Source organism: Bufo gargarizans, chromosome 5 (genome assembly GCF_014858855.1).
Source record: "Bufo gargarizans isolate SCDJY-AF-19 chromosome 5, ASM1485885v1, whole genome shotgun sequence".
Taxonomy (NCBI): Eukaryota; Metazoa; Chordata; class Amphibia; order Anura; family Bufonidae; genus Bufo; species Bufo gargarizans.
In genome coordinates, this window is record NC_058084.1 from 343,655,281 (window position 1) to 343,727,369 (window position 72,089).

General features: G+C 43.5%; 1 protein-coding gene across 1 annotated transcript; it reads right to left on the reverse strand.

Moving 5' to 3' along the window:
- Positions 1-20,203: 20,203 nt before the first annotated feature.
- Positions 20,204-57,444, reverse strand: GALNT15 (polypeptide N-acetylgalactosaminyltransferase 15). Its single transcript, XM_044295106.1, has 10 exons — positions 56,525-57,444; positions 55,278-55,444; positions 47,120-47,324; positions 42,595-42,762; positions 41,959-42,076; positions 37,666-37,857; positions 34,416-34,547; positions 31,073-31,168; positions 30,010-30,138; positions 20,204-21,286 (listed from the first exon to the last, which is right to left on the reverse strand). Exons 1-10 carry the CDS (start codon positions 56,989-56,991, stop codon positions 21,152-21,154), a joined length of 1,809 nt encoding a protein of 602 aa, XP_044151041.1. The 5' UTR covers positions 56,992-57,444; the 3' UTR covers positions 20,204-21,151.
- Between the last annotated feature and the right edge of the window lie 14,645 nt (positions 57,445-72,089).

Here is a 72,089-nt window from a genome sequence, read left to right on the forward strand (position 1 = left end):
TGATTCTGCGGGATAATAAATTGTACGCTAAACTGGAAAAATGTGTGTTTGCGATTCCAGAGATTCAATTTCTTGGTTTTCTTCTCTCCGCTTCTGGTTTTCGCATGGACCCTGAGAAGGTCATCGCTGTGCTTGATTGGGAGCTTCCTGAGAATCAGAAGGCGCTGATGCGGTTTTGGGGTTTTGCCAATTATTACAGAAAGTTCATTTTGAATTATTCCTCTGTTGTTAAGCCACTCACTGATATGACTAAAAAGGGGGTAGATTTTTCTTCGTGGTCAGTAGATGCGCTTAAAGCCTTTTCTAGTATCAAAGAGTTTTGCTTCCGCTCCCATTTTGATACAACCTGATGTCTCTCTACCTTTTATTGTTGAGGTGGACGCTTCTGAGGTGGGTGTGGGTGCGGTCTTATCTCAGGGTCCCTCTCCTGCCAAATGGCGACCGTGTGCCTTTTTCTCAAGGAAACTCTCCTCTGCAGAGAGAAATTACGATGTGGGAGATGAGGAGTTGTTGGCAATTAAATTAGCTTTTGAGGAATGGCGCCATTGGTAAGAGGGAGCCAGACACCCTATTACCGTGTTTACAGACCATAAGAATCTGGCCTACTTGGAATCGGCCAAGCGTCTGAACCCGAGACAGGCCAGATGGTCTTTGTTCTTTTCTAGGTTTAATTTTGTTGTTACGTTCCGCCCTGGGGTTAAAAATGTGAAGGCGGATGCCCTGTCACAATGTTTTCCGGGAGGGGGGACTTTGAAGACCCGGGTCCCATTTTGGCTGAAGGGGTGGTCGTCTCTGCTCTTTATCCTGATTTGGAGGCAGAGGTTCAGGCAGAGGCTCCTGTTCTTTGTCCCCCTGGGAGGTTGTTTGTGCCTCTCGCTTTACGACACAAGGTTTTTAAGGAGCACCACGATACTGTCCTTGCTGGGCACCCAGGGAGCAGAACCACAGTGGATCTCATTGCTCGGAGATTCTGGTGGCCTGCTCTTCGTAAGATGGTTGAGGGTTTTGTGGCAGCCTGCGAGACCTGCGCTCGTGCCGAGGTCCCTCATTCACGGCCATCAGGTTCTCTCCTCCCGTTACCCATTCCTTCCCGCCCTTGGACGCATCTGTCCATGGACTTCATTACGGACCTGCCTCTTTCCTCGGGGAACACTATGATTCTGGTAGTAGTGGACCGTTTTAGCAAAATGGCGCATTTCATTCCCTTTCCTGGGTTACCCAATGCTAAGGCGCTGGCTGACGCTTGTTGATCACATTGTTAAATTTCATGGCATTCCTTAAGACATTGTTTCTGATAGGGGCACGCAATTTGTTTCCAGATTCTGGAAGGCCTTCTGTTCTCGCTTGGGGGTTCGGTTGTCGTTCTCTTCTGCTTTTCACCCGCAGTCGAATGGTCATACCGAACGCGTCAATTTGAATCTGGAGACATATCTGCGCTGTTTTGTGGCGGAGAATCAGGAGGATTGGTGTTCTTTTTTGTCCCTTGCTGAGTTTGATTTAAATAACCATCGCCAGGAGTCCTCTGATAAGTCACCATTTTTTGGTGCATATGGGTTTCATCCGCAGTTTGGGACATTCTCTGGAGAGGGGTCTTCTGGTTTACCTGATGAGGAGAGATTTTCCTCGTCTTTGGCAAAAGATTCAGGGTAATCTGAAGAGGATGAGTGAGAGCTATAAGCGTGTGGCGGATAAGAGACGTGTGCCTGGTCCGGATCTGAATGTGGGTGATCTGGTGTGGTTGTCTACAAAGAATATCAAACTGAAGGTTCCCTCCTGGAAGTTGGGTCCTAAGTTTATTGGGCCTTACAAGATCTTGTCCATCATCAATCCCGTTGCCTTCCGTCTTGATCTTCCTCAGACTTGGAAGATCCATAATGTTCTTCACAGGTCCCTATTAAAACCTTATGTCCAACCCACTGTACCCTCCTCTTTGCCTGCTCCTCTGATTGTTGTTGATGGTAATCTTGAATTTCAGGTCTCTAGGATTGTGGATTCTCGCATTATCCGCGGTTCTCTCCAGTACCTCGTTCATTGGGAGGGTTATGGTCCTGAGGAGAGGATGTGGGTCCCAGTGGCAGACATTAAGGCCACTCGTCTCATCAGGGCTTTCCATAGGTCTCATCCTGAGAAGGTAGGCTCTGAGTGTCCGGAGTCCACCCGTAGAGGGAGGGGTACTGTCACCGCCAGGTCTGTGAGAAGGTCTGTTAGACATTCTTCTCTACCTCTAGCAAGACGTTCTTTGTTTTGGTTTCACTTTGTCATCTCCTTTCCTTCTCCCAGCTGTCACCTATTAACACTAATTATCGCCCTTTATATTCCCTCCCATATTGCATTACTTTGCGGTTTATACTTCTTCCTGAATGAGTTGTTCACTGCTGGAGCCTGCTTCTGAGCCTGAGTTCTCAGATAAGCCTTTTCCTTTATTTGTGTTTCCTTGCTGGCTTGATTCTAGGTGACCCTGACTCCGTCCGTATTAAGTGCAGCAAGCTGGTGGTCATGTCCCCTCGCTATTATAGGGTTTTCAGGTGTCACATAGTATTAGGTACGTGGACATGCAATCGTCTACCATAAAGACCTTTGCATGGGCATAGCAGTCAGAGAGAGCTCTAGGGGTTTTATAGGGCTCACCCATATGCTCCTTAGTTTGGGATCAAGCCAGTCAGATGTTTATTTATAAGTTCCAGCTTTCTGCAACACCATCCGTGACACAAAGGAGGAGACTCAGAAAGAGATGAATGGACTAAAGTCACAAATAGAAGCAGAAATTCTCCAACTTCAAGAGGAACTTGCAGCAGCTGAGTGATCCAGATGTCATGCGGAGCAGAAAAGGGATGAGCTGGCTGAGGAGGTCACAAACAGTATCTCAGGAAAATCTGCTCTCTTGGAGGAGAAAAGACATTTGGAAGCCAGGATTGCTCAACTTGCCCAAGAGTTGCATGATCGAATGGTGGACCTGGACCACCAGAGACAAATTGTGTCTAAGTTGGAGAAGAAACCGAAGAAGTTTGACCTGCTCCTGGCTGTAGAGAAATAAATCTCAGCTCGATATGCCGAAGAACGTGACCGAGCGGAGGTTGATGCTCAGGAAAAGGAGACCAAGCCCCTCTACTTGGCTAGAGCCCTTGAAGAAGCGCTTAAGGAGCGAGAAGAGTTTGAGAGGCTGAACAAGCAACTTAGAGAGGAGATGGAGGGTCTCATGAGCTCAAAGGATGATGTCGGGAAGAACGTCTATGAGCTGGAGAAGTCTAAGCCAGAGCCTGTTAAGAATGGGTCTGGAGATGGTGGCGTTGCAGTGCCGGCCGAGTCAGAGAAGGTGGAAGATCTTTCTGCTGAACCTGTTGATAGGGCTGACATGGATGCAAGGCCAAGAGACTCATGACAGAGTGTAGCCAGGACCAGGTTGTGAAAGACGTCCCCTCGGCCCACAAGGCCTTCCAAGTAGCTAGCAACATGCTGGGGAAGAAATACGAGGAGATGGACGACCAGTATGTGGATCCTGTTTACAACGATGGGTCGACTCTCCTGAAAGCCTCCCGAAAGGAGAACAGTGTCCTGAGTGAGCCTCTGGAGAAAAGACCAGAAGTTGATGAGTCTGGTGAAGACCCCGGTGACTCCTACTTCGGTGAGAAAGAAGAGGAGGAGTTAAGATTACAAGTATATGATGCCATGTCTGAGAAGGATGACAAAGAGACCAAGGCTGAAGAAGAGTCTGTCTAAGGAGAGCCACTGAAGAAGCAGAAGACCCTGAAACTGAGGCCAAATCTGAGGAAACCACTGTGGAAAAAGAAGTGAGCGGGAACAAGCATGCTCTGCTGAAGGAGCTCCGTAAAGTAAAAAAAGAGATGCAATCTTTTGATAAAATAAAGAATCAAAGAGTGCGAGGGCGTCTTATCGTCACTCGGAAAACAGTAGAGAGAGAGTATCTGGCTGTTAGTTGGGCACCGAAGACCCTTAGGCAGTTTATACTGGGTGGAACGTCAGTGTTTATGATAAACCATGCTCTGCTGGCCTGGGTGTGGCAAAATAAAGGGAGACCTGTGACGCTGGCCACATGTTCCGGTCGGAAGGTGGCAGGATAATGTGGATGCCCTGTCACGAGTATCCCCGTTGGTACAAGTGTTCACCTCCACAGGTTTGAACATATATGGGGGATATGTGGTAATGTGAACAGTGCTGGAAGGCATGTTGTCCCACTCTGGTACCTCAGATGGGTGAGACAGATAAAATCCAGAGATTGGCAGTGGTCTCAGCAAAAGCATAGTTTGCTGAGACAGTTTTGTATACGTTTTCTGGGCTGGATTTTACTTAAACTGCCAGTTAGGCTTGGTAGTGGGAGCTGCCAGTCCACACCCTTCTGCCATGGGTATTCCCTTTCACCTGAGGTGATCTCAGGTGAGGCCTGCTATAATCAGGTGGGCATAAAGTACCTCCCAGGACGTCAGTGTGGGGTAGAGAGATTTGTTGTGCAACAGAGTCCTGCTGGAGGCTCTGTAAGAGTGGTCTCATTCGGGCTGGCTGAGGGGCCCGGGGCTAGGGGATAGCCTGAACTTTGGGGGACTCCGCAAGGTCTGGGAAATGACGGTCGCAAGGTCAGAGTCGGCAGGACTGCTAGACAACATACCCCAAAGGTACTGGACTTGCTACAGCCATGTTATTACTGTGTGTGAACGGTGCTTTAAGTGAGGTAGGGATATTTCATGTTTAGTTAGAGCCCAGACGGACAAGGTGTTAATTTATGTTTGTTCTGTGAAAATAAAGCTCACGTTTGTACCTTATACTTGGTGTCTGGCGAAGATAATTGTGAGAATGACCCCCGGAAGAGAGCTAATCCCTTACAATATATATATATATATATATATATATATATAAAACAAGGAAAGACACCGCAGCACATCCGTAGGTGAAAAATTGTGGATCTTTATTCACCCTTGCGACGTTTCAGTCCTCTTGCTGGGACTATTATCAAGCCCCGCCTGTCATTGATCACCCCCCTGTAAGGCTCCATTCAGACGTCCGCATGTGTTTTGCGGATCCGATCCATGTATCCATGGATCCGTAAAAATCATATGGACGTCTGAATGGAGCCTTACAGGGGGGGTGATCAGTGACAGGGGGGTGATCATCCTGATCACCCCCTGTCATTGATCACCCCCCTGTAAGGCTCCATTCAGACGTCCGCATGTGTTTTGCGGATCCGATCCATGTATCCATGGATCCGTAAAAATCATACGGACGTCTGAATGGAGCCTTACAGGGGGGGTGATCAGTGACAGGGGGGTGATCATCCTTATCACTCCCTGTCATTGATAACCCCCCTGTAAGGCTCCATTCAGACGTCCGCATGTGTTTTGCGGATCCGATCCATGTATCCATGGATCCGTAAAAATCATACGGACGTCTGAATGGAGCCTTATAGGGGGGGGGGTGATCAGTGACAGGGGGGTGATCACCCTGATCACCCCCTGTCATTGATAACCCCCCTGTAAGGCTCCATTCAGACGTCCGCATGTGTTTTGCGGATCCGATCCATGTATCCATGGATTCGTAAAAATCATACGGACGTCTGAATGGAGCCTTACAGGGGGGGTGATCAGTGACAGGGGGGTGATCACCCTGATCACCCCCTGTCATTGACAACTCCCCTGTAAGGCTCCATTCAGACGTCCGCATGTGTTTTGCGGATCCGATCCATGTATCCATGGATCCGTAAAAATCATACGGACGTCTGAATGGAGCCTTACAGGGGGGATGATCAGTGACAGGGGGGTGTTCACCCTGATCACCCCCTGTCATTGATAACCCCCCTGTAAGGCTCCATTCAGACGTCCGCATGTGTTTTGCGGATCCGATCCATGGATCCGTAAAAATCATACGGACGTCTGAATGGAGCCTTACCAGGGGGGTGATCAATGACAGGGGGGTGATCCGGGAGTCTATATGGGTGATCACCCCCCTGTCATTGATCACCCCCATGTCATTGATCACCCCCCTGTCATTGATCACCCCCCCCCTGTAAGGCTCCATTCAGACATTTTTTTGGCCCAAGTTAGCGGAAATTTTTTGTTTGTTTTTGTTTTTTCTTACAAAGTCTCATATTCCACTAACTTGTGTCAAAAAATAAAATCTCACATGAACTCGCCATACCCCTCACGGAATCCAAATGCGTAAACATTTTTAGACATTTATATTCCAGACTTCTTCTCACGCTTTAGGGCCCCTAAAAAGCCAGGGCAGTATAAATACCCCACATGTGACCCCATTTCGGAAAGAAGACACCCCAAGGTATTCCGTGAGGGGCATATTGAGTCCATGAAAGATTGAAATTTTTGTCCTAAGTTAAAGAAAACTAATATTTGTGTCATTCTCAAAACTTTTGGCCACGACTGTAGAGTCCATCCGTTCACCTTTTCTGCGTCGCACAAAGACACGGTGGTTGGAACCAAAGATCTCAAATTTGGACTCATCAGACCAAAGCATAGATTTCCACTGGTCTAATGTCCATTCCTTGTGTTCTTTAGCCCAAACAAGTGTCTTCTGCTTGTTTCCTGTCCTTAGCATTGGTTTCCTAGCAGATATTCTACCATGAAGGCCTGATTCACACAGTCTCCTCTTAACAGTTGTTCTAGAGATGTGTCTGCTGCTAGAACTCTGTGTGGCATTGACCTGGTCTCTAATTTGAGCTGCTGTTAACCTGAGATTTCTGAGGCTGGTGATTCGGATGAACTTATCCTCCGCAGCAGAGGTGACTCTTGGTCTTCTTTTCCTGGGGCGGTCCGCATGTGAGCCAGTTTCTTTGTAGCGCTTGATGGTTTTTGTGACTGCACTTAGGGGACACTTTCAAAGTTTTCCCAATTTTTTGGACTGACTGACCTTCATTTCTTAAAGTAATGATGGCCACTAGTTTTTCTTTACTTTGCTGTTTTTTTCTTGCCATAATACAAATTCTAACAGTCTATTCAGTAGGACTGTGTATCCACCTGACTTCTCCACAACGCAACTGATGGTCCCAACCCCATTTATAAGGCAAGAAATCCCACTTATTAAACCTGACAGGGCACACCTGTGAAGTGAAAACCATTTTAGGTGACTACCTCTTGAAGCTCATCAAGAGAATGCCAAGAGTGTGCAAAGCAGTAATCAAAGCAAAAGGTGGCTACTTTGAAGAACCTAGAATATGACATATTTTAAATTGTTTCACACTTTTTAGTTATGTATATAATTCCACATGTTTTAATTCATAGTTTTGATGCCTTCAATGTGAATCTACAATTTTCATAGTCATGAAAATAAAGAAAACTCTTTGAATGAGAAGATGTGTCCAAACTTTTGGTCTGTACTGTGTGTATATATATATATATATATATATATATATATACATACATATATATATATATTGAACAAAACTATAAACGCAACACTTTTGGCTTTGCTCCCATTTTGCATGAGCTGAACTCAAAGATCTAAAACATTTTCTACATACAAAAAAGACCCATTACTTTCAAATATTGTTCACAAATCTGTCTAAATGTGTTAGTGAGCACTTCTCCTTTGCTGAGATGAGATAATCCATCCCACCTCACAGGTGTGGCATATCAAGGTGCGGAATAGACAGCATGAATATTGCACAGGTGTGCCTTAGACTGCCCACAATAAAAGGCCACCCTGAAATGTGCAGTTTGATCACACAGCACAATGCCACAGATGTCACAACATTTGAGGGAGCGTGCAATTTTGCGTGTTCCAGTTTCTGCCAATATTCTGCAACTTCACACAGCTATTGAAGAGGAGTGGACCTACATTCCACAGGCCACAATCAACAACCTCATAAACTCTATGTGACGGAGATGTGTTGCACTGCGTGAGGAAAATAGTGGCCACACCAGATACTGACTGGTTTTCTGACCCTCCCCCAGTAAGGCAAAACTGTGCACATTTCAGAGTGTCCTTTTATTGTGGGCAGTCTAAGGCACACCTGTGCAATATTCTTGCTGTCTAATCAGCACCTTGATATGCCACACCTTTGAGGTGGGATAGATTATCTCGGAAAAGGAGAAGTGCTCACTAACGCAAACAATATTTGAGAGTAATGGGTCTTTTGTGTATGTAGAAAATGCTTTAGATCTTTGAGTTCAGCTCATGCTAAATGGGAGAAAAACTGAAAGTGTTGCGTTTATATTTTTGTTCAGTGTAAAATTTATATTGACACAACACAAGATCCATTGAAAGCCAAGTTGAATTTTGCTGCTACTATTTAAAGTGTTATCAGTGTCATATTATAGATTGTTGCATCTGTGTGTATATTTTGAACACTTTTGCATTTGACTTTTGGCAGGGAAAATGCCTGTAAGAGATGAAATTGAAATATACCAATCTACAATTTTCAGCTTCTACATGGTGTTTTCACTTGATTTATGATTTTGACATGAAAAACCCACTATAGGAAGAGGAGAATTAATTGACAAACTGGAAATTTAAAATTAAAAAGGCTATTTATTCTTACATTTATTTTTGGCACTTATGACCCACATTGCAGTTGGAAAAGCGAATTCAAATGGAGAAATTGAATTTTATTTTTAATTTTGGCATGCATTTTGCAGACACTAGATAAAATTAAAATGTTAAAATTTTATTTTAATTATAATTTTAGGTTTTTCAATTTCATTTTCATTTTGTCAGGTTTTACCTCCCATAGATCACATCCCTGAAGTAGAGAGGGAACAGTGGTGATCAGAGCCTGCTTCATAACTGAATTGCTCTCTGCACACCCTCCCTAACTCTACTATGTGCATTCTGACAGAGCTGCTGGCTGAATCAAGTTACAAAAGCCAGTAAGTTTTCCGAGTCTTGTAACTTTATGCAAAATGAACAGAAGAGGGAACAGGGAGGTATGATTTCCATAGACCCACTTCTCTACCTGGCTGCATCCTGGGCAGATGCCATTGCTTTCACCCCCATCTCCATTTAGTAAAAAACAACTCTCCCACTGTTCATTGCATGAAATAGCAATAATCAGATTTGTGACTGCAGCTCTGGAATACAATAGAGACACACTAATAACAAGATTAATAAAATATACATTTATAAAGTTACTCAATGTTTGAATGTTGAAATATTCATATCTCTATATAATCTGCAAAATGGTAGTGAAAGCTGACCCTATGTTATGTTCCATACAAGCAAATCATTTGATAAATACAGTTGCAAGAAAAAGTATGAGAGCCCTTTTGGAATGATATGGATTTCTGCACAAATTGGTCATAAAATGTGATCTGATCTTCATCTAAGTCACAACAATAGACAATCACAGTCTGCTTAACCACTTCAACCCCGCTAGCTGAAACCCCCTTCATGACCAGACCACTTTTTACACTTCTGCACTACACTACTTTCACCGTTTATCGCTCGGTCATGCAACCTACCACCCAAATGAATTTTACCTCCTTTTCTTCTCACTAATAGAGCTTTCATTTGGTGGTATTTCATTGCTGCTGACATTTTTACTTTTTTTGTTATTAATCGAAATTTAACGTTTTTTTTGCAAAAAAAATGACATTTTTCACTTTCAGCTGTAAAATTTTGCAAAAAAAACGACATCCATATATAAATTTTTCGCTAAATTTATTGTTCTACATGTCTTTGATAAAAAAAAATGTTTGGGCAAAAAAATAATGGTTTGGGTAAAAGTTATAGCGTTTACAAACTATGGTACAAAAATGTGAATTTCCGCTTTTTGAAGCAGCTCTGACTTTCTGAGCACCTGTCATGTTTCCTGAGGTTCTACAATCCCCAAACAGTAGAAAAACCCCACAAATGACCCCATTTCGGAAAGTAGACACCCTAAGGTATTCGCTGATGGGCATAGTGAGTTCATAGAACTTTTTATTTTTTGTCACAAGTTAGCGGAAAATAATGATTTTTTTTAATTTTTTATTACAAAGTCTCATATTCCACTAACTTGCGACAAAAAATAAAAAATTCTAGGAACTCACCATGCCCTTCACGGAATACCTTGGGGTGTCTTCTTTCCAAAATGGGGTCACTTGTGGGGTAGTTATACTGCCCTGGCATTCTAGGGGCCCAAATGTGTGAGAAGTACTTTGCAATCAAAATGTGTAAAAAATGGCCTGCGAAATCCGAAAGATGCACTTTGGAATATGTGCCCCTTTGCCCACATTGGCTGCAAAAAAGTGTCACACATCTGGTATCGCCGTACTCAGGAGAAGTTGGGCAATGTGTTTTGGGGTGTCATTTTACATATACCCATGCTGGGTGAGAGAAATATCTTGGCAAAAGACAACTTTTCCCATTTTTTTATACAAAGTTGTCTTTTGCCAAGATATTTCTCTCACCCAGCATAGGTATATGTAAAATGACACCCCAAAACACATTCCCCAACTTCTCCTGAGTACGGCGATACCAGATGTGTCACACTTTTTTGCAGCCTAGATGCGCAAAGGGGCACATATTCCTTTTAGGAGGGCATTTTTTGACATTTGGATCCCAGACTTCTTCTCACGCTTTAGGGCCCCTAACATGCCAGGGCAGTATAAATACCCCACATGTGACCCCATTTTGGAAAGAAGACACCCCAAGGTATTCAATGAGGGGCATGGCGAGTTCATAGAATTTTTTTTTTTTGCATAAGTTAGCGGAAATTGATTTTTTTTTGTTTTTTTCTCACAAAGTCTCACTTTCCGCTAACTTAGGACGAAAATTTCAATATTTCATGGACTCAATATGCCCCTCAGCGAATACCTTGGGGTGTCTTCTTTCCAAAATGGGGTCACATGTGGGGTATTTATACTGCCCTGGCTTTTTAGGGGCCCTAAAGCATGAGAAGAAGTCTGGAATATAAATGTCTAAAAATGTTTACGCATTTGGATTCCGTGAGGGGTATGGTGAGTTCATGTGAGATTTTATTTTTTGACACAAGTTAGTGGAATATGAGACTTTGTAAGAAAAAACAAACAAAAAAATATATATATTTCCGCTAACTTGGGCCAAAAAAATTTCTGAATGGAGCCTTACAGGGGGGGGGGGGGGGGGGGTGATCAATGACAGGGGGGGTGATCAATGACAGGGGGTGATCAATGACAGGGGGGTGATCACCCATATAGACTCCCTGATCACCCCCCTGTCATTGATCACCCCCCTGGTAAGGCTCCATTCAGACGTCCGTATGATTTTTACGGATCCACGGATCGGATCCGCAAAACACATGCGGACGTCTGAATGGAGCCTTACAGGGGGGTGATCAATGACAGGGGGTGATAAGGGAGTGTATATGGGTGATCACCCCTCTGTTATTGATCACCCCCCTGTAAGGCTCCATTCAGACGTCCGTATGATTTTACGGATCCATGGATACATGGATCGGATCCGCAAAACACATGCGGACGTCTGAATGGAGCCTTACAGGGGGGTGATCAATGACAGGGGGGTGATCAATGACAGGGGGTGATCAATGACAGGGGGTGATCAGGGAGTGTATATGGGTGATCACCCCTCTGTCATTGATCACCCCCCTGTAAGGCTCCATTCAGACGTCCGCATGTGTTTTGCGGATCCGATCCATGTATCCATGGATCCGTAAAAATCATGCGGACGTCTGAATGGAGCCTTACAGGGGGTGATCAATGACAGGGGGTGATCAGGGAGTGTATATGGGTGATCACCCCTCTGTCATTGATCACTCCCCTGTAAGGCTCCATTCAGACGTCTGCATGTGTATTGCGGATCCGATCCATGTATCCATGGATCTGTAAAAATCATGCGGACGTCTGAATGGAGCCTTACAGGGGGTGATCAATGACAGGGGGTGATCAGGGGTGATCAGGGGGTGTATATGGGTGATCACCCCTCTGTCATTGATCACCCCCCTGTAAGGCTCCATTCAGACGTCCGTATGCGTTTTGCGGATCCGATACATGTATCCGTGGATCCGTAAAAATCATACGGACGTCTGAATGGAGCCTTACAGGGGGGTGATCAATGACAGGGGGGTGATCAATGACAGGGGGGTGATTAGGGAGTCTATATGGGGTGATCAGTGGTTCATAAAGGGTTAATAAGTGACAGGGGGGTGTAGTGTAGTGTAGTGGTGTTTGGTGCTACTTTAGTGAGCTGCCTGAGTCCTCTGGTGGTCGATCCAAACAAAAGAGACCACCAGAGGACCAGGTAGCAGGTATATTAGACGCTGTTATCAAAACAGCGTCTAATATACCTGTTAGGGGTTTAAAAAATCACATCTCCAGCCTGCCAGCGAACGATCGCCGCTGGCAGGCTGGAGATCCACTCGCTTACCTTCCGTTCCTGTGAGCGCGCGCGCCTGTGTGCGCGCGTTCACAGGAAATCTCGGCTCTCGCGGGAGGACGCGTATATGCGTCCACCCAGAAGAGCAGGGCCGCCGGCAGGATGCAATCCTGCGTACGGCAGTCCTGGTTAAACTAATAACACACAAAGAATTAAATGTCACCATGTTTTTATTGAACATGCAATGTAAACATTCACAGTGCAGGTGGAAAAAGTATATGAACCCCTAGACTAATGACATCTCCAAGAGCTAATTGGAGTGAGGTGTCAGCCAACTGGAGTCCAATCAATGAGATGAGATTGGAGGTGTTGGTTACAGCTGCCCTGCCCTATAAAAAACACACACCAGTTCTGGGTTTGCTTTTCACAAGAAGCATTGCCTGATGTGAATGATGTCTCGCACAAAAGAGATCTCAGAAGACCTACGATTAAGAATTGTTGACTTGCATAAAGCTGGAAAGGGTTATAAAAGTATCTCCAAAAGCCTTGCTGTTCATTAGTCCACGGTAAGACAAATTGTCTATAAAGGGAGAAATTTCAGCACTGCTGCTACTCTCCCTAGGAGTGGCCGTCCTGTAAAAGATGACTGCAAGAGCACAGCGCAGACTGCTCAATGAGATGAAGAAGAATCCTAGAGTGTCAGCTAAAGACTTACAAAAGTCTCTGGCATATGCTAACATCCCTGTTAGCGAATCTACGATACGTAAAACACTAAACAAGAATGGATTTCATGGGGGGATAGCACAGAGGAAGCCACTGCTGTCCAAAACAAACATTGCTGCACGTTTACAGTTTGCACAAGAGCACCTGGATGTTCCACAGCAGTACTGGCAAAATATTCTGTGGACAGATGAAACCAAAGTTGAGTTGTTTGGAAGAAACACACAACTCTATGTGCGGAGAAAAAGAGGCACAGCACACCAACATCAAAACCTCATCCCAACTGTGAAGTATGGTGGTGGGGGCATCATGGTTTGGGGCTGGTTTGCTGCGTCAGGGCCTGGACGGATTGCTATCGTCGAAGGAAAAATTAATTCCCAAGTTTATCAAGACATTTTGCAGGAGAATTTAAGGCCATCTGTCCACCAGCTGAAGCTCAACAGAAGGTGGGTGTTGCAACAGGACAACGACCCAAAGCATAGAAGTAAATCAACAACAGAATGGCTTAAACAGAAGAAAATACGCCTTCTGGAGTGGCCCAGTCAGAGTCCTGACCTCAACCCGATTGAGATGCTGTGGCATGACCTCAAGAAAGCGATTCACACCAGACATCCCAAGAATATTGCTGAACTGAAACAGTTCTGTAAAGAGGAATGGTCAAGAATTACTCCTGACCGTTGTGCACGTCTGATCTGCAACTACAGGAAATGTTTGGTTGAAGTTATTGCTGCCAAAGGAGGTTCAACCAGTTATTAAATCCAAGGGTTCACATACTTTTTCCACCTGCACAATGAATGTTTACATGGTATGTTCAATAAAAACATGGTAACATTTAATTCTTTGTGTGTTATTAGTTTAACCACTTCAACCCCCCCTAGCTGAAACCCCCTTAATGACCAGGCCACTTTTTACACTTCTGCACTACACTACTTTTACCGTTTATTGCTCGGTCATGCAACTTACCACCCAAATGAATTTTACCTCCTTTTCTTCTCACTAATAGAGCTTTCATTTGGTGGTATTTCATTGCTGCTGACATTTTTACTTTTTTAGTTATTTGCAAAAAAATGACATTTTTCACTTTCAGTTAAAAAAAAAAACGACATCCATATATAAATTTTTTGCTAAATTTATTGTTTTACATGTCTTTGATTAAAAAAATGTTTGGGCAAAAAAATAATGGTTTGGGTAAAAGTTATAGCGTTTACAAACTATGGTACAAAAATGTGAATTTCCGCTTTTTGAAGCAGCTCTGACTTTCTGAGCACCTGTCATGTTTCCTGAGGTTCTACAATGCCCAGACAGTACAAACACCCCACAAATGACCCCATTTCAGAAAGTAGACACCCTAAGGTATTCGCTGATGGGCATAGTGAGTTCATAGAACTTTTTATTTTTTGTCACAAGTTAGCGGAAATTGATGATTTATTTTTATTTTTTTCTTACAAAGTCTCATATTCCACTAACTTGTGACAACAAATAAAAACTTCCATGAACTCACTATGCCCATCACAAAATACCTTGGGGTTTCTTCTTTCCAAAATGGGGTCACTTGTGGGGTAGTTATACTGCCCTGGCATTTTAGGGGCCCAGATGCGTGAGAAGAAGTTTGAAATCAAAATCTGTAAAAAATGACCGGTGAAATCCGAAAGGTGCTCTTTGGAATGTGGGCCCCTTTGCCCACCTAGGCTGCAAAAAAGTGTCACACATCTGGTATCGCCGTACTCAGGAGAAGTTGGGGAATGTGTTTTGGGGTGTCATTTTACATATACCCATGCTGGGTGAGAGAAATATCTTGGCAAACAGTGGCGTCGCCAGGGGGGGCCAGAGGAGGCCACGGCCCCCCCTACATCATGCTGTGCCCCCCCATGTGCCCCCCCAACTAAAATGACCCCCAAAGTGAGCCGCCGCAGGCACAGGGAGATTAGTGATGTCCGGTTCATGAGTCGATTCCTCTGACTGAGCGGATCCGTGTGAACAGCTCAGTCAGATAGCAGAGCAGAGAGACGCTGGCAGCAGGGAGGAGTGTAATCTGATCCTAGAGTGGAAGCCAGCCCCGCCCACCTCGGCCTGCAACCAATCAGAGCTCAGGCAAGCAGCTCTGAGTCACACACTGTACAGGAGGGAGACTAAGAATCGAATGAGTCATCTAAAGATCCGACTTAGTTAGAGACTCATTCGATTCTTTGAATTAAAAGAACACTGAGTCACTAGAACAGTTTACACTGTTGGCCGGAAGAGGCTGCATCGCATCGCCGACATGCAGGTAAGTATAAGTGTTTTTTGTTTTTTTTACAATAGTTTTACAGGCACATTAGGGGGGCTTATTAGTGGCACATTGGGGGGCTTATTAGTGGCACATTGGGGGGGCTTATTACTGGCACATTGGGGGGGCTTATTACTGGCACATGATGGGGGGCTTATTACTGGCACATGATGGGGGGACTATTACTGGCACATGATGGGGGGCTTATTACTGGCACATGATGGGGGGGCTTATTACTGGCACATGATGGGGGGGCTTATTACTGGCACATGATGGGGGGCTTATTACTGGCACATGGTGGGGGGCTTATTACTGGCACATGATGGGGGGCTTATTACTGGCACATTGGGGGGGCTCATTACTGGCACATTGGGGGGCTTATTACTGGCACATTGGGGAGGCTTATTACTGGCACATGATGGGGGGCTTATTACTGGCACATGATGGGGGGCTTATTACTGGCACATGATGGGGGTTTATTACTGGCACATGATGGGGGCTTATTACTGGCACATGATGGGGGCTTATTACTGGCACATGATGGGGGGCTTATTACTGGCACATTATGGGGGGGCTTATTACTGGCACATGATGGGGGGCTTATTACTGGCACATGATGGGGGGCTTATTACTGGCACATGATGGGGGCTTTTTACTGGCACATGATGGGGGGCTTATTACTGGCACATGATGGGGGGCTTATTACTGGCACATGATGGGGGGGCTTATTACTGGCACATGATGGGGGGCTTATTACTGGCACATGATAGGGGGCTTATTACTGGCACGTGATGGGGGCTTATTACTGGCACGTGATGGGGGGGCTTATTACTGGCACGTGATGGGGGGCTTATTACTGGCACGTGATGGGGGGCTTATTACTGGCACGTGATGGGGGCTTATTACTGGCACGTGATGGGGGGCTTATTATTGGCACGTCATGGGGGGCTTATTACTGGAACATTGGGGGGCTCTTATCACTGGCACGTGATGGGGCTGGGCTCTTATTACTGGCACATTGGGGGGCTCGTGTTACTGGCACGTGATGGGGGGCACTTATTACTGGCACATTATTGGTGGGCACTATAGGGGCATCTACTGAGGCCACAAAGAAGAGGTATTTTATATGGGGGGCTCTGTACAGTAGAATTTTATACTGGGACACATGGTGGGTACTATAGGGAAGGTGGGAGAGGAGTACTATAGGGTCATCTACGGGGGGCACTAAGAAGGGGTACTTTATACTTGCAAATTATGGGGGACACTGAGGGCATCTACTGGGGCACGATATATGGGGCATTTTATACTGGTACATTATGGGGGGCACTAGGAGGAAGGGGGGAGAGGAGCACTATGGGGGCATTTACTGGGGGCACTATATAGGGGTATTTTATACTGGCACATTATGGGGGACATTAGCTCAACTAGGGGCATTACAAGGGGGTATTTTTTGCACTGTCTCATTATAAGGAGAATTATTCTACTGGAGGGGGGCATTATGGTGGGCTTTATTACTCGCCCATGGTATGAGCCCCCTAGTAGCAGCACCAGCCTCTCCTTGCTCTGCTATACCTCTGCCCCTTCTCCAAATCCTTATTATGAAATCTTTCTCATTAGGATAAAGCACAACATCAGCGCCCCCGGCCAAAGTGTGGAAGTGGTGTCCAAGATCCCCAAGGGCCAAGCCAAGTAATTGTAAGTTTTCATAGTTCTAAAAGCACCCTTGTTCTGTGGCGGCGGACAGAAAATAATCTGGAAGTGCCCCTCCCAAGACCAGGCTCTGGATCCGCCACTGGTCTGGACCGCTCCCAGGAGTGTACATTTCTTCTATACTATAATCCGTCTGCTCTGACCTGCAGAAATCGGCACTCGCTCGGTAACAACTAACAGGCAGTACCTGTAGACTGTAGCCTGGCCCTGTTACCGAAGCTAGCCGAGTGGTGTAAGGTTAAGGTACTAGTAGAGATGAGCGGCCGCTGAATCCTGATTTAAAGTTTAAGTTACTGCAGGATATGGATTACAGTTTAGAAATGTCAAATGTACACTCCTGTGAGAGGCGGGGAGGGAGATCTGTGGATGACACGGTTATAGGGAGGGGGATCTGTGGAAGACACGGTTATAGAGAGGGAGATCTGTGGATGACACTGTTATGGAGGGGGAAATGGGGATGACACTGTCATGGGGTTTATCTGTGGATGACACATATAGCATAAGATGCTATATACGGTATGTGTCATGCACAGATCCCCCCCCCATAGCAGTGTCATCCACAGATCCTGCTCCCTATAAAAGTGTCATCCACAGGCAGCTTGGACATGTTGAAATCTGGGTGATTTTTTATATATTTTTTTTAAACCACAGACAGCAGGACCTTTCTTTCCTGTTGCGTTTTTAGGTATTGGGTAAAGTATTGCAGCATTTCTAAGCGTACTTGTGTAAATGTTTCGTTCCTATAGCTGCCCCCCCTACTTTTGTCCTGGCCCCCAGTGTGCCCCCCCTCCCCCCCCAAAATTCGAAAGCTAGAGACGCCACTGTTGGCAAAAGACAACATTTCCCATTTTTTTATACAAAGTTGGCATTTGACCAAGATATTTATCTCACCCAGCATGGGTATATGTAAAATGTCACCCCAAAACACATTCCCCAACTTCTCCTGAGTACGGCGATACCGCATGTGTGACACTTTTTTGCAGCCTAGATGCGCAAAGCGGCCCAAATTCCTTTTAGGAGGGCATTTTTAGACATTTGGATCCCAGACTTCTTCTCACGCTTTAGGGCCCCTAAAAAGCCAGGGCAGTATAAATACCCCACATGTGACCCCATTTTGGAAAGAAGACACCCCAAGGTATTCAATGAGGGGCATAGCGAGTTCATAGAATTTTTTTTTTTGGGCACAAGTTAGCGGAAATTGATTTTTATTTTTTTTTATTTTCACAAAGTCTCCCTTTCCGCTAACTTGGAACAAAAATTTAAATCTTTCATGGACTCAATATGCCGCTCACGGAATACCTTGGGGTGTCTTCTTTCCGAAATGGGGTCACATGTGGGGTATTTATACTGCCCTGGCTTTTTAGGGGCCCTAAAGCGTGAGAAGAAGTCTGGAATATAAATGTCTAAAAATTTTTACGCATTTGGATTCCGGGAGGGGTATGGTGAGTTCATGTAAGATTTTATTTTTTGACACAAGTTAGTGGAATATGAGACTTTGTAAGAAAAAATAAAAAAAAAATTTCTGCTAACTTGGGCCAAAAAAATGTCTGAATGGAGCCTTACAGGGGGGGTGATCAATGACAGGGGGGTGATCAGGGAGTCTATATGGGGTGATCACCCCCCTGTCATTGATAACCCCCCTGTAAGGCTCCATTAAGATGTCCGTATGTGTTTTGCGGATCCGATCCATGTATCCGTGCATCCGTAAAAATCATACGGACGTCTGAATGGAGCCTTACAGGGGGGTGATCAATGACAGGGGGGTGATCAGGGAGTCTATATGGGGTGATCACCCCCTTGTCATTGATCACCCCCCTGTAAGGCTCCATTCAGACGTCCGTATGTGTTTTGCGGATCCGATCCATGTATCCGTGTATCCGTAAAAATCATACGGACGTCTGAATGGAGCCTTACAGGGGCGTGATCAATGACAGGGGGGTGATCAGGGAGTCTATATGGGGTGATCACCCCCTTGTCATTGATCACCCCCCTGTAAGGCTCCATTCAGACGTCCGTATGTGTTTTGCGGATCCGATCCATGTATCCGTGGATCCGTAAAAATCATACAGACGTCTGAATGGAGCCTTACAGGGGGGGTGATCAATGACAGGGGGGTGATCAGGGAGTCTATATGGGTAATCACCCCCCTGTAAGGCTCCATTCAAACGTCCGTATTTGTTTTGCGGATCCGATCCATGTATCCGTGGATCCGTAAAAATCATACAGATGTCTGAATGGAGCCTTACAGGGGGGTGATCAATGACAGGGGGGTGATCAATGACAGGGGGGTGATCAGGGAGTCTATATGGGTGATCACCCCCCTGAAATTGATCACCCCCCTGTAAGGCTCCATTCAGACGTCCGTATGTGTTTTGCGGATCCGATCCATGTATCCGTGGATCCGTAAAAATTATACGGACGTCTGAATGGAGCCTTACAGGGGGGTGATCAATGACAGGGGGTTGATCAATGACAGGGGGGTGATCAGGGAGTCTATATGGGTGATCACCCCCCTATAAGGCTCCATTCAGATGTCCGTATGTGTTTTGCGGATCCGATCCATGTATCCGTGGATCCGTAAGGACGTCTGAATGGAGCCTTACAGGGGGGTGATCAGGGAGTCTATATGGGTGATCACCCCCCTGAAATTGATGACCCCCCTGTAAGGCTCCATTCAGACGTCCGTATGTGTTTTGCGGATCTGATCCATGTATCCGTGGATCCGTAAAAATCATACGGACGTCTGAATGGAGCCTTACAGGGGGGTGATCAATGACAGGGGGGTGATCAATGACAGAGGGGTGATCAGGGAGTCTATATGGGTGATCACCCCCCTGTCATTGATCACCCCCCTGTAAGGCTCCATTCAGACGTCCATATGTGTTTTGCGGATCCGATCCATGTATCCGTGGATCCGTAAAAATCATACGGACGTCTGAATGGAGCCTTACAGGGGGGTGATCAATGACAGGGGGGTGATCAGGGAGTCTATATGGGGTGATCATGGGTGATCAGGGGTTCATAAGGGGTTAATAAGTGACAGGGGGGGTGTAGTGTAGTGTAGTGGTGTTTGGTGGTACTTTACACAGCTACCTGTGTCCTCTGGTGGTCGATCCAAACAAAAGGGACCACCAGAGGACCAGGTAGCAGGTATATTAGACGCTGTTATCAAAACAGCGTCTAATATACCTGTTAGGGGTTAAAAAAAATCGCATCTCCAGCCTGCCAGCGAACGATCGCCGCTGGCAGGCTGGAGATCCACTCGCTTACCTTCCGTTCCTGTGAACGCGCACGCCTGTGTGCGCGCGTTCACAGGAAATCTCGCCTCTCGCGAGATGACGCACGTATGCGTCCAGGAGGAATACGTACGGTTAAGCAGACTTTGATTGTGTATTGTTGTGATTTAGATGAAGATCAGATCACATTTTATGACCAATTTGTGCAGAAATCCATATTATTCCAAAGGGTACACATACTTTTACTTGCAACTGTATATACTGTACACTGAAGAAATATATACTGTATGTACATTAGGTATATACAATAGACTTGTGTAAGGGTAAGTACAATGTAACAGAAAAGTTCTTTACAGCCTCCTTCAAATATTTACATTATCACCTTCTCTGTAAAACTACAAAATATCTTTACTAAAGTGCTTTCTGCATGGCATTGCTTTATGACCCCTTATCTCTGCTCAGCCTTCATATTCAACCAGGAGACCAATACAGCTGTCTCCAGGAGCACAGGGCATGGGCTGTGAAGCAGCTCAATGCAGATAGTTCTTCTCAGTGAAGCAACGCCTCCAGAGCATTTGTAGGAGTAGAGCTTGGCAGAATAAAACTTCATATTCTCACTACTCTTGATAATAAAACCTCTGCAAAAATCATATTTGTTCTGCTTTCTCTGGCCAATACGTAGTGCTGTCAACCATCTTGCATGGTCAAAATTTCTTTCAAACTTCATTTTATGGTTGGACAGGTTTGTAGTCCACTACAATTATGATCCATATCAGAATGTCAGTCATGCAACAAATGTAGTTTATGAGAGAGAAAGATTTTCACTCATATAAAGCTGAAAGGCTCTACTACAATAGGAATAGTGTAATGCTCAATGGTGCTATTTTGGACCCCATAGAAGATTCCAAATGCTAAGATGCTGTCAATGCTTCCAATAGCATACAATAAAAGGTGCATCTTGACTGGCTCACTCTGGTATAATTTTCCAGATTTGATTCTTTTGTCTATAATTACATGGTTTTATGAACAGAAGTGTGCTTCCAGTCTGTGTATTCCCTGACTCCATGCATTTGCCAGTAGGAAGGTGTATCATCAATCCATCCTGTAAAAGAAAATATTATCATATCATGTACAGTATATAAATTGTAACTTATAAAGGCGTGTCATTTAAAACAACTTTATTAATTAACTTTTTGTTACTTATACCATATTGTGTTTGTATTAGATAGTCAATGATATATGGCATAAAGAAAACATTTGTGATAATAATAAAGTGCTAAACAGAAAATATGGCCAAAAACGTATGGTTACCAACATAATCCAATAAAAAGGAAGTTGATGCTTCATGTAATGACCAGACAGTAGAGTAAAATGTTTAAAATGTTGGGTATGCTCATTTAGTGAAGATGGAAAGGAAAAAGTAGAAAAGGAAAACAGATGGAGAACAATGGCAGGGCAGCCTGGTTATGAAGTAAGGAGAGGAAGATTGTCATGGCCTAAAAAACTACTTCTAGAGGCTTTTAAAAAATGTGATCTGCCCTTCTACATTGGATACCCTGATTTTATAAACAGGTCAAAAAGTGGTCGGAATGCTACCTTATCCACCTGGTGAGATCGGACAGAAACTGAAGCAAGTTACCAGGAGTTTTCCCAGTATAAATAGCTGTGCTGGGAGGATAGCCATGCCAACAGTCAAGCCCCTGCTGCTACCTATCAGTGAGGCTTATGGAATATAGCAGTGCTAAGTTGAAATCGCCATGCGATAACTCCGAGTTATATTAATCGCATCGCGATTTCAACTTTTTACGTATATTCTTAATATTGCTCTAACTTCGTCTTTTAGAATATTACAATACGAATATTCTAAAAGACGAAGTTAGAGCAATATTACGAATATTCTAAAAGACGAAGTTAGAGCAATATTACGAATATTCTAAAAGACGAAGTTAGAGCAATATTACGAAATTTCGTAAAATACCCATATAGATTGTAATTTAGCTAATATGGAATATAGCAGTGCTAAGTTGAAATCGCAATTCGATTATTATAACTTGAATTAATCGAATTGCGATTTCAACGTAATTCTCAAATCCGACAGTGCATTCTAGTATATGAAGACGTTCCCATGGTGATGGGGACGCTCCATGAGCACGGAAGTCGGCAAAAGCGGCAACGGGCACTGACTGGAGCAGCCAGGAAGCCAGGAATCCAAAGGACAGGTAAGAACAACTTTAGGGAAGTGGGAAAGAAAAAAAAACAAAAAACGAATATTCGATTTTGCGAATATATAGAACGATATTCTATTCGAGAAAAAAATTCGCAATTCGAATATTCGCGCTCAACACTAATACAGACATAAGAATAGATGCTCCAGAATTGTTGTTACATGGGAATGCATGAAGCTATTAAATCAGACATGTCAGGAGCGGTGAAAGGTCCTCTTTAATCTCAGTGCCATCTATGCTTATCCCTGTCTGAGAATCATCCTGTTAGTTATGTCCTAAGATTTTAAATCTGCTTAATAAATATACCCATAACTGGAAACTGAAGAAAGGTAGGAAACAACTTCTGTTTCCACCTAGACATACCATATGTTCTGTCCGAATATTTTTTAAAATATTTCCCATAACAAATCCTGTGGTACGCATACAGTGTGTTTAAATGGTTCCGTTTATTAATATTGTCTTCCCTATTCACTGAATACATTATGTGAATTACGTCAGTCTTCCATGTCATAATTTTTCTTTTGGTTGCAAGACAGTTGGAAATAAAATGACAATGTATATATCTGTGTGAAATAGCTGTGTAAGTTATCATTTTGTGTACACTTTGTATGTAATGCATTTAGTAATAGGCTCCATAATGTAGAACACTTGTCTGAGATCATAATCTATAACATTTAAAGTGCACAGATTTGGAAAGTAGTTTTATTACGTTTTATAAGGGTTTACAAGTCTATAAACCTCTCAACATTATATTTACGTTCAGCTACTTTATTGTGAAATTCTGGAAAAAAATTAAGAATTATATATTGAGAGAATATTTCTTTTACTGGAATGTAAACAATTTAAACATCTAATGCAGCTTCAAATACATAAGATATTCACCCAAAGTATGTGTAGTGCTGATAATAGATAAAATGTAACATTTTACCTTGGGGATAATCTCAGAATGGAAAGATTTTTGGGGGCTAAAGATCTCTTTTACATGGACTGAGAGTCTGAACACCCATAACCAGTAATTGTCCTGTGTAACTGTCCCGCCGATGAGCAAGCAAACGCATATTTTTTGCCTGCAGCACATTGTCCTGTTTAAATATGGATGTGCTGCCTGCAAACAGTCAGTCTGTATGAGATCAAACGACCGCAGTAGTAGGGGCGGATTGGCCATAGACCTTATAAGGAAATTTCCTGGTTGGCCGAAGCCCAAGGGGCCTCCTGGGCCTTCCTCACGACCATCTACAATACACAATGGAAAAATATGAAGAACATATTTTCCAGATATTGGCCCATTTTACTCTCTGACCCTGATGTAAAACGGGTGCTTACCCCTACTCCAGCATTTGTGGCAAAACGAAGTAAGAATTTGAATGATATTTTGGTACGTAGCCATTATGGTCCTTCAAAATCACATTTTATTTTCAATTCTAAAGGGCCAAAATGGTGTTCTTAGCCATGTGGACATTGCTCTGTTTGCAAGTTTATGGTCAAATCTGATGTATTTACAAGTTCCTCGGGAGATGGGACGTACAATATTGTACATTTTATCAATTGCAGTACTTCTGGAGTTATTATGCCACATGTCCTTGTGCCCTTATTTACATTGGAATGACAACAAGTGAACTACGAGTACAGATTCAAGAGCACCAACAGCAGCAGCACAAATTGATGCTTTAGATAGAAAAAAATCATCAAGTTAAAACCTATATCTCGACATTTTCATGACAATCATCAGAACAGGTGGCAGGATGTGAAGTTTCATGGCATTGACAAGATCTCGTTGGGATCCAGAAGTGGAGATCTATTTAGAAGATTGGAACGTATCGAATGCAAATGGATAGTCAAGTTGAGAACACAGGTACCAAGAGGCCTTAACGATAAGATCCCTTTCGCATCATATTTAACATAGTGTCTTTGTTTTTTTATCCTTTTTTTTTATTTTCTGTTTGATTGGTGGCTAATGGTAGTGGATCTGAAATATGGGCTTATAACTATTATTGTAAGTATTAATGCATTTCTTTCTTTTCTTTTTTAGATTTCTTTACAACTAATATGTGAGAGGATTTAAAAGCCAGTACTCTGTGGATTGCTGCGTGTTTTTATAAAAACAAACATTTTTTTTGTTTCAGTTCACACTTCACTTTTTTCTTTTCACACTTTGCTTTTTTTACATTATTGTGTTATTTATTCATACATTTTCCATTTTGGCACTATACACATCTAATTCAAAACAAAAATATTTAATATATCTGCATAATTTTATTATGCAATTATATAACACTATAAGGCATTCTTCTCCCTTTTTTCCCCCCTCATACTTATTTGCTTCATGAATTGTCTACTTTAATATATTTTTTTCATGCACTTTATTCACTATCTATTATGCATATTGTTGAGGAACGGTTGAGACGTATGCATATATATCCATGCATGCCCGCAAACACGTGCGGGCATGTATGGTATATATGTGCATACATTAGACATAGCATCATGGGACGATGTGCGCAGATGTGCCCAGCATCTGCGCACGTCTGCCCATGGTGATCCCCAGGGGCTCGTGATGGCCCCTGTGGGAAATATGTGTCCCCTGGGAGCCGTGCCCCCTGATAATGTATATAGGGGCTTGTGCCCCCTTATATGTAGGGGCTTGTGATATCTGTGCCCCCTTATATTATCTGTGCCCCCTTATATTGATGTATACATGTGTATGGATGTGCCCCAAGCATCCATATGCATGTATATTATATATATATATATATTTCCCCCCCCCCTCCTATACCTGGAGCCAGGTGCATCGGTGTGAATGTGCCCCAAGCATCCGCACCGATGCAATCTGGCTAATTGCATCAGAATGGCCGGACTGGATCCGGTCATCCTGATGCCTACAAAGGACTCGGGTTCAACAGAATCGGAGTCCTTTGTTCTAATTATCTCCAACGCCGTTGGAGATAATTATGCATGATAGAAGAAGGGGAGAAGCCTCCCCTCCTCCTATTATGCGCATTCCGACAGTGCGATTACAATCGCACTGTCCGGAATGCTAAGGGCAGCAGGCGGGAGATCAAAGGCATCTCCCGCCTGTCTGCAGCGCGTCCCCGATGTGCGGGCCGGCGCAGTGACGTCATATCACTGCGCCGGCCCACGTGGATGATGGGGGCGCACGCGCGCCCCCTGGTGGGCGGCGCGGGGCGGGAGTGCGGGCGGCCGGGTTTAAATATCCGGCGGCCCGGCACTCAAGGCAGTGAAGGTCGGGGCCCCCACCTGGATGGAGCGGATCCTGCGCTCAAGAAGTCAGGAGTCGGGACCCATAAGAATCATCCCCTGGACAACGAGCATAAAGGACTAAGTATCAACCCCCCCACTATCCCACCAACGACCCCCCGCCACTATAACCCCTGACCCCCCCACCACATAACCCTTCTCCTACACCCCTGCTCCCCCTGACCCCCTGTTATACCCCCCCTATGTCCTGCTGCCCTGCAGCACAGAATTAATCCCTGCTGAGGCCCTGGCAGATAACCCCCTCACTGCCAGTTCCCTGGTCCCAGCTGCACCCCCTCACCTAACCCTTCTCCTACACCCCTAATCCCCTGGTAAACCCTTGTGGTCCCCCTATCGCCACCCTGTGTATAACCTACTGTACACCCTGGTAGCCCTGATTCCCCTGGTTAACCCCTGCATTGCTGTGCTGTAGAGCATGCCTCTGCTCTGCAAAAGACTGTTGAGCATGCAGCTGCTCTGCAAACAAGATTTCATGGCCTGCAGGTATTAACCCCTGCAGAGCCATTGATGTGTGTATTGTCTTGTAACCCCGCAGGGACAGTATAGAGCTAGGCGGGTGGGTTGTTATACTTGTATGTGTGAATTGTCTAGTTAGTTTATGGGTGGAATTGGGAACGTGTAGCGTAGTTTGAGTATTGTATATGTGTAGTGCTGTGTATTGTTAGTGTATTGCGTGCTTAGTGTGTTAAATAAATACCGTTATATTTGTACCCTTTGTGTAGCGTGTACTTGTTAGCGGTAGCGAGTTAGTAAGGCGCATGCAGCTAGCATTAGTGATTAGTGTAAAGCATAGCGAAAGTATTGTGTTGTTATTATATAAAGGTATAAATAGGCGGAGTCATCACTAGACGGCTCCTCCTATTTAGGAATATTAATTATCGATATTCGCATAATATTGGTGATTAATACTCCCCCTTTACACATATTTATTACATACTAGCAGAAGGACCCGGCTTCGCACGGGTATATTTCATCTATTTCATTTAATGTTTCTGTGTGTCATTAAAAGATATCGACAGTTTCCCCCATAACAGTGACCTCTACAGTACCCCGCCCCACTGTCTGCTGAGCTGTGTATCTAATTCTATCCTATGTGATACTGTCTGCTGAGCTTTGCATCTAATCATATCCCATGTGACTGCTTAGCTGTGTATCTAATCCTTTCCTGTGTGATACTGTCTGCTGAGGTGTGTATCTAATCCTATCCTGTGTGATAGTGTCTGCTCTACTGTGTATCAAATATCCTATCCCGTGTGATACTGCCTGCTGAGCTGTGTATCTAATCATATCCTGTGTAATACTGTCTGCTGAGCTGTGTATCTAATTATATCCTGTGTGATACTATCTGCTGAGCTGTGTATCTAATCCTATCCTGTGTTATAGTGTCTGCTGAACTGTGTATCTAATATCCTATCCCATGTGATACTGCCTGCTGAGCTGTGTATCTAATTCTGTCATGTGTGATATTGTCTGTTGAGCTGTGTATCTAATCCTATCATGTGTGATACTGTCTGCTGTGTATCTAAGTCTATTGTGTGATGCTGTCTGCTGAGCTGTGCATTTTGTTGTATAGCCCTAGCCTAAAGCTGACTTACAGCAGTGAAGAAAAATGGCTGGGTTGTTATGGAAACCTAGAGTAAAACTGTGTGTATGTGGAGACTAAGTGTCTGTGAGATTCTATTGGCTGATAAGAGACATGTGACCATGTACATGGCAGTTGGGGGCTTGTATTGGATAATGCAGGTCCTTTTTGGGGAATATCTCAGGAACGGTACGTCATAGAGAGCTGAGACCTGATCTAAAACCTTCCCGGACACCTGATGTACGTGTCTGCCAAATTTGGTGACGATCGGTCTAGTCGTTTGGTCGCGCATAAAGAACAAACAGACATTTAGACGTCCAGACAGACAGAAACTCATTTTTATATATATAAGAGATATTTATGACCACATATACATGCTGTATAACAATTGTTGATATCTGTCCTCATCTCGCTAGTCATCTACAATGGTGTTAGCATACTTCTTGCTTATCTAATATGCAATGCTCTTAGTTTGTTACCTTATTAAATATGGCAGCTGCGGTGTGCACCAGCCGAGACGCTCCCCAGCCCGGGATTTGGCGGACGGCGAAATTACTTGTGTGCGCTCCATCTCTTCCGGGTGCCGCGGCGATGTCTTGAGGCCGACGTCGCGCTGGAAACAATGGCGCGCCATATAGTGGGCAGAGGCTCGTCTAATAGTTAAATCACCCAGGTAACTGGGGCTTCCTCTTTGATGGGATGTCTGATTCTGGGAGGTCTTATTTAATTAAGTCATGCAGGGCATTGGCACATTGCTAAGTAATGGTTTGTGCTCACATGTGAATGCATTATTGTTAGCACTATATAAATCCACCAACCACTACCCCTTGAGAAAGCTGACTGCGAAACGAGTGTCGGGGCATGGTGGTGCTCTGACCTGAGGCGGGACACAATTCTTTGGTTGGTACTATATAGATATCTGCCTATATACTTTGTCGTCTATATACTTTATCTGCCTATATACTTTGTCGCCTTTTTTTTACATGTTATTTGATCTGTATTATTTATAGCCGTACCAATAGGCCTCATGCACATGAACATATTTTCTTTCCGTGTCCATTCAATTTTTTTTGCGGACCGTATACAGGACCATTTATTTAAATGGGCCAAAAAAAAACCACACAGAAGTGTACATTCTGTTTCCTTATGTCTGTCACATGTCATATTATTGTCAACATTACGACAAGCATAGTACAGTTCTATTAGGAGGCAAGCTGTTCCGTTCCGCAAAATACGGAATGCAAACAGACATCATCCATATTTTTTTTCAGATCCGTTCTTTGCGGACCGCAAAATACATATGTATAATACTTATTTATGTACTCTTGAATCTGCACTTTATAGTACCTCCCTAAAAATACTTTTTGCACTTTATGCTTTCTGCATTTTAATGTGTTTATCCTGCCATGTGATCACCACCACTGTGTTGGTGTTTTTAACCTTTTTATTTTATTTATTTCTGTATGCCAATCATGTCTGATATATGTTTAATAAAAATTTGATACTATAATCATGATGGATGTGTGATTAGCTTGTTATTTATTATTGAACCACATAAACTTCTATTGGTGTTCTCTTCCTCATGGCCGGCCAGAGAAAGTTATTGAGGATGTATTTTGTGCTGCTGGCAGTATTTTATGATCGACTGTGGGATTTGGCTTGGTTGGGGTGGTATAATGTGCCACAATATGGTATTGCTGGCTCTGCCTTCCATCAATTTGGACCTGACTACTGTACAAAATGGGGCCACTTTTAGTATTTTTTCCAGGGCCACTTAAAGTTCCCAGTCTGCCCCTGTAGTAGTGCTCATTTATGCAGAGTGTTGGCCTTCCTTGCCCAGGCGCCATAGCAGTCACGTGGTCTGCCTCTATGGAAGGAATACCACTGCATACACTATGCAACACCTATGAAAAGCACAGCACCATGATCATGAGTCATCGTGTGGGCACATGCCACATGTTAAGAACACAGGGTGTAAGCAAATACTGCTTCCGTTTTTCCAGCAGAGGTTCCTAAACTTAGCTATGCAGGCAGGCTTATATTATCAAAACTTTCAACTTGTTTCTTTAATTTATTTTTGCTTTTAATTATGTTGTCACAAAAGGGATAATAAAACAAAAAAGGATTTTTCAGCCCCCCCCCCCCCCTCCCCCGATTCCCCGCCTCTGTCATTCTGACGCTGCTTTGGTCCCTGAATCTCTTCACTTCATTTTCTCGGTCTTGACACAGAAAATGACTTGGTCTGCCTTTTCATCCAATCACTGGCAACAGTAATGACTTGCCTCCGCTAATGATTGGCTGAGCACGCAGTCCAAGCAATTTCTTGTGCGTTGAGCCAGAGACCAAGAAATGGAGAGGAACAGGTTCCAGCACTAACATATTGCATGTCACTCTACAGACATTAGCATCACTTGTTGTCCCCTGTGAGGTGCACACTCTAAATTCCCTTTTAGTATGGAAGGTGAAATACAAACTCCATACAGATATTGTCCTTTGTCAGATTCATATCTGGGACCCCAGTTCTGCAAGACCCCTGTCCTAACCACTGAGATATATACTTATCAAAATAAACAGCTACAGAAAAAAGTTTGCGTTTTCCATTCGTAGCCATCGATGGCTAGCCACAATCCAATTGGGGCTCATCGACTTGCAATAAATAATAAGACCTCATTCACGAAGCCATATTGTGAATAAAATTCAGTCCATACTGTAACTTTTTGTAAATTATTATTTAATTTGTACCTCATTAAAGTCCCATGTGGATACACCATTGAAGGTGCAGTTTCTGAGGAGCACCTTTTCCTCTGTTACATCTAGACATAGAGACCCCGTCGCTCTTAATTGGATCTTCTTGTCATAATAGACAAATACCTAGAAATGTAAAACATTTATGTATTGCTAAGAGTAGTTTCACATCTCCGGTAATTAACTGCATGAGTCTGTTCCAGCAGAAGAACAGACTACTGGACTAGTCGGATACCGCCGCACACCAACGAATCCCATTGACTATAATGGGATCCAACTGAGAAACAACAGCTTTCCGGCATAAATGCCCACACGGATGGACAAATGCAGCTGCAGCAGGAATCTGTCTGGCCAAAAGCAAGCATAGTGAATGGGGATCAGACAGTGTGCAGTGGTATCTGGCTACACCAAATATGGATATGGTAATTCCGGTAGTCTGTTCCTCTGCCAAAAGAGACTACCCGAGTTAATTGCAGGAGATGTGAATCTACTCTGAGGATAGGTCATCAATACTGTAGCACTATACAACCCCTTTAATTATACAGAGGCATAAATAAAGAGGGAGTGTGGTATACTAAAGCCCAGCCAAATGGACATCAGAGGCAGTTTAGCTTTCGTCCAGATTCAAATGCTAAATGTTAGGGGGGAAAAAGTAAATGGAGGGGTTTAGTAGTTTGGGTCTAGGCTGTCTCACCAAGCTCATGCAATGGCACTAGCACAGATTATATTACACACTAAAAAAATTGTTCAAAATGTAATATCTGTGGAGCAGATAATATCCACCATTTGTGGAGATAACATTATATGTTACTGGTTTGAAGTACATACGTACATATGGGACAGATCTCCTTTGGATCCACCAAACTAAAATTCTAGATCCCAAATTAATATTTATGGCATATCCTGTGGATATGCCATAAATGTGCAGATGGACAGTAATTTTAATTATATTACAGGACAACTAGGCATCTTTGAGTATACACTTTTCAGAACTGAGACTTGTTCTAATTATTTTTTCTTGTATGGCAAATAAAATGAAAATATAAAAAGTAAAAACTACCTGATTCACTTTGTCATCACAAATGGAAAGCTCAACCAGCTGAATTCCTCTGTTATATGAACACTGCACGCACTGTCCAGCACCTGAATTAAAGAGCTGCAAAAGTAAAAAAATGTGGAGTAAATATTAGCAACACAAATATATTGTGTGTTTTTACATGATTGTAAATATTTTTGTTTTTCAGTGGAAAATAATAATTTAAAGGAATTGTTTGAGACTTACTTATCCATGGCCTGTCCTTAGAATAGGCCCACCAGATTATCGGAGGAGGCTCTGGTGGGCCCAAGCTCTGACACAAAAATGGACCTTCAATAAAATTGGACACCTAAGGTTGAGCACGGGAATTCTTAAAGGGGTTGTGCCATGAATAATATTCTACATTTCAAACCTGCAATATTCAACGGATCTGAATATTTTTGTAATTGCATATAATTACAAAATGTAGCATAGCCACTGACCTATCCAATAATATATACCTATATAGTGCCACCTGCTGTTTGTATTTTCCTTATTTCTCTGTCCACTTCTCTGATGCGGTCACATAAGTGGAATACAATGGTGAAACAGGGGTTCAACTTAAAGGATAAATGTCATATTTTCATTAAAAAAACAAAACGATTTTAGCATATGTTACTGCTGCAGCAGCATTATGCATAAAGCAATCTTTAGTTTCTTCACTTACCACTGTTTTCCTTGAGTTTTCCCCTTAGGTACCGCTGTTTTGAATTCTACATTATGAGGATCTTCTCAAGATGGCTCCTTTGCCAGTTCTGAGGCCAAAACTGCTTTCCCTCAGGTCACATACACACTTGCTGTAGTGAGCGGCTTCCTGCCAGCCAATTAGATTGGATTATTGAGAGACACGCCTCCTCACTCTGAAGCCTAATACAGGCATGCAGTGTGAAGGACCACCCCTCTGTCTTCCTAGCCGGAGACAGATGAGCTGTAGCAATGGTTTTTTAAGGGAGCAGTGAAAAGGGACAGGGGACATTAATGAAAGCTGTTATTATAGGGTATTTACTGATCTTTTGGCAATCATTGACAGACTAAGGCTACTTTCACACTTGCGTTCAGAGCGGATCCGTCTGGGGTCTGCACAGATGGATCCGCTCATATAATGCAGAAGATGGGATCCGTTCAGAACGGATCCGTCTGCATTATATTTTAGAAAAAATTCTAAGTGTGAAAGTAGCTCAGACGGATCCGTCCAGACTTTACATTGAAAGTCAATAGGAAACGGATCCATTTGTAAATTGAGCTATATTGTGTCAACTTCAAAGGATTTGTCCCCATTGACTTACAATGTAAGTCTGGACGGATCCGTTTGCCTCCGCACGGCCAGGCGGACACCCGAATGCTGCAAGCAGCGTTGGGTGTCCACCTGCTGAGTGGAGCGGAGGCCAAATGCTGCCAGACTGATGCATTCTGAGCGGATCCGCATTAGGGCAGTACGGATGCGTTCGGGGCCGCTTGTGAGAGCCTTCAAACAGAACTCACAAGCGGAGCCCCGCACGCTAGTGTGAAAGTAGCCTAACTCAGGTATACATGTCTAGCTCTAATAAACTAGCAAATAAAAAATATGACAGTTATCCTTTAAAGGGACATCATACTGTGTGGGAAGCACTGCATCATTCTGTGTGGAGGACACTTAATGGGGCCTCATACTGTTTGGCAGACACTTAAAGCAGCATTTTGCTGTGTGGTGAGCACTTATGGGGGCCTCATTGTGTGTGTGTGTGTGTGTAGGGGGGTACTTAGGGGGGTTTCATACTGTACAGTGACACCAAGGGGACTACTGAGAGAGTGGGGGCAGTTAGGTGCATCATACTGTGTGTAGAGCACTAAAGGGTCATCATACTGTATGGGGGCACTAAGGGGGCATCATTAATGTCTAAGGGGCACTAAGAGCATTATTTCCACTGAAGGGACTTAGGGGCATCACTATTGTGAAGAAGCACTAGGGGGACATTCTTACCGTGTGGGGAGGCACTAAGGGGGCACCATTACTTTGTGGGGGGCACATAGGAGATTGGGTGAGATTAAAGGTATGATTGAGTACTCCTGGTCTAGTAGAAGATAATTTGGAGCTGCCTTTGGAACTAATAAATAGATATCCTATTAAACCTGATATATGATAATTCCAGCATGTGCAATAATAATTTCTTAAAAATAGACATCCATATGACATGTGTACACAGAGGGTGGGTCCTCAGAATTATTTCCTCTGGTGAGCCCAATGAACTTCAGAGCAACACTGATGATAGATCATGCATAAGTAAGCTCCAGACCACCCCTTTAAAACTGATTATTCAGGAAATAGTATTGCAGTTTTTACAGTAATAAAAAAAAAATCAGTTTAAAGGGAATCAGTCACCAGGAAATTCATTGGTAAACCAAGTACAATGCTTTCTAGGTCTATCTCACCTGAATGTATTGATACCTTTTCATTTGGAGATCCTGTGCATCAGTCTGGAGAAAAAATAATTTTATTCCATATGCAAATTAGGAATTAAAGAGGACCTTTCACCAGAATAAAACTTCTAAACTAACTATATATGCATGTAGAGCGGCGCCCAGGGACCCCCCTGCACTTACTGTTATACCTGGGCGCTGCTCCGTTCTCCCGGTATAGCCTCCGGTATCTTCATAGTTAGGCTCCACCCAGGGGAACCTGCCGGCGTCTCCTTCTCCCATGCTGTAGCGCTGGCCAATCACAGCGCTCAGCTTATAGCCTGAGAGAGAAAAAAGCCTCTCAGGCTATGAGCTGAGCGCTGTGATTGGCCAGCGCTGCAGCCTGGGAGAAGGAGGCGCCGGCAGGTTCCCCTGGGTGGAGCCTAACTATGAAGATACCGGAGGCAATACCGGGAGAACGGAGCGGCGCCCAGGTATAACAGTAAGTGCAGGGGGGTCCCTGGGCGCCGCTCTACATGTCTGTATAGTTAGTTTAGAAGTTTTATTCTGGTGAAAGGTCCTCTTTAAGTGTACCAAGGGTGGGCTCAAGTCACTCTGCTTACCCTTGCTCCTCCTACTTCCTCTGCCAGCTCCTCCTTCTCCTTCTTGATGGACATGGGTAGATGAGATGACTATGCACTGGCACTGTCAATCAGGAGAAGGATGGGCTGGCAGAGGAAGCAGGAGAAACCAAGGTGCACAAAATGGCTTAGGCCCGCCCTCAGTGCAGTTAACTACTAATTTACATATGGACTAAAAATACTTTTTCACCATAATGAAGCAATGAATTACTAAATCATTTGAGAGCTAATACTTCCTTGTTTAGCCTTAAGTTTCTGGTGACAGGTTGCCTTTAAAGGTTTTAACCATACATAGAGAATATATGTATTACTTGTCCTAATGAGTGCAGCACTGAATATGTCGTGTTCATTGCGGGATCAACATCAGATATAAACCATGCGAATCCTTTGCATCCCAGTCTCAGGCGGAGTTGCTTCAGCTCAGTAAAATCATTCATCCCTTTCTAAAGCAGAGGAAAAAAATATGTTGTAATTCCAGATAATGACACAAGGTGGAAGAACTGCACTATAATCCAGAACGTAACACAGTATCACAGGACCTGTCACCACAAAATGCAGTGCAATCTCTAGGCAGCATGTTATAGCAGGAGGTGCTGAGCAGACTGATATGTAGATTTGTGGGAAAATATTCAGTATAACTTGTAATTTATTCATTTATATCTCTTCTCTGACTTAATTGTTCACAGGGGAGGTGTTATCAGTGGTTGATAGCATTACCTGTGTGTGTATGCAGAGATGTCAGTCACTGGTAACACCTCCCCTATGTACAATGAAGTCAGAAATGGCAGGAATTTAAATGTATTCCTGCTCTATACGCTTCATGCAAATCGCACTGCATTTCATGGTGACAGGTCCTCTTTAAAGGGTTTATCCCATAAAAAAGATTTATTTCCTCTTCACAGGACTCCCACCAATCACTAGAATGGGGTCTGAGCCACCTGTTCCTCTTCACTGCACGACACCAGTGAGGAAGTTTGGATGGTCACAGAGGCGCACTTATGATTTATTCAGGATACACTCATTGACAAAAAAATAACGCACCAAAAAGAAGTTGTTGGAATAGAATGAAGCTCTCTGTGTGTGAATGTAATGATGAGATATGGAAGTGATTACATTAGAGCGAAAGGATAAGTTTATTGGGGAAAACTACAATAGAAAGGAGGTTCTAGTTGATCCACTTCTAGCCTGGATACAAGATGAGATGCGGTTGGTCATATTTGCTCTCAGATGTTACAGCTGATCCTCTAGATCCTGCAAAATCGTAGGTTACCAAAGCTGGTGTACCAGCTGGTCCCATAAATGTTTGATTGGCTATAAGTCTGGTGACCAGGCAGGCCAAGGAAGTGTTGCACTCTGTCAGAGGTATTCCTGGGAAACCCTTGCTGTGTGTGGGCGAGTATTCTCCTGCTGAAAAATGCCAGTTGTAAGCCCTGCCATGACAGGCAACACATGTGGCCACAGGATGTCCTGCGCTGTTGGTGTCCCTTGTATCACTACTATCACCACCGACTGTTGCGACGGCTCACTAGCAGTCGATGTAGTGTGTCACTCCACAGTAAAGACAGGATTAAAGCCCTTACCACGAGGTCTCCATACACAAACCCAACCGTCATCAGATCCTAAACAAAACCTGGATTCATCACTAAAGACTATACGGTTCTGGTCTGTAGCAGTCCAGATGTCTTGTTATGACACCACTGCAAACGAAGGCAATGGTGCCTGGCTGTCAATGGCAGGACATATAATAGGCACCATCACACCAAATTTCCTTCTGCTACGTTCCTGGTAATGGTTGAGGCTGAGGAAAAGCTGAGTAATGAAGGTGCCACCTGTGTCTGGATGTTGGACAACAAAACTGTGGGAGCTGTTTGTGCTTGTTGGTGGATCAAACAATCCTTTCTACTGGTGTGCATGCTCTCACGTAATCACTGCTCCCAACAACTCCTAACAGCTAGGTCGGCCTAGATGGTGGGCAATTAGTCAAAACAACTATCCTGCTTCTCTCAATCCAAAGTTTGGCCCCTCTCAAAGTCTGTCAACATGCATGCCGATTATTGCAGCAATCGAATCCTACAAATCCTGTGCAAAAGAATTGTGTGAACGTTGTAAGAAACAAAGTGATCCAAACACTTATGGGGGGGATCTGTGTATGACACTGCTATGGGGGGGGGGGGTCTGTGGATGGCACTGTTATGGGGGGATCTGTGGATGGCACTGTTATGGGGGATCTGTGGATGGCACTGTTATGGGGGTCTGTGGATGGCACTGTTATGGGGGATCTGTGGATGGCACTGTTATGAGGGATCTCTGGATGGCACTGTTATGGGGGATCTGTGGATGGCACTGTTATGGGGGATCTGTGGATGGCACTGTTATGGGGGATCTCTGGATGGCACTCTTATGGGGGATCTGTGGATGGCACTGTTATGGGGGATCTCTGGATGGCTCTGTTAGGGGGGATCTGTGGATGGTGCTGTTATGGGGGTCTGTGGATGGTGCTGTTATGGGGGATCTGTGGATGGCACTGTTATGGGGATCTCTGGATGGCACTGTGGTGGAGAGGATCTGTGGATGACACATATACTGTATATCATCTTATGCTATGTGCCATCCATGTCCCTGCAGTGTAAATGACCCCCGATACAGTGGCTGGGGGCCAGCATCTGGGTTAGGAATGACAGTGGGGACCGGTGCAGTCCCTGTATTCAAATGCACCGCTCACTGTAGTATAATCTTATGATCTAACCTGCATTGCTAAGATATAATAATCTATCTGTATTACTTACATTACAACATTAAGTTCTGTAGCAGAGAGGAGGGAGGAGGCAGGCCGGGAGGACGAGCGGGCGGCGCGTCACTCACTACGTCACGCGGCCGTGCCGCCTGCTTCATTCTTAAAGTGGGTGGCGCAGGCACGTGAGGTAGTGAGTGACGTGCCGCCCGCCCGTCCTTCCGGCCTCCCTGCGCTCTGCTACAGAACTTAATGTTGTAATGTAAGTAATACAGATGGATTATTATATCTTAACAATGCAGGTTAGATCATAAGATTATACTACAGTGAGCGGGGCCGGTGCATTAGAATACAGGGACTACACCGGTCCCCGCTGTCATGGATTTGTCAGATTCGAATTTAATAAATGAGGTAAGGATTCGAGTCCACGAATCCCTCAAGATTCGAGGGATTCGTGGATTCGACTGATTCGTCGTCCCACCTCTAAATGTGATGTTCATAGGCGTATTTATTTTCTTAGTTATTTTACTTGGGTAGCACCAATATATTCCATAGCACATTATCATAATTCGCTGTCCCCAGTGGTGCATCAGATGTTGTCCTTGGTCATATTTAAACCTAAGACCCCAGGTCTGCACCAGTACTAACCACTGAGCCACCGTGCTCACCAATGTAGATTATAGAAACACTGCATATGCAGCTCTCTTGTATTACAGCGTAAGCGTAACTACTAAACTGATCGTGAAGGCAAAAGTTGAACCTCCACAAAAATGGAGCTCAGTTTTGAGGGTTTTGAGGGTATTAAGAAGCAATGCACAGTCAGTTCTTACCAGCTTGGCTACAAACTCCTTTCCAATATTATGGTAGAAGTTCTCTTTGTAAGAGTCCATCCAAACCTCTGCTATTCGAATTTTATTTCTCAATGTTGTTTCATTTTGAAATGCATTGTATGTTTTATTTTCAAGCAAATGACCAACTCTCGAACATGGCACAATTTCTACAGATCCACCACAAAGCCAAACCTGTAATGGAAATATATCGCAATAAAAATGCTGAAAACACTAATTTGAAACTATATTAATTATAAAATCATACAAACAGGGGCCCACTGGGAACTTAAAGGCTGACCCTGGAAAAAAAGTTTAAGTGGCCCCGTGTTGTTGGTGGGTCCAAGAGGGCAGGACCAACATAAGAAGGTGAGGCCAGCAAACCTGAAGTGCAGCACAAAATATCACCCCAACAGGACCAAATATCACAGTCCAACATTAAATACTGCCGCTCCAGCTGCAGTATTCAACTGAATCGCCATCCTGAGGACAGTAATACAGTTGAATGCAGGAGGGCACTTTACACTGCAGGCCAGTACTTGATGCGCAGAGCATCAGATCTCTATGTATTCAGAAGTGGGTTTGGGCAAATTTTCCTGTTGGGTTTATGTCCAGTCCGCCCCTGCATACAAATACTTAAATAAGTTTGATTCTTAATCTAACATTTATTGCGTACTATAACTTAAGCTCCTACATTTGATGAGGCTGGTGTACCAACTGTACTTTGAACATCCATATCAGAAAGGCTGTATAATCATAAAGAGTATGTCACGAGGGTGTCAAGAGCCACGTCTGACTCCGTTATACCCGGGGTCAGGAAGTCGCAGCGGGTGGCTGCGCGCTCTATGTCTAAAGATCACGGTGTTTCTTAGTGTTTGTTTTCTGTGTTTGCCTTGCTATCCTTTTTGTCTCACTCAGGGATCCGTAGCTTCTCCTCCTCAGCTGTTTCTTGTCTGCCACTCCCAACCTCCTTATATTCTCCTCTCACACTTCTCTTGTTGCCAGTTATAGAGCTTCCTGCCTGGACATCTATGCTGACCCACTGGAGCTGAGAATCTGGTTGTTGTTCCAGAGTGCTACCCTCCGGATCCCTGTTGGGCTTTTGTTGTCTCCTGTTGTTGCCCACCTGGGATTATATGTTTAGTTTGTATTGTCTGTCCTCCCCTTGGTGTTTTCCTTTAGAGCTAGTGGTGCGGACTAGTGTTCCCACCGCCCTGTTCACTATCTAGGGCTCATCCTAGGGAAAGCCAGGGTTTTAGGCACGTGATCGGCGTACGGGTGAGGAACCCGTCTAGGGACGACAGGGCAGCCAGGCGCCAGCCGCAAGGTGAGTCAGGGGTCACCACCTTCCCTCTCACTAGGGCAGGGCCTCCCTCTTTTCCTCCCTCCGTGTCACGTATGTGACAGTTACGCCGATCGTGATAGAGTATCTGTAGAATCTTAAAGTGGACTTGTCACTGCCCCTGACTTGCATTCCCCATGTAATAACATCTATTCTTATGACCCTATGTTGTGTCACTCTTCTACTATTTTTGCTAAGTTTATGGATATAGGTACAGATGTGTGTTACCAGCTGGGGGTGTGTCCCTGCACAGCCTGACACTATGCTACCAGTGCTGCCAGTGTCAGACTGTGCAGGGACCCACCCCCAGTCGGTAACTCCCATCTTTACCTTTATCCATAAACGTCTAACAGGAATAAGAGAAGAATGGCCCAACATAGAGTCCAGGGGCATAACTAACATAGCTGGCAGACCATGCGACTGCTATGGGGCCCAGTCTTAGTTGGGATTACCTTCTCTTCTACTGGAGGTGAAAACTTGGTCGGGACACTACTCTCTAATGGAACAACTTTTAGCAAATGAGGCAGGGTCATTGAAAAGGGTTTAGGCAGAAAACCTTCTGTCCTGTGTATGGGGCCTGGTTTGATCCTTGCTATGGGGCCCTTACTTCTCTATGTACGCACTGATGGTCATAAGAATAGATGACCCAGAATTGTTATTACACGGGGAATGCAACTAGCTACTAAAACGGACATGTGTCACGTGTGCATGCATAGCAGTTCTTGCTGGGCGTTGTAGTTTCACAACAGCTGGAGTTCTGAAGGCCGTTGATCCCTGCAGTAGATAATAGTTCAAGATCGTAGTGACAGATTCCCTTTAAGAGTTTTCCTGCTTAATACTTAAATGAGCATTAGACAGAGAGCGCATGAGTCCAGTGTATTCATAAGATAAACCAATTTCAGTGTGAGTTGTCCTGAGTAGTGTGTGATTTCACCATGTAGTACACTGAAAGGAGCTTGTGAGAAAGGTTAGGTGGGGAGAGATTGAGCTTGCCTCAAGAACACGCTGGAGTCACGAGCTCTCTCACCTTCTGATGGTGGAAGTTGTAGTTTTACAACAGCTGGAGAGCCACAGGTTGGCCAGCCCTGTCCTAGAGGCTCCGCTCTTTCTGCAACTACTGTGCCTTCTCCACTTTGATTGACAAGGTTGGTTGTGATGACATCTTCACTGCCTGGCCCTGCCAATCAAAGTGCAGAGGGTGCGGCAGTTGCAGAGAGAGAGAGAGAGAGCCTCTAGATGTAATGGTAACGCCCCCATTGCTCTTAGAGTCTCATTTCCATATATTAAAACATAATTTTTCTCAGCAATGTGGGCACATATGAACATGGGACCAAGACAGATGTCTTCAGCTGCCAAGTGCACATGTAACAGGTCAGCCAGTGTCATCGGTACAAATCTGCTAACAGATGCCCTTTAAGACATTTGCCTCCTCCACAGCACTGATTGCCTTCCTATTAAGTAAATTAAATTTGATCAGCAGACACTGAATGTAGCTTTCAGATTCTGTACCAACATCTAACCTCAGAAAAGGAATTCAATCAAGCATAGGGAATCTGTGATTATTGGCTTGTTTGTCATGGGGTTGGGCAGTCAGAAAGAGCAAAAGGACTTTCAAGCCTCATGTGGCCAGTTTGGACGCACAGGGGGAATTTATTAAGACCAGCGTTTTATATGCTGGTCTTAATCGCTGTCCTGCTGGTGTCAGATGCACCACCATTTTTATGAGGAACGCACAGTTCAGCCTCATTCACACGTCAGTGTTCTTCACGGACAGCCTACCTCCCCATTCACTTTAATGTGTGTATTCAGATATCAGTGTTTTAGCACGGTCTGTGGGTCCGTGTTTTTAGCACAGGCGAATGCTCTACTTTGTCTGCGTTCACGTATCCATCACGCCCATTATAGTCTATGGGTCCGAGAAAAACATGGATGCAACAAGAATGCCATCCGTGTTGCATCTGTGTTTCACGGATCATTAGGAAGAGATGCTTTGAAAATTAATTTTCAGCTCTTCAGTGTCAGTGCAACACAGATGGCACACGGACAGCAAAAAACGGACACACGGACCCAACACAGATCCTTCACGGACAGGTTCACGGATGCATCACTGACCACCTTCTCACGGATTTGAGCACCAACACGGACGTGTGAATTAGGCTTTATTAATAGGTCAATGCCAAGACTAAACTCTACGGCAGCTAGGAGATGATATAGATTTCAGGTATAAATTACGCCAGTTTTATGGTGTAAGTTATAATAAATCTGCTGGGCCTCCTGTTCACTGCCCAGCTCTGCCCACTATTTACAAAGTCGTGAGCGAGGCACATAACCACCAAATATTACCAAGTGGGGCTAGCTCCAAAACTCCCAGGACTTTTTAATCCCAGAAAAATGGTGTAGGGGGATTGATTCCTCCCAAATGTCTTCTCCTTAGTTTCTTGGCGGTTCATGGCCCAAAGTCATATAGATGCCTGTTCGTGCCCTGGCCTTGGTCGAATGTGGTGAGAGGTCTTGTGACTGGGCCTTGGGTAAATGTCATGTGCAGCAGTTTGATTGGTCTTGAGCTACATTTCAGGCCCTTGCAATAGGTTGAGTTGACCACCACTTACCTACAGCTGTGGAATTTGGCTAGACATGAGCTTTAAATAGGACTTCTGACACATCTGTTTTAGTAACATTCCTCAATGTAACAACAATTCTGGAGCATCTATTCTAACGCTAAGTTGTACTATTCCTCTGTTAACCCTGTGAGAAGTTATGCATAAATTTCTAGCACTTTACTGTGAAGGTAGCGCTGATTGGCTATTAAGCCAGAATACAATGCTTGACTTGAATATTGTACCAATTAGTTCATTCATGTCTTGATCGTTTCTACCTTACATATAATCTTGATTTATGGTCTGGATTCTATTTTAGTTGCATAAATAAAACACAGGTTAATGCAATTTACTTACTCGGATGGAAAGCTCAATATTTTCAACTCCTGAAACATTCATGAAAGTATCAAAGGCCCCAATGTTTTGGAAGTAATGGCGATCAACAGCGATAACACATCCGGGTATTACTGGAGTCCTGGATTAATATAACATAACAACATCTACACAAATGTAAAACATTTCCATGCTTATCTATAATAAATAACATGCATTTTGGAACTTTAAGTAAGGCATAAATGCAGAATTTCAATCAAATCAATGTATTTTGTAATACATTTGCTAGAAAGCATTTTCTGGGTGATAAAACAATTTCAAGTGTAAGGTCACCTTTAAGGAACTCACATTCTAAGGAAATGGTTAGCTATGTTGCTTACTTGCAACACATGGACAGGCCATGTCCACCAGAGCGAGAGCAGTTTTTTTTGTTAGTAGCTCTTCAGTCTGTCTGGTTAATAGAGGGTTGTCCTCAACATCGGTCTCCCCTCTGTGACTTCCATATTCCCAAATAGAGCATATTTAATTGGTTATCTTGAGACATCCACTAGGAGTACAGGTAGCCACATATAAAGTAGTTCTATCACAGCAGCATTTACATCAACATATGTGTTTACAGCCATGTGAGTACCAAACCCTCCTGAGCTGTGCATGTATTACCTGAATGGAACGATGGGAGATTGCCGTACCTTCTGGTCACTTTCTGACAGAGTAACCCAGTGAAAATCAAGGTTCCAGTCAAAGACTCCTTGTCTCAAATCAGTAGAGTGATAATACTTAAACGTTCTTCCGTCAATTACATCTAAAACCGGCGACACTATACAGTTCCTTAAAAAGAATAATAATAATTATCAGATTTTTTTGTGTGCTCAACAATATAGAATGTCTGTTATTAGTCACAGGTCATATTCTTCTTAGGATCATTTACATAGTTATAATTGTTATATATATTTTTTTTATCCCACTTGGATTTCAACGGAAATCTATTCCTACTGCCGTCTGATAATATCTGCTGCCATTGTCACCAGTAAATATGTACAGAATGAATCTACAACCATGTGAATGTGCCTATAAATGGCATCTCCCTTAACATTTCAGGATTTAACAACCAAGGTACAGTTGTGAGTTTATTTCCGGGTTTCCTATCCTAACAAGTGTTCCGTCTACTAGAACTAAAGCTCAAAATGTGATGACAAAAAATAAACAAAGCGTACATCTAGTGAAAATGAACACTAAGAATGCTCCCTCACTCAGCAGACTGGGACAATGCAGAGCCGAACCAGCGCAGAGCAGGGAAGGGAGATCTGCCGTCTGCTCAGTGTATAAATGAAAGCAACATGTGGTAAGAGGACCCCTTTGTGCTGCAGGAGATTAACCTTTTAGGGGGGAGGGCTCTGGTTACTGACACTTTTGGGGGGCTATTGTTACTGGCTAGTGAGGGCAGGCGGGATTAGCCTCAGGGTGAGGGCAGTGGCGGCCATCTTAACTAAATAGTGAAATTGCAGTTTTATGCAGACTGGTTGCAAAGGGCTGAATCTTATTAAATATGGGGTAAGTCAGTCTAATAGTAACTGATTCTGGAATATCATGCTATTAGTAACTACATATATGAAAATTTCAATTAGGGTCTAAGTGTGACAGTTATCCTTCTAGAAAAGGTTGATGTATGGCTGAGATCTGGTAAAAAAAAAAAGGCAAACAGGGGTAGATTGGGGATTTAAGGTGGCCTGGAAAAAAAGCTAAAAGTGGATCCATGTTGTTAGTGGGACCAAAATGACAGCAGGTGCGGCCAACACAAGTAGGTGGGGGTCAACTCAACTAGGCAGGACCAGCAAAACCAAAGAGGGGCAGTATAATGTGCTATACTTTGGCGCAAAATCCTTACGTATCCAGCTGGATGGGGGAAGGGCTTGAATGGCCCACTGGGCATTGGCCTACCAGGGATTTTCCTTGTGAGGTCCATGACCAGTCCGGCCCTAATGTCAGAAGCAGCAAAACAACAAGTAGGGTCTGAATGAGTCTAGTAGACAGAGACACTCTTTAGTGACTATCTGCTCTGAGTAATGGAGATTCTCAGAGCAGGATCCCCCATCGTGATGTCCATGTGACCTAACAAACACCCATTTCACTGACTTTTAATAATGTCCTCGCCCAGTTTCACATGAGCGTGTTGGGTCATTTCCCAGACTGACAGCTGCATTTTCTGGACTCACTGCTGCTTGTCTGATCCAAACTCGCTGCATCATAATTATCTATAATGCTGTGAGTTCCTGCCTGACCAGGGGGGTCTACTGTACTGTACAAACAGCAACATTTAAGTACAGGGCAGTATACCCACTGTCAGTCCAGAACTTCTGAGAAACTGGCCTAAAATAAAAAATCTGCAAAATTGAGGTTGTCTTGGAGGAAAGAAACATAACAGTCCTCACTAATTTTGGCTCCACATCTATGCTCGATTGTCTTTCTGAACATGTGAAACTATATATAACGCAAGGATGCAACATTTCAGCACCCTCATACACAGTAAAAGTACTTTGCTAAATCTGAGTGATAGGATCTTTGGCAGTTAAGGTATTCACGTAGTGAACAGCAGATAAGAGATTAAGGCCTCATGCACATGACCGTGCTTTGTTTTGTGGTCCGCCCGTGTGCATTCCGCAATTTCCACCCATAATAAAAATGCCTGTACTTGTCCGCAAAACAAGAATAGGACATGGTCTATTTTTTTTTGCGCGGCCACGGGACGGAGCAATGGATGCGGGCAGCACACGGAGTGCTGTCCGCATCTTTTGCGGCCCCATTAAAGTGAATGGGCCCGCATCCGAGCAGTAAATAATACGGGTCAGATGCGGACCAAAACAACGTTGGGGTGCTTGAGGCCTAAGGGAGACATTTATCAAACCCTGAGTGGCAGAAAACTGGCATAAAAAAGTTGCAAAGTTTGGTGTATGCCAAGCTTGTGCAAAATCTTCTGAGTTTTGAGGGGTTTAGAGCCCCACTCGCCCCTTTTGCAAATTGTGGGGAGTGGGCCATAGCTGGTCAGGCACATTTATTATACTTTAGGACAGGAAATTGGTGTAGGTATACCGGAAAGCTAATCCAGCTCCCTTGCTGGCATACATTTCCGTATTGGCGCATGAACATTCACAGGTGCGCCACGATTATTAACAGTCGTGTACCTATTAATAATTCTGGTGCATCTGACACTAGCGGTGAAGGCGGTTGATTAAGACTGACATGTATTACGCTGGTCTAAATAGATGTTCCCCTAAGTATTCAGGCATTCAACCAGGAATTCTTTGTCAATGACTGTGTTGGCATGAAACTGTAACATACTTTTTTCATGATGTTCTAGTAACAACAACAGTATCATGCTGTCATGTTGCTGATCCTCAGGAGTGGTACAGATTAGGAAAAGTCATTGTGAGAGGTATTGTAGACACCAGGGTATCGGCCATAAATTGTTTTTCGAGTTGCAGTTCGTCTAATTAAGTTTAGAAGTGTATTTCTGCCATCCATGCGATGTAACACATGAGCAGCCACTCCCCTGGGAAATTGTTCTGTTTGAGAGACTATTACATTATAACCAAGCCCATGTTCGCTATAGTACATTGTGTAAAAACCAAAACAAAGTTTAGCACTAACATCTGTTTTATGAAGCACATTGAAATGATCTTAAACGGCACTGAGCTCAAATTTCCTGTGTGAATAATAGTTAGGAGAAAATATTTAAAAAATAATAATTATACATTTATTTTTATTAAAAAAGAAAAAATCCAGTTTTGCAGAACGTTTTTACTACTGACCTTATTAATGTGCAAAAAATGTAAAATATCTTTGTAAATCTTTAACTGCTATTGCTGTTTTTGCTACGCTCTTGCTTTTTGCTAGGCCCCCTGACGCTTCGATAAAGCTGTCAGCCCACACAGTGGTTCACAGGCACTGGTGGTGAGTATTCAAAGTGGGCACCTCTATATTTACATTCCCTAGATGCCGTAATAGTGGTATCTAAGTGGTTAAACTGCCCTTATCAAAGATAGCTGTGGGATGTGGGCTGTCAATGAGAGCCCTCCTTTGTCTACAACAGGGATGCCCAACCTGTGGCCCTCCAGTTATTGTAAAACTACAACTCCCACCATGCCCTGCTGAAGGGCATGCTGGGGGCTGTAGGTTTGCAACAGCTGGAGGGCCGCCGGTTGAGCATGCCTGGTCTACACCAACTCTGTGGCATACATGTACGGCAATGGTCGTTAACGACTTGCTTCTAATGCTGTATGTCTATGGGTCCATTCACACGTTCGTAGCATTTTTTTCGGATCCGCAAAACACGGACACTGACAATGTGCGTTCCGCATTTTGCGGGAGGCACATCGCCGGCACTAATAGAATATGCCTATTCTTGTCCGCAATTGCGGACAAAAATAGGAGATGTTCTATTTTTTTCAGGAATGGAAATGCGGACCCGGAAGTGCAGGCCCATAGAAATAAATGGGTCCTCAATTCTGTTCCGCAAAATGCGGAACGAAATTGCGGACGTGTGAATGGGGTCTTAGAGAAACATATACATTTAATTGACGTCTGATGTAGATTGTAACTAAGAATTGCTGTTCATAAATGGAGTTTTGCATTTATGAAATGTCATTATACTGTGAAGTAACCACCTGCTGTGGGCTTTCGTTTTATATGGGACAAATGTTATTATGGCCTCAGAATGCAATGAGCAGAACAATTATGTTACAATAAATTGACCTGTTAGAAAATAACCGTATTACAAATCATATGGGGATTCTTTGGGTCCAATAGAGAAAATGATTCTGAGGGACCACCCTGTCTATAAAGAACTGCATTTAAATCCAGTTTAAATTTCATCATCATTATCATTGCCCACAGAAGCATCATCAGTAAGGTGTGGATTACTGGTGATCCATCTCATGCTACTTTGTGGCAAGAAACTGGCTTCAGTCACCTCCAAATGGTTTTGTCTTCTGCTGGACTTCTGGGCCACGTGAGGATCCCCTGGGATACAGGTGGTTCATCGGTACCCTGCACTTCAATGTAACACTAAGCGAGTAATGTGACAGTAATGTGGAAGCATTTCAGAGTATAATTCTTACTACTTTTTAATGTACGTCTTGGACACAGTGATCACATAGAATATTCTAGCAGAGCATATTTAATCTCTCACCTGTTATTCATTATTCTGCTCAAAAGTGGCTCTAGCCAGCCAGGGTGACACTCACAATGTGGGTCCATGAATACGAGAATCTCTCCAGTCGCCCTTGCTGCCCCAAGCATCCGCCCTCCGATGACTCCAAGTCTCTTGTTGCTTCTTATTAGCTTTACTCCACCAATTCTAGAGACATATTCACTTAGGGCTGTCTTCAGATGATCTGAGAACATATGAATATAAATATGTGGTGCCTATTACATGTAATGTCACTTCTGTTAGGTTAGTTTTAGCAGTAACGTAAGTTCACCACATAAGCTGCCGTAATATACAGGCACATTATGATGAATGGTCAGGGACAGGAGCTGTGTCCGCAGCGAAACACGGCATTGACTGAAAGTTTGACTCCAGCTGTGACAGATGAGATTAGAAATAACATTGATCCAGAGTGTTTAAGGGAACAGGCTCTCTTTTTCTAACAAAGACCACCCCGGCCTGCCATGAAGGCGCTTATTAGGCTGTGCCAGTCTTACACTGATAGGCTAAAATGTATTGGTTTACTAATTATTCCAAAGCTTTATATCAACTAAATACATTGTGATCAACAATCAACAGGAATTAAATGCATTCTAATAAAGTTTTAATGGTACCTCAAAATCGTACCAGTGAAAACACATACAACTGCATTGGCAAAAAAAAACTTAAAAAAAAGTTATGGTTCTTGCAATTCGGCACTTTATCTGTTTATTTGTTCACAATTTATTATTAAAAGTAGTAAAATACATACAAAAAACTACACATATTGGTGTTACTGTAATCATACAGACCCATAGAATAAGGCTGTGTTCACATCTCCGTTTGGAGATCTGGCAGGCTGTTCCTGCACAGAGCAGCCTGCTGGATCTCATGGATCTTCACTGCTGCATTGACTGCAATAAGGCCTGGCAGTATTCCGGAAGATTTCCAGGCGTACATAATGGGTTTCGGATGGACAAAAACCGTTGGATGCAACGTTGCATGTTCTCTCACTTTACAGTATGAATTAGTTCCAAGATGATCATTGTATGTTGAAGCTATTGTTATTTTAGACTATTAGCAGTATTTTGTAGAAAACTCGTAACTGATTCCAAAGCTTCAAAATGTCAGTCAACCCAAAATAGGTGATTAAGCAGATAACAAATACAGATAAAGAAAGGGTCCTGTACAATACACACTGTGCACCAGAAATATAACATGGTGCCTAAAAGCAGTTCATTCAGGTGTACAGAGCAGTACAGGACGTGTAGCACCTCACTGTATTGTAGAGAGGCAATACTAGGAGCCAATCACTGCATGCATCTTAGTAATCCAGTGAAATGCCCATGCCGATTGGCTGGATCTTCTAATCAATCACTCATGCCATAGATCAGTAGTGTCAGTAGCATTGTATGCTAACTGTGGTATCAAGTTTCAGTGTTTGTTGGAAATATTGTAACCTGAGGCCCTTGTAACTTGAGGCACCACCGAACTAAAGAGTAAAGAGGGGCGGATATGGAGAACTGAGGAACCCTGTGCAAGAGCTCTCATCATAGAACATGCAACCAAGCAAGCTCTGAAATTCTTTAGCTTAGTCCCTTACATTCAACCTAATTGATAGTAAGACGATGCTTTGGCTTTTAAGGTGACCGGCGGCTCCCTTACCTGCTGGACCCACTGTGCAGTTGTACGGTGTGGAACACATGGTGTGTCCAGGGCCGTCTTTAATATTGATTGGACCCTGGGCAAAAATTTACTTGGGCCCCCTGGATCCCACCTTCCCACACCTTAGCAGGCAATCACGCCCTCCACCACAACACACACACAAAAATATCCACTCATCTGGTAGAGTATAGTGAATGACTGTAAATACTTCCAGTTCTGAAGACTCCAGCAGATCAGTGCTCTGGGCAGCTGGGCTCAGGCTGGAAGTGGGCACCACTCTGCAGGAAGGAGACCAGGGCTCGGCTCACCCTAGTGTTACAGTGCATCCCAGCACGCCACAGTATGCAGTATAGCACCCTATAGTATACAGCACCACACAGTACAGGGAGTGCAGAATTATTAGGCAAGTTGTATTTTTGAGGATTAATTTTATTATTGAACAACAACCATGTTCTCAATGAACCCAAAAAACTCATTAATATCAAAGCTGAATATTTTTGGAAGTAGTTTTTAGTTTGTTTTTAGTTTTAGCTATTTTAGGGGGATATCTGTGTGTGCAGGTGACTATTACTGTACATAATTATTAGGCAACTTAACAAAAAACAAAAATATACCCATTTCAATTATTTATTTTTACCAGTGAAACCAATATAACATCTCAACATTCACAAATATACATTTCTGACATTCAAAAACAAAACAAAAACAAATCAGTGACCAATATAGCCACCTTTCTTTGCAAGGACACTCAAAAGCCTGCCATCCATGGATTCTGTCAGTGTTTTGATCTGTTCACCATCAACATTGCGTGCAGCAGCAACCACAGCCTCCCAGACACTGTTCAGAGAGGTGTACTGTTTTCCCTCCTTGTAAATCTCACATTTGATGATGGACCACAGGTTCTCAATGGGGTTCAGATCAGGTGAACAAGGAGGCCATGTCATTAGATTTTCTTCTTTTATACCCTTTCTTGCCAGCCACGTTGTGGAGTACATGGACGCGTGTGATGGAGCATTGTCCTGCATGAAAATCATGTTTTTCTTACCTTGCAGACTTCTTCCTGTACCACTGCTTGAAGAAGGTGTCTTCCAGAAACTGGCAGTAGGACTGGGAGTTGAGCTTGAGTCCATCCTCAATCCAAAAAGGCCCCACAAGCTCATCTTTGATGATACCAGCCCAAACCAGTACTCCACCTCCACCTTGCTGGCGTCTGAGTCGGACTGGAGCTCTCTGCCCTTTACCAATCCAGCCATCTGGCCCATCAAGACTCACTCTCATTTCATCAGTCCATAAAACCTTAGAAAAATCAGTCTTGAGATATTTCTTGGCCCAGTCTTGACGTTTCAGCTTGGGTGTCTTGTTCAGTGGTGGTCGTCTTTCAGCCTTTCTTACCTTGGCCATGTCTCTGAGTATTGCACACCTTGTGCTTTTGGGCACTCCAGTGATGTTGCAGCTCTGAAATATGGCCAAACTGGTGGCAAGTGGCATCTTGGCAGCTGCACGCTTGACTTTTCTCAGTTCATGGGCAGTTATTTTGCGCCTTGGTTTTTCCACACGCTTCTTGCGACCCTGTTGACTATTTTGTATGAAACGCTTGATTGTTCGATGATCACGCTTCAGAAGCTTTGCAATTTTAAGAGTGCTGCATCCCTCTGCAAGATATCTCACTATTTTTGACTTTTCTGAGCCTGTCAAGTCCTTCTTTTGACCCATTTTGCCAAAGGAAAGGAAGTTGCCTAATAATTATGCACACCTGATATAGGGTGTTGATGTCATTAGACCACACCCCTTCTCATTACAGAGATGCACATCACCTAATATGCTTAATTGGTAGTAGGCTTTCGAGCCTATACAGCTTGGAGTAAGACAACATGCATAAAGAGAATGATGTGGTCAAAATACTCATTTGCCTAATAATTCTGCACGTAGTGTATGCAGTATAGCACCCCACACTATACAGTACCCCACAGTATATAGTAGAGCAGTATAGCAGCCCACAGTATACAGCACCCCACAGTATACAACGCCTCACAGTATACAACACCTCACTGTATACAGCACCCCAAACTATACACGATACAGCCCCCCACACAATACAGTACAGCAGTATAGCACTCCACACTATACAGCACCCACAGTATACAGTATACAGCCCCTCACAGTATACAGTACAGCAGTATAGCACTCCACAATATACAGCACCCACAGTATACAGCCCCACACACTATACAGGCCCCCACACTGTATACAGGCCCCCCCACACTGTATACAGGCCCCCCCACACAGTATACAGCCCCCCCACAGTATACAGCCCCCCCCCAGTATACAGGCCCCCCACAGTATACAGGCCCCCCACAGTATACAGGCCCCCACAGCATACAGTCCCCTCACAGTATACAGCCCCCCACAGTATACAGGCCCCCACACAGTATACAATCCCATACAGTAAACAGGCCCCCCACAGTATACAGTCCCACACAGTATACAGTACCCCACAGTATACAGCCCCCCACAGTATACAGGCTCCCACACTGTATACAGCACCCCACTATACAGTAGTTTACAGTATATTAGCATTATCATAACAGCACCTGTCACCTTTTTATGATGTAATCTGGACAAAAAAAGCTCCACAGTTAAGGCAAACTTCTCTTGCAGCAACACTCCTGGTAGGACCTGTGATGACCTCATAGCCATGTGACCAGTAATATTGCTAGGTTGACATTGGTAGGTGACAGGGCTCAAGAGGCAGCTGCCTTGGGCCCCCCGGGAGCAACTGGGCCCGGGGCAGCTGCCCCTTTTGCCCCTTGGTAAAGACGGCCCTGGGTGTGTCCACCTCCAAGACTAAACTAAGGGGGTGCAATCACGACTGTGTGCGGTGTAAAGGAGACTATCCAGATTCCCAGGCAAGCACCAACTTCACTTGTATCCATATCCCCAGGATGCAGATCCAATTGAAAACCACGGTGGAGCAGACAGCCATTGGATTCTTACCCCACTGCTTAATCTAGTAAGCCACAGGCTGCTTTATACATATTGCCTGCTAGAAGCTCAGAAGCCACCAGGCGGAGCAAGGATGTTGCTGCATCATTTTGGCTGTGTTGGACCAAGGACAGCAGGAAGGAGGAAGGGGATTAAGTCCAGCCACTCACCTAACAGGGTTAGGTGAGTTTCAGTTTATTTTAATTGTTCCAAAAGAGGTATGAAGAGGATGAAAAGAGGTATTATGTGGACAATAAATTATATTAATAGGCACACCTCCACCCGGAAGTCTATATAATATAATCTCAGAAAATGCAATACCAATGTCAATTATAAATAACAATTATTTATTCCACACTGTCAACAGGGTCCTTGCTGTAAAAAACATACATTAATAAATAAAAAAACAGGAATAAAAATATTGAAAAATGTATAAAATATATAGCGTCTATTTGTATCCTTTTATTTATTTGCTGTAGTCTAGTATGTTCTCCGAATATAGTGTAACTGATCGACTGCATACTAAATATGATAGTCACTTTAGTTATGACACGTTCGATCATCAAATGATTTCTGTGGTCTGCTAATTTTTCAACATGTTTTAAAGCATACATATTGGTATGTCAGTTAAAAAAAATCATTTACTGATATGGCAACTGTTAGTTAGTCACAACTCAATATACCAGGAGGTGGTCACTATGTAGCGGTCATTTGTGTTAATGGTTTAGCTTTTTTTACTTTTTGGGGGACAAATAAAAACTAAAATATTGGGACAAGTAAGTACACATTACACTTAGAGAACCTTTTATGACATCCCATTGTTAATCCATAGGCATTACTAATATTACTACTTTGGTCCTCCTTTTGAACCTAAAACATCTTCCACTCTAGTATAAAGACTTTCAGAATGATTTTGAAGTGTGTCTGTAGGAATATTTGTCCATACATCCAGAAGAGCACTTGTGAGGTCAGGCACTGATATTGGACAAGAGGGTCTGGCTCCCAATCTCCATTCTAGTTCATTCCAAAGGTGTTGGATGGGGTTGAGGTCAGGGCTGTGTGGGCCAGTCAAGTTCTTCCTCGCCAAACTCACCCAACAATGTCTTTATGGACCTTGTTCTGAGCTCTGGGGCACATTCATGCTGGAACACAGTTGGAGGCATACAATTGTCCCAACTGTTCTGGTATGCTGATTTCCCTTCACTAGAACTAAGGGTTCTAGACCAATCCCTGAAATAAAATCCCACAGTATTATCCCTCCTCTACCAAACTTTACAGTTAGCACATTGCAGTCAGGCAGGTAACATACTTCTGGCATTCACCAAACACAGACTTATCCATCAGACAGCCAGATACAGGAGTGTGGTTTTTCACTCCACAGAACACATTACCACTACTCCAGTGAAGGCATGCTTTACACCTCTCCATCTGAGAGTTGGCATTTTGTTGGGTGATGTAAGGCTTGCATATAATTGCTTAGTCATGGAAACTTATGCCATAAGGCCTCTAGTGCACAATTTTTGTGCTGATGTTAAGGCCAGAGGAAATTTGGACTCTGCAGTTACTGAATCAGCAGAGTATTGATGACTTTTATGTACTATGTGATTTAGCACTCAATGGCCACGCGTTGCAACTTTACGTGGCCTCCACTTTGTGGCTGAGTTGCTGTGGTTCCTAAACACTTCTGCTTTACAATAATACCACTCACAGCTGATCATGCAATATCTAGGAGAGAAGAAATTTCAGAAATGACTTGTTGCAGTGGTGACATCCTAATACAGTACCACACTGGAATTCAGTGAGCTCTTTAGAACACGCATTCATTTACACATTCGTACGGGCAGACTACCTGGCTAGGTGCTGAATTTTATATACTTGTTGGAATGGGACTGAATGAAACACCTGAATTCAATGATTAAGAGGTGTGTCCCAAAACGTTTGTCCTACAGTATATATCTCCATAGATGCTAGCATCAACAATGGGTCTCACACATCTGAGCAACATGGTGGTAGTGGGGGCTAAAATCTAAAATTTGCCTGGAACCCATAGGACTCTAGATAAGCCCCTGCGTTGCACCAACTTAACAGCTCCATGAGTGTTAGAGTAAAATATGCTACATGAGGGTATGTGTGCTTATTTATCTTTGATGCTCATATATCATTATGCTTCATTTAAGAGAAATGTACTGATTCTGGTGAGTTCTAGAGCAAGTCACATCTTCTCAGTCACATACATCTTCTCAGATATCTAACCCATCAGATTAACGTAAAGGGATTATCCGATATCTAAAATACCCCCCCGCCCCAATGCCTGGGCCTCTTGTATAGATTATACTTACCTGCTCTGGATCCCTCCACGGCCGCCGCTGCATCTCCCCGTTGCTCGGATCAAAACATTTGGCGACTGGTGGAACAGCCAATAGCAGGCCGCGACAGTGACCAGCCTCAAGGGAGCTGCTATTGGCTGCTCCCTCCCGTCGCCTGATGTTTTAACCCAAGCGACGGGGAGATGCAGCAGCGGCCGTGCAGGGATTCGGAGCGACGTGGGTGCAGGGAAGCAGGTAATTATTATCCGTACATGGGCCCCAGGCATTGGGGGGGGGGGGGGGGGTGTATTTTAGATATTGTATAATAACTCCTTTAATATCAAATGTGGCATGCTTCATACCAGAACTTCTGCAAATAAGAATATTACACAAATCTGTACTCCTAGTCAGTTCTTAAAACATACAGTACCTAAACGTTTATTTCATTATTCAATATTATAGGTGAAAATAGTGTACTCTATCATTTATTTTATTAAAGAAATGTGCCTGTTTCTGCTATTATCCCCCCCCCCCCCCCCGACCCTGTCTCAACACTGTTTACTGTCTTTGAATTGACTGATGAAATCCGTATACAGACGTCCACATACAGGCAGGGAGCAGAGAGAGAGATCGGATGCTGCGGCAGCATCTAGTGAGTGATTTATCTCTCACCAGAGTTAGATGATATTTCACCTGATGATCGAGCTCTGGGTTTAGATAAATCACTCTCTAGATGCTGCAGCTGCTTCTGATATCCCTGCTTCAGTAGCTCGTCCTCCTCCTCCCCTTTCCATAGACTTCTATGGGCTGTGTACAGACATCTGTGTACAGAGTTGATCTGTCAATTTACAGACAGTGATCAGTGCAGAGAGGAGAGAAATCATAGTTTACCATAGTTAATCATTTTCACTCTTGAATAACATATTGAATAATGAAATAAAAAAAGTTGAGGTGCACTTTAGGAGTTTTGCTTGGTGCAGACATAACTTTGGGTTCTAAAGATGTGATGCTAGTAAATGGCCGGGTCAGTGCGCACATCAAAAACTATGTTTGACTCGAAGTTATAAATCTAGTAATGGTATTGGCGATGAGACTTCACAGAAGAATCTTGTGAATAAAAAAAAGGATCTTAATCACTGGTTTCAGGGATCATTTCATTGGTACCATGTTTAAGAAATGATTAAGCTTAACAGAACCTTTGGGGTTACCTTGGTGACTTAGGTCATCCACAAGGATTATTTCCTTCAGGATCTTTCTCGGAGAGTTGTCTAGCACGCTGTGCACAGTTCTTAGTAGTGTAGACCATGCTGCATTATGAAAAGTGATGATAACACTAGTGGTAGGAAGATTCTCATTGTAAATTTGCTTGAGACATCTGTTTAGGCAGAAAAGATTTTTTTTAAAATAAATCATTTCTATGCTGACATCTACAGTATATAGAAATTGCCAATATTAAAATATATGGACAGCACCCTTCCCCCCCCCCTCTAATATTATAGATATAATAACACTTATGGAAACAAATCACAATACAAAGGAGACAAAAGGCGGCCATATAAAATATTACGATAAATCTTTGTAGTATGATGATACTGGCAAATGCTTTTCTTACTACAGCATACCTGTTGTGTCGATTTGCAAAAGTATTTGCTATCTCAGCCTGAAATCAGGAATACTTACCTGCATCTAACACATTTTCGAAAACCTGTATTTCATCCTACTCTTGTATCAACAGTTTTGAAACACATCCCAAAGGTTCACAACAATATGAATGCAGTTACCATCCAGGTAAACAACCCTGAAATGCATACATTAGCTTTATAATGAGCAAGAGTTAATTTAAAGGGTATATCCATCCATGAACATCATATTGTGGTTTATGTATTGATATTTGATAATTTACATAAAAAAATAATACTGTAAATACAGCATGTAAGCACTACTGTAAAGGGGGCGCTAAGGGGGCTATAGTATTATATGGTAGGCACTAAGGGGGCTACACTATTGTAAGGGGATGCCAATGGAGAAGCACAATTGTAATGGGCGGGGAAGTGAGCAGCATTATTGTGAGGGGTCACTAAAGGGGCATTCTGTTGTGTGAGGGCACAAAGAGGGCACTCTACTATGTGGTGGCACTATAGGGACTCGGCAGGATTGGCCATGTATAGATAGGCATGAGGCAGAGGTGTGGCTTAATGTAAAAAACATGTGCATCCTTTGGTTTTTCAAAAGTTGGGAGGTATGGGTACAGTATAACCCCATTCAGAGCTTTTATGGAGTTCAAAACTTATGGAACCCATTATTATGTTTTTAGCATAAAAAACCCTTGTGGTACAAAGAACATATACTAGTTGTAGGTTAAGGCAACCTGTCTCTAGCAGTTGTGATACTATAAGGGCCTGATCTATATAAAATGTATTGATATTACCTCAAAATCTATTTTTCCAGTACTCACAGTGAATGTCGACCTTCAGGTATCGTCCTGCGTAAAGAGACTTTCTGACTGCCATCCTCCTCAAACCCATACGTGTTCTTTGCTTGTACAGTTTGCTCAATGTTAGTAAGTACATCATTTCCATTCTTCCTCTTGTGCTGCTTCACTATCCTGTACATGTTTTTCCTGACCTTGTCAAAGCTTCTTCTGCTTCCAGACATCCCAATAGCTATAAGTTCCTCATCCCTGAGAGAAGAAAGTGGAGACAAAACCTCCACCTTATTTGTTTCCTCAACAGGCTCCAGCAATGAGCCAACACCTGCCCATCCTGGTCCTCCACCACCATGCTGGTTAAGGTAGATGGAATTGTCCTCACTCTGGACTTCTGGATCTAGCATAGCCACCATGACTAGCAGCAAAACTAATGCCAACATAAGAACCAGTATCTGCAGCTGGCACAGCAGTGATCTGCACCTCTTCCTCAACATGTTTCTTGTTGTACGGTAAGGCACACACCGTCATGGTATTTGCAATTATCTTCATTCCAGATCTCTTTCCCTCACATGTATTTTCCCACACACAGGTCTGTCTTCCCCCTTTGCATTCCACTTGCACGTTCCTTCTTTGTATATTTTCTCTTCTTTTTTTCCCCCACTCTTTAGATAAATTCCTTCCAGTCAGTGTAAAAATATATATAGGATCAACAAACAAGTAACAGTAATCCCAGGGATTTCTTCAGGATTATACATCTACAGTGGAATTCCACATTAGCAAAATAAAATATTCCATATTCTCTCAATATCATCTTCTTAAAGGAAGTGAGCAATTCCATTCCCTAATGGTATTATCATTTTCTCCTAGCCTCTCATAGGGACAGCAGCCCAGATGTGTGATCTCCGCTCTGCTGTGATACTGCACTCAGCTCTGATGTAAATAGGCAGCCACTGCCTCCCTCCACACACAACTTCTCCGCTGCCAGACACTCCTAGTCACTGCTTTCTGGTCCTAACGCCCACTGTGTTTCCTGGGTTCTGCCCTCCCGAGAACATACTCTGCAATAACATTCAGAACTTGTAGTAAACAGCGTGTAACCTCATGGACGGGATGTAGCTGCCAAAACGATAAAAACCCATAAAACTCTACAACAGCTAGTACAGACAATAGTCCCAGCTACAAATGCGGACGTGAGATGCATTTAGACACAGTAGTATATATGTGCTCTGTTAATGCTGAACTAACAAAGCACATAGAGTACTCACACTTTGTAATCTCTGATCCCAAATACAGGAACAGCGTACCCATAAACACATAGCAATCAAAGATATAGTAGTACCGTGTTTCCCCGACAATAAGACACTGTCTTATATTTATTTTTCCTCCAAAAAATACACTTCGGCTTATTTATCAGGGATCCAGTGAGAACTGGGTCCAATCTGCACACTGATGCTGAGCAGACTTTTACTTTCACTGTCTCCCTCAGCTTGCTGCACACAGAACGACCGGGACCTGACGGGGAGCCGACCGTGTTGATGGGGCTGCCTGCAACTCTCCCGTCACCTACAGATGTGGGGCAGATGAGACAGCACCTGCAGCGGCTGTTACAATGCGGCAGATGAGAAGGGCTGCCCACGTCTTCTTTACCGCTCTGTGCGAGTACATAGCCACGCCCATCACTATGGCTTATTTTTGGGGTATGTCATATATTGAGCATATAAGCCGCAACCCTGCTACGATTTATTTTATGGGTATGTCTTATTCTCGGGGAAACACAGTACATGTGAGAGATAAACAATATATAACAAGGACTGAGTCGGTAATTCAAACTTCCGACTCCCTAGTCCTACATTTTTCACAGCTCCGCTCCACGACCCCAACTCGTACATAAATGGCTCATGTATAATATTTTAGCATTAACAAAACTGTGACATCAGTCGTCGTCAGCATCATGTGAATAATCAAGCTACTTTTATAGAACATAAAATATATTTGGTGAAATATAATTTCTAAACAAAAAAATATTTCTAAGGCTGGTTTCACATCACATTTTATGCCTCTGTTTGACCTATACATTACAACAAAAAAAAAGGATACAAAAATGCAGCACACCACGTTCTTGTATCCTGCAAAGTCCGGTAAAAAAACTTATACTTTTTTTTCCAATGGAACTCTATGGTGAACGGATACCGTTGTATGTCATCTGTCTGAGGCATCCGTTTAACTTATACATTTTTTGTATATGTTAAAAGGATGGGAAAAACCTGATGTGAACCCACCCTAAATTGTAAATATTCTTCCTCTTTCCTCCTGTGGTCTTCAGAGGAGCAACTTCACTACTGAGCATGTGCAGCACAGATTCATTTTAACCTCCTTCTGTTCAAAGCTGTACTATTATGTTGCTCAGTGCAGAGAGTTAATGCTCAGCACCATAATAGTACAGAGCTGTGATGGCGTGTCCGCATCATCACTTGTGGTTATACAGCTGGCACACTGCTCTCACTGCTAGGATCAGAGATAACTTTGATCCTGGCAGTTAAATCTCATGGCCAATACTGTCCCCAGCATCTAAGTGATGATAGAGGGGCTTCCTCTCTCATTCCATGGGCCCCTCTCAATGCAATCCCAGGTTGCCGAGGGGTTGCCCAGATTTCCTAATAATGGCTCACAGGCGCCTATATGGCCCTGTCTTTGGTAGGGCCAAATAATGCATCGTCAGTTTTACAGTAACTGACAAAATACTCAATACTACAGTAGTATTGCTGTCTTTTAATATGAGCGGTCAGAGGATCACATGTTCAAGTCCCTAAGTGGGACATAGAAGAAAAGAAAAAATATTTTTGGGGAAAATGAAACAAAATTCACATAAAATACAAACAAACCAAAATTGCCTTTATTTGCTTCCAAACAACTTCCATTTAAAAATGATGGAGGCCATTGTGCTCATGGGAACTTACTACTGGTTTATTCACAGGCAGAATATAAAGACACCAGTAGTTTGTGTTAGCTTTCTGACCACAGAAAAAACAATCTTCTATTCGTAGAAAGGCTATAGCTTAGTAATAAGTGCTTAGTCCCAGGAGAGATGTATTAAAATTATTTTTTCAGTTTTCAGGCCTTACTATATATTTGAAACCTATCATTTCCATTATATTACATACCTAAGACCTATTATGGGTTTATTCACAGGCACAATATATGATTATAAAGAAACCAGCAATATTTATTAGCTTTTTAAGCATAAAAAACATTGGGACACATTTATTAAGACCGGCGTTTTAGACGCCGGTCCTAATAAACCACTTTGCTGGCGGTGGATTGCCAAAGTTATGTAGAGGCTTCCTTGCTGTCTTACATCTAGAACAGGCATAGAAAATGATGAATAGGACAGATCTACCGTCCCGTCCCCCTTCCCCGCCCACGCCACCCCCCCTTTTTTAGACCTGGTGTGAGAAGGAAAGAAGTCTCAGATTCTGTCGCAACATGGCATGGGAAAGAATCTGTGCCAGATATGTGTCGCAAAAGTGGCGTATATCTGTTTGTATATGACCCCCATTATTCTCAATATGATAAAGATGTAGGGGGTCATTTATCAAACCGGTACAAAGTAGAACTGGCTTAGTTGCCATAGCAACCAATCAGATTCCTGCTTTCATTTTCCAAAGGAGCTGAAAGGTGGATTTTGATTGGTTGCTATGGCCAAATAAGCCAGTTCTACTTTACACTAGTTTGATAAATGACCCCCATAGACTTTTATTATGGGTTAAATGTAGAAGAAAAAATATATCTGAAGAAAAAAAAAGTCTCTCCTAAGATTTAAATCTGGGATTGCTACATACAAAGCTGTGCACTTATCACTAAGCTATAGCCCTTTCACATAGAGAAAGGGCTTTTCTATGCTTAGAAGCTAACTCACATTACTGGTGTCTTTATAGTCATATGTTCTGCCTGTGAATAAAGCAGTGATATGTATATTAGCTAGGCTTGAGCGAATCGAGTTGATTCGTTCAAACACTTCGTTTAAAATGCTGTTTCCATACAGCATTAAAATGTATTGGCTCCGTGGAGGGAAACTGTCTCGGCTGAAGTTGTGCGAGACTTTAGTAAATACGAATCCGAAGTGGGCTTTGTTACCAAGGTACCAGCCAGTACCGAACCTGACTTTGGATTCCTATTTTAAAATGTTTTTAAATAAGCAGATAGGAATACCGAAGTCATTTACCGAAGTCTTTCACAACATCGGCCGAGACAAAGTTTTCCTCATCGGAGCCAATACATTTTAATGCTGTATGGAAACAGCATTTCAATTGAAGTTTTTGAGCGAATTGACTTAGAATCTATGATCCGAAGCTCGATTTGCTCAAGCCTAAAATTAGCTTTCTGAGCAGATCTCAATGTGGTAAAGCTATAGTACAGTGCATATCATACAGTCAGGTCCATAAATATTGGGACATCGACACAATTCTAACATTTTTGGCTCTATACACCACCACAATGGATTTGAAATGAAACGAACAAGATGTGCTTTAACTGCAGACTGTCAGCTTTAATTTGAGGGTATTTACATCCAAATCAGGTGAACTGTGTAGGAATTACAGCAGTTTGCATATGTGCCTTCCACTTGTTAAGGGGCCAAAAGTAATGGGACAGATTAATAATCATAACTCAAACTTTCACTTTTTAATACTTGGTTGCAAATCCTTTGCAGTCAATTACAGCCTGAAGTCTGGAACGCATAGACATCACCAGACACTGGGTTTCATCCCTGGTGATGCACTGCCAGGCCTCTACTGCAACTGTCTTCAGTTCCTGCTTGTTCTTGGAGCATTTTCCCTTCAGTTTTGTCTTCAGCAAGTGAAATGCATGCTCAATCGGATCCAGGTCAGGTGATTGACTTGGCCATTGCATAACATTCCACTTCTTTTCTTAAAAAACTCTTTGGTTGCTTTTGCAGTATGCTTTGGGTCATTGTTCATCTGCACTGTGAAGCGTTGTCCAATGAGTTCTGAAGCATTTGGCTGAATATGAGCAGATAATATTGCCCAAAACACTTCATAATTCATCCTGCTGCTTTTGTCAGCAGTCACATCATCAATAAATACAAGAGAACCAGTTCCATTGGCAGCCATACATGCCCACGCCATGACACTACCACAACCATGCTTCACTGATGAGGTGGTATGCTTAGGATCATGAGCAGTTCCATTCCTTCTCCATACACTTCTCTTCCCATCACTCTGGTACAAGTTGATCTTGGTCTCATCTGTCCTTAGGATGTTGTTCCAGAACTATGAAGGCTTTTTTAGATGTCGTTTGGCAAACTCTAATCTGGCCTTCCTGTTTTTGAGGCTCATCAATGGTTTACATCTTATGGTGAACCCTCTGTATTCACTCTGGTGAAGTCTTCTCTTGATTGTTGACTTTGACACACATACACCTACCTCCTGGAGAGTGTTCTTGATCTGGCCAACTGTTGTGAAAGGTGTTTTTTTCACCAGGGAAAGAGTTCTTCAGTCATCCACCACAGCTGTTTTCCGTGGTCTTCTGGGTCTTTTAGTGTTGCTGAGCTCACTTTTTTTTTTTAAGAATGTTCCAAACATTTGTTTTGGCCAAGCCTAATGTTTTTGCTATCTCTCTGATGGGTTTGTTTAGTTTTTTCAGCCTAATGATGGCTTTCTTCACTGATAGTGACAGATCTTTGGATCTCATCTTGAGAGTTGAAAGCAACAGATTCCAAATGTAAATAGCACACTTGAAATGAACTCTGGACCTTTTATCTGCTCATTGTAGTTGGGATAATGAGGGAATAACACACACCTGGCCGTGGAACAGCTGAGAAGCCAATTGTCCCATTATTTTTGGTCCCTTAACAAGTGGGAGGCACATATGCAAACTGTTGTAATTCCTACACCGTTCACCTGATTTGTATGTAAATACCCTCAAATTGAAGCTGACAGTCTGCAGTTAAATCACATCTTGTTTGTTTCATTTCAAATCCATTGTGGTGGTGTATAGAGCCAAAAATGTTAGAATTGTGTCCATGTCCCAATATTTATGGACCTGACTGTATGTAGATTCTAGAGCACAGCTCTTCCCTCAGTATGCTGAGGTACCTGCACAGTCTGAAAATGGCAGCATTGATTGGATAGATTGAGACTGTGCAGGTATACGCCCCCAACTAGTTACCACCCCTCTGTACCCTTACTGCAGACTGCTAGTAATTCATTTATAACTTCTAGTAGAAATAATAAAGGAATGGCACAATATAGAGACATACGAATAGATGTTCCAGAATTCTTATTGCATGAGGAATGCATGTAGCTATTTAAACAGGCATGTCAGGAGTGGTGACAGGTCCTCTTTAAAGGGACTCTGTCACCACTTTCTAACCCCCACTTTTAAAACTATAGTTCTGTCCATGGAGCCCCTGTGATTACAATGGTGTTGTTATATGCGAAATCTGCTGGCTCGTTTTGATAAAAAAAAAACCTTTTATCTAACCTGTCAATCATGAGGATAAGGTGCCCAGGGCGTTTCTCCTGGTCTGAACATGCCGCCCGCCGCCGCCGTTGGTGCCCAGCTCCTCCTCTGCCTTGAATTAGCGCCGCCTGAATGTGAAGAAATACGCCTCCGGCTCTCCCTCAGTCCCCCCTCCTTCTTTTCTAAGATCCCGCGCGTGCGGCAGTGTTCGCGTTATCGGGAGGTTGAGCGAAGTGCGCATGCGCATGCGCACTTCGCTCAATGAGGCTGAATCGAAAAGTCCGCACGGGCGCATCAGGCACAGGCCTGTGCGCACGCGCGAAATTTTAGAAAAGGAGGGGGGACTGAGGGAGAGCCGGAGGCGTATTTCTTCACATTCAGGCGGCGCTAATTCAAGGCAGAGGAGGAGCTGGGCACCAACGGCGGCGGCGGCGGGCGGCATGTTCAGACCAGGAGAAACGCCCTGGGCACCTTATCCTCATGATTGACAGGTTAGATAAAAGTTTTTTTTTTATCAAAACGAGCCAGCAGATTTCGCATATAACAACACCATTGTAATCACAGGGGCTCCATGGACAGAACTATAGTTTTAAAAGTGGGGGTTAGAAAGTGGTGACAGAGTCCCTTTAAGCTGGCCATAGACATTAGATGTGTATTGGCCATCCCACAAATTTCGTCAGGTGTGGATGAATATCTAATGTGAATGGTGGCCTCCCAACACCTGATATCAGGGAAAATAAGGACCAAGCAATAAAGACCAGTGAAATAGGTTGTTGCCAGGAGAGCCTGGCAATCGCTTTCTCCACTCTCCTATCAATTACGTACACACCCAGCGGAGCAATCATATGTGTGGGTGGACGGGAGAGACAGCCATCCTATGTGCATGGCCAACCTAAGGTACAGTAGAGAACAAGGGAGAGGCGATAACTGATTTTCTATTTCTGATTCACTAGGTATTTTTTCATAAACAGGCGCCTTAGACTTGTAGAATATAACATATATTTATATCATTAAAACCTCAAAACTTTCCTAAATTCCTATAAAAGTAAACATGCAACTAATTATGCATTTAATAAATCATTTATACAATATTAATAATATATAAGATTATATAAGATTTGACATTTTATTTTGAAGCTGGAGTTGAAGTTAGTGCATTTCTGCTGTCTCTGATTCTATCTCCATGACTCCACAGCCCTATATATAACCCAGTTGTGATCATTATCAAATTAGCAGCTAAAATAGCTGCATATACTTCTGACACTGAGAAATATTTATCTCTGTTTGTCTATCTCCATATTTAACTTTCTAAAAAGGTCAAAATATTTGTTGGGATCACAAAATTCTGATTAGAAATTAAAAACTGCTGCCTAAGAGTACAATCCCATAGGGTGGAAGCCAATGAACTCGCCAACAAATCTGCCAGAATAGTTCAAATTGATTGTTAATTGTCACATGGTTTTGCAGTTAAGGCTATATTTACACAATCGTGTTTTGTGGTCCACAAATTGCGGATTCCACAAAACACGGATGCTGCCGTTGAGCGTTCTGCATTTTACGGACTGCACAGGGCCACCGCTATATAGAAAATGCCTATTCATGCTCTATATTTTTGCAGGCCCACGGAACTAAAGATGCGGAAATATTTTTCGTCCCCATTGAAATTAATGAGGCCGCACCCGTTCCGGAAAATTGCGGAATGGATGCAGACCCATTTATGAATGTACCCGTTGTGTGAATGTACCCTAACTCTGCAACCATTAACAATTAACAATTAATGAACATTTTATAACATTTCAATTGAAAAACACACCAGACTTGCAATTTTCCACCACTGGCTTCCACTACGTGGGACTATCCTAACTAAGTATCCCTAGTGCTATAGAAGGTCCAAGTTAACACAGCTGAAATGTATTGCCCCAACAATCATCCTCTACTTGTGAATCATTATCCTCTTCCCGACCAGCACCATACATGGACTTAAAACATGTCACCCACTCAGCGCATCCAGCAGGTGCCATAGCCACCATATGCCTGCTGTTTCATACAGCAGACACTCGCTGGTAAAGTCCACAACCGGCGGTAATGCAGATCGTTGATTTTTAATCTTTCAGATGCTGTAACCATGTCATCTGAATATGCTAAGGTCGGGGTGGGGGGGGGGGGGGGTGCGAATGCAGTGTGTGGCACTGAAGCTGCTGCACATTAGTTCCTTTGGAGCCCCTGCCTGTGGTAGGGCTTCATAGACATATATTGTAATGCATTGGATTGTATTGGCATGCATTGGAGTGTATTGAAAATGCATTGAAGTGTATGAGAGAAGCAATCTGATGATTCATAGTTCCGGGAACTATAAAATAGTGTAAAAAAATATAAATAATTAAAGTTAAAAAATAACAAAATTAAATCACCCCATTTTCTCCATGTAAATAAAAAATGTAAGCAATAAAAAATACACATCATGGGTATCACTGCATGTGAAAACACACGTACTATTAAAATAAAAAAATATTTTCCCATATGGCAAACGGCGAACCGGGGAAAAAATAGCTAATTTGATGTTTTTTAGTCATGTCAACTGCCACAAAATGTTTTTAAAAAGTTATCAAAAAATCATACACATTCCAGAATGGTATCAATCGTACAGATCGTCCCACAAAAAATTTGCCATCACAAAGCTCCATACACATAACTACAAAAAAGTTATAGGGGTCAGAATATGAAAAGAAACAAATATGCAATTTTTATTTTTTTCAGTATTGAAATGCAAAAAAAACTATATATATGTGGTATCGCCCTAACTGTACTGACCTAGAGAATAAAAGTAACAGGTCAATTTTACCGTGTAGAGAACCCCGTAAAAAAAAAACTATAAAACAATTGCAGAATTTTTTCCAATTTTACCCCATTTGTAATTTTTTTTCCTGCTCCATACTACATCCTATGCAATATGAAATGGTGGAATTAGAAAGTGCAACTTGTCCTGCAAAAACAAGTACTCATATGACTATATGAACGAAAAAAAATTAAAAAAAGTTATTGCTCCAGAAAGGCAGGGAGTGAAAAACAAAAATGCAAACACAAAAACCCTCCGAGGCTGTAAGGGTTAAAAAGGGTCAGACGTTCTGAATAAAACACCCACTGATTTCAACAGTGACCCTGAAGGACAGAAAGGTGAAAATGAAGACCAATGAAATGGAAGTCAAACATTTACAAATTCACAAGATAGGGGAAAAAAGGCACATAATGATACAGCATTTCATAAAAGTGAGCACACCCCTCACATTTTTGTAAATATTTTATTATGAGACAACACTGAAAACATGACACTTTGATACAATGTAAACTCAACACACAGTCATTCATGTCTAAACTGCTGGCAACAAAAGTGAGCACACCCCTAAGTGAAAATAGACAAATTGTGGCCAAAGTGTCAATATTTTGTGTGGCCACCATTATTTTCCAGCACTGCCTTAACTCTCTTGGGCATGGAGTTCACTAGAGCTTCACTGGAATCCTCTTCCACTCCTCCATGATGACATCATGTTTGAGGATGCCCCAAAGATGCTCAATAGGGTTTAGGTCTGGAGACATGCTTGACCAGTACAGCATCTTTACCCTCAGTTTCTTTAGCAAGGCAGTGGTCGTCTTGGCAGTGTGTTTGGGGTCGTTATCATTTTGAAATACTGCCCTGTGGACCAGTTTCCGAAGGGAGGAGATCATACCGAACTTTAGGAATTTTGGACCTCGGACCCGAACCCGAACATTTCAGTAAAAGTTCGGGTTCGGATTCGGTGTTCGGCTATTTTATGGCGCTTTTTGAGAGGCTGCAGAGCAGCCAATCAACAAGAGTTTAAAGGGAGTCTGTCACCACATTTTAGCATGTTAGACCGTTAAAATAGGGTTATGTGATCCAGCCAGAACATAAAAACGGTACCTTTGTGGTAGAAAACAGGACTTTTCAATTTGCAGAAAACGAACTTATAAGATTATCTTCTGAGCCCTCTCAAGTGCCCAGGGCGGTCTCTCAATCCTCGGAGCCCCAGGCAGGCACCTCCTAAACGGCTGATAACTCCGCCCTCCGTGCGCCTCTGCCCGCCCGTTTACTCCCCTTCCCTGTCCCTTTCCACTGCGGCTGTGCGGACCAAATCGTAGCGGGCGCATGCGCAATGCGATGCCCGCTCCTGGCAGGGCATCGCAATACCTATTGCGCATGCGCCCGCTACGATTTGGACCTCACAGCCGCAGTGGAAAGGGACAGGGGAGGGGAGTAAACGGGCGGGCAGAGGCGCACAGAGGGCGGAGTTATCAGCCGTTTAGGAGGTGCCTGCCTGGGGCTCCGAGGATTGAGAGACCGCCCTGGGCACTTGAGAGGGCTCAGAAGATAATCTTATAAGTTCGTTTTCTGCAAATTGAAAAGTCAGTTTTCTACCACAAAGGTACTGTTTTTATGTTCTGGCTGGATCACATAACCCTATTTTAACGGTCTAACATGCTAAAATGTGGTGACAGACTCCCTTTAACTCTGTGCCCTTAGAAACCATCACAACCGTGCCTACTAATGGCATGGCGGTGATTGGCCAGTGCAGCATGTGACCCAGCCTCTATATAAGCTGGAGTACTGTATTGCTGCACGCCACTCTGCTGTTACTAGTCTAGGGAGAGGATGCTGCTGCTGTGAGAGAGAGAATAGGAAAGAATCTTTAATCAGAAGTGCTTGTTAACTCAGCGATCTACCTAGATTTAGTTTTGTGGGTGCAGTGCACAACTTTTTTACCCTGCCCTGAGCCCAGTGACAGAGAAAAATAACTTTTATCCGTCTGTTAGTTAGGTGGGCGGCGGCGGACATTATATGCAAGCTCAGTGCACCAGCACAGCATATGTGCTTTTGTGACATTCAAATCCAAGCTTGAAATACTGCAATACTAATGGTTTTAAAAAAACACCCATTTTTGGCAATATCCTACATCTGGTGCCTTTGCAGCATTTGTCAGTGTGCAATTTAAGCTAGAAATACAGCAATAATTTTACAGCCCTTGCTGCATTTGTCAGTGTGAAATTCAAGCGTTATATACTGCTGTCATATTCTGTTAGTTAAAAAAAAAAAAAAACATTTTCGGCAAAGTACTTAATACTGCAGCCTTTTCTGCATCTGTGATTGTTAAAAACAAGCTTGAAATACTTCTATAATTTTCTGGGTTTTAAAAAACACCCATTTTTGGCAATACCCTCCATCTTGGGCCTCTGCCGCATTAGTCAGTGTGCAATTTAAGCTAGAAATACAGCTATAATTTAAAAAACACCAATTTTGGGCAAAACATTTAATTTGTGGCCTTGTCTGTATCTGTCAGTGTGAGATACACGCTTTAGATACTGATGTGCTATGCTAGTCTAAAAAAAAAAACACCCATTTTGGGCAAAATACTTAATTTGCGGCCTTGTCTGCATCTGTCAGTGTGAAATTCAAGCGTTATATACTGCTGTCATATTCTGGTATTAAAAAAACACCCTTTTTGGGCAAAGTACTTAATATTGCAGCCTTTGCTGCATCTGTTATTGTTAAAACAAGCTTGAAATACTTCAATAATTTTCTGGGTTTTAAAAAACACCCATTTTTTTTTCAATACTCTCAATCTGGTGCCTCTGCCGCATTAGTCAGTGTGCAATTTAAGCTATAAATACAGCAATAATTTTTCTGGGTTTTAAAAAACACCCTTTTTGGGCAACATAATAAATATTACAGCCCTTGCTGCATCTGTACGTGTGAAATTCAAGCGTTATATACTGCTGTCATATTCTGTTATTCAAAAAACACCCATTTTGGGCAAAATACTTAATTTGCGGCCTTGTCTGCATCTGTCAGTGTGAGATACACGCTTTAGATACTGCTGTGTCTAAGTATAAAAAAAAACACCAATTTTGGGCAAAAATCTTAATTTGCGGCCTTGTCTGCATCTGTACGTGTGAGATACACACTTTAGATACTGTTGTTCTATTCTGCTATTAAAAAAACACCCATTTAGGGCACAAAACTTAATTTTGCAGCCTTTGCTGCATCTGTCATTGTGAGATACACGCTTTAGATACTGTTGTTCTATTCTGTTATTAAAAAAAACACCAATTTTGGGCAAGATCCTACATTTTTGAAATATGAGAAGAGCGTCAAATAAGGGACGTGGCCTCGGTCGTGGTGCTGCTGGTGGAGCTCCTGTTGTAGGGAGAGGACGTGGTCGATCTGTGCCAGCTACACGCACAAGTAAAACACCTTCCTCAGGTGTGAGTAGGCAACAGAACCTTCAGCAGTATTTGGTCGAGCCTAATGCAGGCGATAGTAGATTGGGTTGCTGACAGTGCCTCCAGTTCCTTTACATTGTCTCCCACCCAGTCTCCGGCTGAAATATCAGAATTGGCACCTACAGCCGATGTCCATCAGTCTACCACCTCACCCCCTTGCAAATCTGAGCCCCAAGACATGCAGCAGTCTCTTGTGCTTTTTGATGACTCTGCTAGCAGGGTTTCCCAGGGCCATCCACCTAGCCCTGCCCCAGAAGTGGAAGAGAGGAGCACTGAGGAGGACCACAGCAGCACGTATCGGATGATGACAAAACACAGGTGCCAACTGCAGTAAGCACGGTCAGGGACGTTATATCTCCATAACAGAACACTGGGTAAATGCAGTGGCGGCTGGGCCTGAGGTGGATAGCAGTTTGGCGCATGTCCTTCCACCACCGAGGATTGCAGGGCGCTTCTCTTTGCCTCCTTTTGCTTCTTCCTACTACTCTGCTTCCTAATCCTCTACCGGCTCTTCATCCGGTCAGCGTAACACCTTCACCACCAACTTCAGCACAGCCAGGGGTAAACGACAGCAGGCAGTTTTAAAACGTATCTGTTTGGGGGTCAAACCCCACACCGTGCAGGAGCTGTGGACAGGCCTTGAACAACAGACCAATGAGTGGTTGGTGCCAGTGAGCCTCAAGCCCGGCCTGGTGGTGTGCGATAATGGGCAAAATCTCGTAGCAGCTCTGGGACTAGCCGGTTTGACGCACATTCCTTGCCTGGCGCATGTGCTGAATTTGGTGGTGCAGAGATTCCTTAAAAATTACCCCGATATGTCAGAGCTGCTTCATAAAGTGTGGGCCGTCTGTGCGTGCTTTCAGCGTTCTCACCCTGCTGCTGCTCCCCTGTCAGCGCTGCAGCATAACTTCGGCCTTCCCGCTCACCGCCTCATATGTGACGTGCTCACAAGGTGGAACTCCACCTTGCACATGCTGGCCACACTGTGCGAGCAGCAGCGGGCGATAGTGGAGTTTCAGCTGCAGCACACACGGGTGAGTCGCTCTCCGGAACAGCACCACTTCACCACCAATGACTGGGCCTCCATGCGAGACTTGTGTTCCTTGTTGCGCTGTTTCGAGTACTCCACCAACATGGCCAGTGTCGATGATACCGTTCTCAGCGTTACTATCCCACTTCTATGCCTCTTTGAAAAAACGCTGCTGGCGATGATGGAAGAGGATGTGGCACAGGAGGAGGAGGAGGAAGAGGGATCATTTCATAGGGTTTCCAGCCAATCATTCACAAGTGGCTCCGAGGGTGGGTTCCTGCACCCACAATCGCCAGGTACACAATTGTCCAGCCAGGGCACAGTTCTGGTGGATGACGAGGTGGAGGATGAGGAACCGTGTTCACAGCAGGGTGGCACCCAGACCAGCTCATGGCCATCACTGGGGCGTGGCTGGGGGATACAGAGGACACAGACGATACACCTCCCACAGAGGACAGCTTTTCGTTGCCTCTCGGCAGCCTGGCACACATGAGCGATTACATGCTTCAGTGTCTCTGCAACGACTGCCGAGTTGCCCACATTCTAACTTGTGCTGATTACTGAGTGGCCACGCTACTGGATCCCCGTTACAAGGACAAAGTACCGTCCTTAATTCCGTCACTGGAGCGTGATCATAAGATGCGCAAGTACAAGTGCGCGCTGGTAGACGTGCTGCTTGTGGCATTCCCACCTGACAGCGGGGGCACAGTGGAAGCACAAGGTGAAGGCAGAGGAGGAGGAAGAGGTCGCCAACGCAGCTGGGGCACTACCAGCACCTCAGAAGGCAGGCCGAAATGTGGAAAAGCTTTGTCAGCACGCCACAACAACCAGCACCACCTGCTGATATGGAACGTCTTAGCAGGAGGCAGCATTTCAGCAACATTGTGGAGCAGTATGTGTGCACACGCCTACACGTACTGAATAACGGGTCTGCCCCCTTCAACTTCTGGGTCTCCAAATTGGGCACATGGCCTGAGCTTGCCCTTTACGCCTTGGAGGTGCTGGCCTGCCTTGCAGCCAGTGTATTGTCTGAATGTGTGTTTAGCATGACTGGAGGGGGTTATCACAGGTTATATCTCCCAATGTTTTGGGGTGTACCCTAAAATATAAATAAATTTAAAACCAAAAAGCAGTGTAGGCTACCTCCTCCTCCACCACCGCTTCCACCTACACCACCACATCCACCGCCTCCTCAACCTCCTACTCCATATGGACCTCGTCCTCCTAGATCAAGATAATAATTTTTTTATATTAATTATTTTTACGTATTTTATGTTCTTTAAAGTCATTTCCCTATTCAAATTTTTTGCAGAGCACTTGCCATGCTCTTAACCACATTTTTATGCCATTGCAGTCCTCTAGCTCTTTCCATAACATTTTTAGAGCCATTTAAGTGCTCAAAATTTCGGGTCCCCATTGACTTCAATGGGTTTCGGGTTCGGGGTCAAGTTCAGGTCCCGAACTCGAACCTTTTTGTGAAGTTTGGCCGAAACTGTCGAACCCGAACATCCAGGTGTCCGCTCAACTCTACTCATAATCCCTGTTTAGACCCCTCAGTTGCAGGGTATCTAATGTATGGATCCAGAATGCTTCTCTCTTGGCTGTTGGATCTGTTCTGTGACTTTAACTGTGAAATCGAGTGTTTGCATTCATGAAAATGAAATGGTATAGGTAATAGGAGATTCTTCCTTTGAACAGTGGATTTATGCTTACAGATTCGATCTTTAATCACCGGCCTGGTCTCACCTATACAGTGGGATGCGAAAGTTTGGGCAACCTTGTTAATCG

What these genes read in the sequence shown, in the direction of transcription:
- GALNT15 (XM_044295106.1), bottom strand. Translation starts at nt 56,991, where the DNA reads ATGTTGAGGAAGAGGTGCAGATCACTGCTGTGCCAGCTGCAGATACTG. An exon ending in TCTCCCATCGTTCCATTCAG is followed by an intron (nt 42,077 to 42,594) that starts GTAATACATGCA and finishes ATATTAATCCAG; the next exon opens with GACTCCAGTAATACCCGGAT. An exon ending in TGCTGCACTCATTAGGACAA is followed by an intron (nt 31,169 to 34,415) that starts GTAATACATATA and finishes TTACTTTTGCAG; the next exon opens with CTCTTTAATTCAGGTGCTGG.